The following is a 72,089-nucleotide window of genomic DNA, read 5'->3' on the forward strand; positions in this document are numbered from 1 at the left end:
CATCACTCAGGCTAGAGCACCCTCTACGAGGCATGCTTACGCCCTGAAGTGGAGTCTATTCTCTGAGTGGTGCGCTTCTCGCCGAGAAGACCCCCGAACTTGCCAGATTAGCATTGTGTTATCCTTCCTTCAGGATAAGCTGGAGCGTAGGCTGTCACCCTCCACACTGAAGGTTTATGGCTGCGATCTCCGCTCATCATGACGCGGTGGATGGCAACACGCTCGGGAAGCATGATCTAATCATCCGATTCCTCAGAGGCGCGCGACGATTAAATCCATCCCGCCCCCCTCTCATGCCCTCTTGGGACCTCTCTATAGTCCTGGCGGGTCTGCAGAGAGATCCGTTCGAGCCACTCGATTCGGTATCCCTTAGATTTCTGTCATTTAAGACAGCTCTGCTGATCGCATTGGCATCATTCAAGAGAGTTGGGGATCTGGAGGCAATTTCGGTCAGCGAATCGTGCCTTGAATTCGGGCCGGGTTACTCTCACGTTGTCCTGAGACCCCGACCTGGCTATGTGCCCAAGGTTCCTACCACCCCATTTAGAGATCAGGTGGTGAACCTGCAAGCGCTGCCTGCGGAGGAGGCAGGCTCAGCCCATTCACTGCTTTGTCCCGTTCGCGCTTTGCGCCTTTACGTGGAACGAACGCAAAATGTAAGATCATGTGAACAGCTCTTTATCTGTTATGGTGGCCGGCAGAAGGGAAGTGCCGTGTCAAAACAGAGGTTGGCCCACTGGTTAGTTGATGCCATCGCCCTCGCTTATCAATGCCAGGGCGAGCCGCGCCCTCCTAACGTGAGAGCGCACTCCACTAGAGGTGTCGCTTCCTCATGGGCGTTAGCACGCGGCGCCTCTCTCACAGATATCTGCAGAGCTGCGGGTTGGGCGACACCTAACACATTTGCGAGGTTCTATAACCTCCGAGTGGAGCCAGTTTTTTCCCGGTTATTGGGTAATCCCAATCAATCGGGGGGGAATTAAGCTCGGTGTCACAAACGCTTGCTGCGCCAGGCTCCCTAAACCGGAGATGCGTGCGCTTTTTCCTATTCTACTAGTAAGTTCCCTTCCCAGGCGAACCCTAGAGAATTCCTCCGAGGCCCCCAGCATCGACTCAGCGGAGGAGTCGAGTGCATGGCTCAGTATGCGGTTGGTATGCCCATTAGGTCTACACGCATATTGAGGATCGGTGCCAGCTATGTGCATCCCCATTTGGTGATGTCATATGCATTATTACCACGGTGTGTTCCCCCTTATTAGGTGGTCCCGTGTCTTCCCTAAACCGCTAACCAGCTTATCATATGTAGCACTCCCCCTTATTAGGGCTAGTCCATATGTCTCCTTACCATCAGGTCTCCCCTTTTAGGGTAGCAGGTGGTCTCCGCTGCGTCCTCCCCCTTCGGGGACTGGCACGCTTTCCCAACGTACTGTCGTATTTCCAAAATCCCTAGTCTATATTAGCTAGGTAAAAGCACACTTACGACCCCCGATTTAAAACTTTTATTCCCATGTAATGGTAATATGTTGGGCCTAGGGGACGTTGGAAGGTTGCGCTCTTGGTGATGTCAGTGCGCTCACGCTTTGGCTTGGCAAACTACACATCAGGGGCGCGACAGGCTTAGCTGCTGTGGCGCTTTCCATACAGTCTCCCAAAAGTCTGTTTAATACAGACACACGTAGAAGTTCCCATATGAAGGGGAACGTCCTGGTTACGTACGTAACCCACGTTCCCCGAATAGGGAACGGAGACGTGTGTCTCCACTGCCACAGCACCTGAGTCTCCAGCTGGGAGCTGAGCAATCGGCTCTTCAGCAGGCAAATTCTGATGAGCTGGCTCCAGCAGCCGACTGATATAGCCCTAATTGGCTCATCAGTTTCAGCTGTGGAGCTAAGCTCCGCCAATTCAATTGGCATTTCATTGGCCCGTTTTCTTATCTTCAGAAGTGATTGGTCGTCTAAAGCACTCCCAAAAGTCTGTTTAATACAGACACACGTCTCCGTTCCCTATTCGGGGAACGTGGGTTACGTACGTAACCAGGACGTTATCCAATAACTAGCCAAATTAACTTAATGTGCCTATTTAACATAATGACCTCGTTAAGATGAAACTACACTGTAAAACCCAACAGTCAAAAAAAAAAAAAGATAATTCTACTCATTTGAAAAGAGTTTTGAACTCGGTGTTGAAGGCAATAACTTAATTAAATACCTTAATTAATTCAACTTAAATGGAGTAAGTTTCCAGTACTCATATAGATTAGTTTTTTTACTCAAACGGTTTGTAGCAAGCAATCAGTTTCCTCAAACAGTTTGAGTTGCCTTAACTTATTGGGTTTTACAGTACTTAGTTGGTTTGAATTCTCTTAATTTATCGGGTTTTACTGTGCTTAAAATTATTCATTTACTCAAATGGATTAAGTTCACAGTACCTATTAGGATTAGTTTTTGAACCTTAATGGTTTGTTGCAATCGGTTTCCTCAAATGGTTTGAGTGATTTTAACTTTTTGAGTTTTACTATGTAGATTCTTGAAAAATAGTATGAACTGTCATCATGGCAAAGACAAAAGGAATTAGTTATTTAAATAATTATGTTTACAAATGTGTTAAAAAAAGCACCTTTAGGAGTCAGAAGTATTTTGTAAAAATGCAGGGTTCCACACAGTTTATTCATGTTGTCCCAACACAAAGTGATCAAGTTAATTTAAGTGATTTGAACATATATAAATTAAGTTGTCCCAATGAAAAAAGCAGGTATTGTGTTGTTTCAATTCACTTTAAATAAGTTTGAACAAGCAGAAATCTAAATATATATTTAGAACTTTTTATTAATTATATTTGAAGCATATATTAGTATAATAATAAGTAATAATATATAAGTATATTAAGTAAATATAGATTTGCTTTTTCCTCACATCTCACGCATCAATTGTTGTCAATCAACATGACTATGTATAATATCTAAAAATAAACAAGTGCAGCTTGTAATATAAATTTATGTTAGCTTGAAAAAAATACTCTTTTTTTCAGGGAAACTTTCTTTAAGTTAAATTATTAATTTTATTTAATGCTGTTTGGGAAATAAAAGTAAAAAAGCTAACTGTTTTTCCTGCACCAAAAAACTAAACAAAACCTAGAATACTTGATTTGCACATATTTTAACACAATTAATTATTATAAATTATTTTACTGGCACACGAGATTTGTTTGGAATAAATACTAACAAGAAATACAAAGTTACAATTATACATGATTAAAGTAGACATTACTGGTTCCAATTTATAAAAGAAAAAAAAAACAACAACAAAAAAATTTAAATAAAAACAATGATCTTTTCCAAAAGACTGCAACTATTTTAGATTTTCAGAATGTTTCTTTTCTTTCTTTCTTTTTTTTTTTTTTTTTGATAAGAGAGGGGTATTAAACTCTAATGTCTTACATTTTACCTCTTCTTGTCAGCTGTGTGTATTTGGCCAATAATTAATGCAATTAGAAAAAGTTTACTGTGATCAAAATCTATATGAGTGATACGTAATCTGAACCAAAATAGAAAATGTATAGCTGCGGTCTATGACAGATGAAACAGACCTTTTGTCAGCACTGTAGGAATGTATGACACTCAGTTCACATAAAAGCTAAACCAAACTGAACATCTTTCTCTTGCTTAAATTGGTGATATCAATTGGAACCTGCTTCAAAATCCTTGGTAAATCTTTCATCCTGAAACAAAATTCCATATTGTGCGGATTCCTACAGAAATTACAGAAATTCCTATTGTTTTATCTGTAAAAATTTGCAGAGTAAAAATGTGACTGTGCCTTAATTCTCTATATCAGATATATAGCATATATACAGAGCAGATATGTAAGCTATATGTAAGTTTCTCATTGAAACTCATGCCAATATTACAAATTATTTACAAATTTAATGTGCTAGTTCATTAATTAGAATCACACTATCACTCTATAGTTTAAACACTTGAAAGAAGGCACATCTTAATGTGCATAAGTCAGCAAGGTTAACATGTTGCTAAGCTAAACGCCTGAAAAAAGACTCTCTTTTACAACAATATGTGTCAGTGCTGACTGAAAAGCTACTTTGTATATATAAACAACACTCAATATTTGACATTTCCCATTTTAAATGGTCATCTTTGGTCCCAGTGTGTTTGTGGGATTTTCTGTGAAGGACGCAGTGCTGCCTGCTATTTTCGACAGCATTTGAATTGGCATGGTCATGTGGAGCTTATAAATGTTGCGGATCGTTTAGGTTTGGAACACAGTAAACGTCTTTGTTTGTCTTTTAATTTGAGAAGACCAGCACTTGATGAGAGATCTGGAAGAGATGGCCCACAGCCCTCTGAAAAATAAAAGAAAAAACAGAGCCAGTTAGTTCCCATCTTACACCTATATACACCCATCTGTATTCACCTATAGAATTCAACTGTACTGTATATGCAGCTTACTTTACTACTGACGAGTAAGATATTTGGCATAAAATATGTTGATGGTTCACATGACCCATTTACATTGATTCTTTATACTGAATTAAGTGTAACGCTTGATTCTTAAAAAATGGAATTATCCACAGCTGGGCTATTTTTGTTTAGTGAAGGGTTTTTATGAGTCCCTTGTTCGTCCCGCTGTTCTTCAGAGAAATCCTCCAGCTCAAACAAATGCTTTGGTTTTTCAGCAATTCCGAGTATTTTTTCAAGCCTTTTCAAATTTGACTGTTTGATTTTGAGATCCATATTTTCACACTGAGGATGACTGAGGGACTCTTGTGCGACTATTACAGAAGGTTAAAAACACTCACTGAAGCTCCAGAAGGAAAAATAAAGGGGGAGCCTGAGGTGTACATTTAAATATAATAATATATATATTTTTCATTTAGTACTGTCCTTCAGAAGCTACAGAAGAAACGTGTTTTTAAAACGGCACAATCTTAATGATCTTCAAAATTAACAAATTTTGTATGCTTTCATAATACTCCAGTTAGAGTGCTGCGGTCACACTAGAGTTTTAGCATGAACTGATGCCACTTTTTGTAAACTGATACGAGTATGAATATTTTAATTTGTGTACTTTCCGATAAAGAGTACCGATTTTGATACTACTTAGATTTGGTTTCATTGAAAGTGCAATTAATTTAAAAGGAGGTTTTATTTTTTGCCTGTAGCAAGGATGAACACAAAAATATTTAACAGAAGGCTATTCTAAGCCAAAAATATACACACATTGTTGATAACCCTGCAAATCGATAGACTGATTAAGCATGGACATTTAACGGATAATCCTTACGCTGACACGTGTCCACGACTTTACACATTACATAATCAAATGTGTGCAGTTTAAGTTAGCTTATGGAGTCACTCTGTTGACATTGCATTTTGGGGACTTATAAAACCCTGTTATGCATGGTTCTTTGTTATATTCATGAGTCCTGTCATTAATCCATGGGTCAGGTAATCAAAAAGTAGGCTAAAAACTGAAACTGATAGGCGCAATGGTTGAATTTGTCATTAACAGTAAAAACAGTTTAATATAGGCTTTTCTGAAACGACAAATATTTTACTTAAATTATATTTATATTATTATTTTATTTAACAAACCAGTTTGTGTTTTGCCATTGAAGCATATATAGCAGACTTGTTTTCAAGCATTTCATGCCTGTTATTCGTTCTTCTTGTTTATTTTGTAGATAATTGACAAACAATACATACGTTAAAATTAAGAAACAAATTTCAAAAAGTTCAAAAAAAGTTTCAAAAAGATAATGTTTCCTAGAAAAAAAAATATGAAGTGTATATTTTTGTTTGAGTCTGGATGACTCTATGAAAAAATAAGGATTTAATTAAAACACCACTGTAAATTGTTGTATCACAAACCTCTGTCATATAGGCCTATTTGCTATATTAATATAACTCATTATTTAAAAAATTAGGTCTTAAGCATCTGATTTTTCCTCAGTGCTGATGAGCCTTCATATTCTCTATCTCTCTCGCCGTGAGTTCGGGTGAGGGTGTGTTTAATAAGTAAAACGCCACAATTTGGCTTGCGTGCCTCAAACTGGCGGGGAAATAAACATTTGAAAAATATTAAATACAAAGGCTGGTTATTTTACTGGTGATGAGGGATAATAGTGATATTACAGATTTCAAAGAAAATATAAACTAAATATTTAAAAGGAAGCAAGCTTGACAACAACAGACCCTATCAATGTCGTAACGAATGCCCTTAAATAAAGTAGCCTTGTTGACAGCAAGCATCAAGTGTTTATTGAGATTGTGTCTTCTGTCATGTACAGGCTACCTGTTAATAAACATGTGAGACATGCGGTGACAGCAGTGATGTTAAGCTCTGATGAGGCGCTTTTATTTAGCCTGTAGTCTATATAAAAGTTTAGATTTGTTACATAATGTTCCATTACTTACAATTTCTTTAATTGTTTATATTCATAGTTTATATATAAAATGAGTGCTAGCTTGTTTCGCTGTAATCATTTTGCAGGGTTCATATTACATGGATTTATGGATTTATTAATAATGTATTTTATTAACATATTGTTTATAAAGGACTAAGCGATGAAAAAAAAAATATATATATATATATACACAGTTGAAGTCAGAATTATTAATTGGGTGATGAGCAAATCGTACTAAACAGTACAAATTAGATTGTACGAATTCATACGAATTAGCCACTAAATCAAAAAGTTAAGAATTGCCGTGAGATTGCGTTGGGAGTTCAGATCAACACGGTTTGATTACTATTTATTATTATTATTTTATATTTTAAAGGGTTCAGAAGAACCCTTGGTTTGAACATTCTTTGGCATCTGAATAAATTACCAATTTCAACAGCAGCATTAGCATCTTGAAGAAGGCGGAATGTATATATACTAGAGTGCTTTTGAAGCCTAAAGCCTAAAGCTTTGAATGCTTATATCATCTAAATGTGAATTTTATCACAGTTTTGGAACACACTAGCTTATAGATTACCTTAAAGTTGCATGAAAATAAAATTAGGTTGCTAGTATCAGTTTGTTAGTCTTAAGGATATCTGTAATCAGTGTGTTTCAAAACAGTGACAACAACTTAGAAGATTTTAACATCGAAAACAAAGTTCAAAACAAACTTCAGGCAAAAGTTCAGTTTTTTCATTGTATCTTCTGACCAATAAAATGCTCTGTAGCATTTGACGAGAGGGGGGGGGGGGGGGGGGGTAATATCATGAATGAAAATGAAGAGTTGCGGGAGTGGGGGAGTCAGTGATGCTGTGTCGCAGAAGAAAGTGAAGAGGCAGGTGGGGGGCTTCGCAGATGAAAGTGAAGAGCGGGGGTGGGCTGGAGATCGGGGGGCCCCTAATAGTAATTTAGGATCCCCAAAACGTTGTGGGCCCTTAAGCGTGATTTATACTTCTGTGTCAAGTGTATGTGCATGCTTTAGCGCAGCCTTCGAGCGGTCGCATAGCCCTCGCCGTGGCCATCAATGATACGCACCTCTCAAAAACTGTAACTACACGTCACAACGTTGCGTAGCGCAAGCTCTTTGATTGGTTGGCTTGGTATCGCTGACATTTGTGGGCAGGACCAAGTGCCGCACGAACCCGTTGCTTTGTGTTTACCTTATGATTAAAGTTGTTGCCCGTCCGCTGGTTTCTGCCTCAAAATTTCAGTTACTTGTACATTAAGGTAGCGTTTAGAAAATAACAAAACACCCATGAAGAAACTCGACACAGAGGAGCATAAAACCTCACTGCCAGCTAACGTTTCGGAAGTGTAATTACAGACCAACACAAACAGTGCACAGAAGTATAAATGCACGGCGATGCGCAAGAATTGCGCCGTGGGTCATTGTGATAAAAACAAAACATTATTGGCTGTTTTATATAAAGGGGATGGGCTACTCTATGTCCCACCCCGTTTTCATGTTTCAGTTAAAATTGCTTTTCACTTCGAACAAAAATGAGCATTTCAAAGCACTTCACATGATTTTTAAGACGAACATACTAATACTAACACCTAAAGAACTTCGACTTGATTTTATTGCAACATTAAGTTGAATTATCTTCTTTATTTTTGTTTGAGGCCGTGTCCACATGTACACGGATATTTTTATAAATGTGGTTTTCCCCGCTTTCAATTAAAAAAAAAAATCTTTGTAAACATGAAAACACAAAAACGCACTGTGATGTATGTTAAGGGCACGCCGAACCAACATGGCATGATAATGACACTTTTAAGCTGCGTTCACACCAAACGAGAATTAAGTATTTGCACAAGTAAATTGCTAACATATCAATGCAAATGTAAGAACAGAGGCGGATTACAGTCCTGCAGGCAAGCAATATGATAGATGAGATGGTTTTGCCACAAATGTGCGGAATTGTACCTCATTTCTGTCTTTGGTGTGAAACTAGCCATGTTGGCCAATCAGAAAGGAGAAAACAGCACGCACACTGACGTTATGAGCAGAAAACTCCGGTTGTATCGTCCACATGAGCACAGAAAAGAAATTCTTCACCCTGGCTGGAGTTTTCAAAAAAGTTTCTGTTTCGGTCACCTGATACTGCATTTTCGTATGAACAAACACAAAACTAAGTTGAAAAAAGTGCAGTTTTAAAAATACCCAAGGGCAGGGCTTTAAATGGAGTCAAAGCTGAGTGTAGATCCTCACCTCATGCCTGCCTGACCACCACAACCACTCACACAAATAAATCCATCAAGCTGAAATACTTACAGACAAACATACGAATGCACATGCCGCACATGGCGACAACGCTGGCAATGTTGAGAGCTCGTCCGCACTCAGGACTCATCAGACAGTTCCTGGTGCTCATACAGCACCTGCAGCATGCATTCTGGCTCCTATCAGCTGACTGGTTCTGCTTGGTGTTGCTTGTGTGCTGCTGGGTTATAACCTCTTCATAGGACGGCGGGGGGCTCTTGTACTCCTCCTCCATGGCTGGTATCCTGGTTCAGGCCTGAGGGAGGATGAAATGGTTACGGCTGTGACTCACAAATGTGGGGGGGGGGGGGGGGGGGAAATCAATCGATGGTAATTACATTCCAGTATCTGAGAGCATCCTTTCATTGTCATTAACTGATATGGAAATAAATCAATTGCTCTATGGATCATGCATGCTTTATCTGTTGACACATTGCTCCACAGAGAACACCTAAGATGGAATATTGTTTTGAAGCTTCAATGATAATTAGCTATGCTGCTGTGAAAAAAAAACAGTTGCACACACCTTGATTTCCTGTGCTTTGTGTTTATCTTATATTAAGATTGTATGTTTAATAATGATGTTTGAAATTTTTTTTATATTTTTCATGTGTAAATGTTTTAAAGGGGACATATTATGCCCTTTTTATAAGATGTAAAATAAATTAATGATGATGTCTCTAGAGCAGTGGTTGCCAACATGGGGATCAGGAGACAATGAGGGGGGTCACTGACAGACAGACAGACAGTAAGACAGACAGACAGACAGACAGACAGACAGATATATAGATAGATTAGATAGATACTAGGTAGCATTTATTTGTTATAACATATAGGGCTATATGCATACCTAATTTTTTTTCAGCCAATAAAACATTTCCGATAAAAGCTTAATGTGACTGTTTTCATTTTCAAAAGTTCCTTTCACAGCATCGAAATTGTAATGTAATTGCAATAAATTCAGTTGAATAGACATTCATTTAGTATTTCAAGAGTAAAACGAGATGAAAGACTTTGTAAACGCTATAGTGCCATCAGGATCAGCAGCCAAGTGCAGAAACTCCATTAAAAATATTAATATTTAATGGTAATATTTTAAAGACATGGTGAGTGAAAATGTAATTTAATGCAGTACTTTTTGTTCGGTCTGAACTCCTTATGCATGTCCATCTAGTGCATTTACACTGAATAACAATAGAAAATTGGGTAACACTTTATAATGACTACACATTATGAGTCATCTGTTAAGCATCAACTCTACATTAATAAACGTTAGTAAGCAGTTTGTAAATGCAGTTACAAATGCTGTATTATTGACTTATAAGCACATTTATAATGTGCTTTATAATTGTATTTTCATACTATGTTAATTATTTATTTTTTATTACTAAATTAAGTATTGCATTATTTACAAACCAGTTATTTAAGAATAGTTGGTTGTTTTTTAAGATCATTCAGAATGAGTAAGTAAACGATTAATAAACTATTCAAATTAACATTTATATATCTTATTATTCAGGCATATACTAATAGTTAATTTGTATGTTAATAAATGCTTTATTAACTTAACTTAATCCAGTTCTGTGACCTAATCTAAAGTGAGGACTATTTATGCTTTATAAATCCCTTATAAATGACAATTAAAGGCTCAGTTATATTCTAAACAGGAAAAAAGAACATAAATGACTTTCATTCATTTCTATTCATTTGAAGATGCACAAATGAAACTGTATCAAGTAAAAAATAAATCTTTGCAACCTTATCTAAAATAAAATTACTGTACAGTTTAAACATTGCATCTTATTATATTGTTAAATTATTATATTGTTGTTGTTTTATACAATTTTATGTCGTATTTTGACACTCCTGTTATTCAGCAATGTTTAAACTTTACATTAATTTTACTTTTTAAATAAGATTGCAAAGATTATTGTTTATTTGATACTGAGCTTTTAATTGTCATTTATAAGGGATTTATAAAGCATAAATAGTCCTCACTTTAGATTAGGTCACAGAACTGCATGAAGTTGAGTTAATAAAGCATTTATTAATAAATAAATTTACTATTAGTATATGCCTAAATAATAAGATATATAAATGTTGATTTCAATAGTTTATTAATCATTTACTAATTCATTCTGAATGATCTTAAAAACCTCCAACTACTCTTAAATACAAATAATTTGTAAATAATGCAATACTTAATTTAGTAATGAAAAATCAACCAGTTACAAAGTACGAAAGTACAATTATTAAGCCTATTATAAATGTGGTTATAAGTCAATAATAGCTGCAGTTACAAACTGCTTACTAACGTTTATTAATGTAGAGTTAATGCTTAACAGATAATGAATTCCCTAGATGCTAATGCTTAGTAAATGATTTATAGTGTGTAGTTATTATAAAGTGTTACCGAAAATTGTTCTGTCAACATCAGCATGAACAGGAGTTCATAAGTAGTTAAGGGTGAGTTAATGATGATGTACCCCTCCAAATAAAGTCATGATATAATTATACATGTTGGTTACATTTAGCTTAAACTTAAATGTTAAATAATACTTATTAATACTAATTAATAATTAATAATTAATGTTATTCCACAATAAGCGCACACAGTAACACATAATTAATTTATAGTAAGTAATAAATTTATAGTAAACTAATGTTTAATTCACATATTAAAACATCATTATTCATGCACTGTTATTGTAAAGTGTTACCTATATCGACCAATATGTTCTTTTGAAAAAATAAAAAATAAAAACATTTCTCAAATCAAGTTTAGTTAAACAAATCATCCTCATTATTTTCATTATGTATTCAGTCTATAGGCATGTGTGAATACAAGATTGGAGAACACAATGTGGCATAGACAACTACTGGGTTGCTACAGTATGCGTAATTCGGCTTAATGAGTCATTTACAACTCTTCTTTTGAAGAGGGATTATTTTTAATAACATTGTTGTCTTCACCCAACTTTAAATTACCCAACTTTACCCGAATAACCCAAATAAAAAAAGCAAAATAAAACTGTTTACGTGGATACTGGTTAATCTTTCAGCTGCACTTTTTAAATGCCATGAAATGTGCATTAACCAAAGTAATAAAATTGCCTCAGTTTATATGTTTCTGAGAAAACCGAACACTAGTGCCATTCATTCAACTTGCCATGAAACTGCCAAGAAACAGTGTGATAGATTTTTTTGAAATGTTGCCACAGGCATGCATTTTCATATGCCTGGGTCGTAATCTACACAAAACCCAAAGAAATCAGGAAGGAGGGGCGAGACCATTACATTACATTTTCTATTCACTGATGTCTTAAGCATGATGAGTGACATAGTTGTGAGAGGAATGTGTCAGTATTAAGCTCAGCCCTTCTATTGCGCCGCTCAAGGGCAAAATGCCAGCAAAATCATTCAAAACAACCTTTGAGTTCCTGCAAGTCATCCGTTTCTCTTTCAGAGACTTAAAGCTCCAAAAGAAGCGGAAACGAGGACATTTTTATTACACCAAACTTTTCACAGAAAAAAAATCAGTTCCAATCAAATAATTTACCCAAGGACAGCCCCGCAGGCAATGGATTTGTTTCAGATTACTGAAATTACCAGAGAACTGCCATTTCAATTCAATGTACCTTTTTCAAGTGTCTTCAGACGTTTAGAGTCTTCTTTTTTCCTTTAAATTTTCCTTTTTGTCTCGAGTCCCACTTGTAACCGGGAAGAAATTAAAATCCTCAATCACGACACTGCTACAAAAAGAGAAAAGAGCACAGACATGACATTCTCAGTATCTCAGATGATCATGTTTACCTTTTTTTGTATCAGCTGTCCTTTTTCACCCTAAAATGATAGCCTCAGTAAGATCTTTCAGATGTACCTGAGCTGTCGTGAGGTTGACGGGGCTGGTCTGATGTACGCCTTGGGTGGACTCATATAAATACTGTACCTCTGTGACAGCTGGTTCCACAGGGTGTGCAAATCAAGTTTTTCCTGCTCGTCCTCTGAGAGTCAGTCATTCTGGAGCAAACTACATCAAGCAAACCCTTTTTTTCTTCCTGTTTTTGCATGAGTGCGCAAGTGTGTTTTCACTTTTCTATGGATGCTCCAGACACATAATAATTCACACAATCAGTTTAATATGAATAACACAATCCTGCATATATATACAATGGCGCATGGGTGGACTTACAGAGGTAGCAAATCATCTACAAATGCACTGCAGAAAAAAAGAACAGTTCCTTCTTATTTTTTCAGTCTCTTTCTGTACAGAAAATGGCACCATGATGTAGAAAAGGGTTCTTTATCCAAAACATCAGCTTCCATTATGTTTCACTGGGTGATTTAAACCAACTGGCCTCCTTCCAAAGCAGAACCTACCAGCCAACAAATAATAAAAAAGATATTAAACTAACTCATGCTTGCACTTTCAGATACACAAATAATGATACACATCCACACAAAGATTCATACATACCTCACATAAACACACACTCCTGTGGATAAAACACACACAGTTCACACACAATTAACACACACGCACGCACGCACGCACACACACACTCATGTGCATGGACCACAAATACCACACACAGAATCACACACACTTGTTCGCAAACAACACACACAACATCACACACTTCTCACATACAACTCAGACTCACATACACTCCCATACATCCAACACAGACACACACACACACACACAGACGCATGCACACAAACCACAGACCACACACACACACAGATGCACTCAGCATTACAAACACACACCTCGCATACAACACTAACTCACATACACATACAACACACACACACACACACACACACACACAGACACATATAGACGCACTCAGACTTTCTCACATAAACACACACTCAAACACACTCCAGTACGTACAACACACACTCACAATTCACACAGACACACTTGTGCACAAGCTACAAATAACACACAGACACACTCAGCATCACACACACACACCTCTCATAAAACACACCCACTTCAAACATGCAACAGACATACACACACACACACACACACACACACGAGCATGCATGCGCACTTGTGCACAAACCACACACACACACACACACACACACACACACACACACACACACCTAACATACAACACAAACCCACATACACTTCCATACATACAACACAGAAGCTTAACACACACACGCACACACACACACACACACACACACACACACACACATTCAGACTTACTGCACAAACACACACTTACATACACTCCCATCCATACAACACAAATGCACAAATCACACACATAGAGACACACAAAAACACAAACACTCTTACACACACATACATGCATGTGCACAAACAACACTCAGGCGCACACAGAATTACAAACACCTCACATACACTCCACTCCTACAGATAAAACACACACTCATAGTTCACACACACACAATTGTTTTTTTAATCAATTGTGGGGACATTCCATAAGCAAAATGGCTTTTAATACACCACTACTTTACCAACCATGAACTTAACCCAACCACTTACAGGAATTAGCATATTTTCTCTCCCAAAATATGTTACAGATTAATTTATAAGCTTTTTGACAAATCAGACATGGTGCAATGTCCTCATAAAGCATCTTCTCCTTGTATTAGCCATGTTTTACCCATGTCATTGAATAAATTTGTGTCTTTATGTCACACACACACACACACACAAACACCACACACACAGAGAGAGAGAGAGAGAGAGCAAACAAATTATTTAAAAGATGTTTGGCAATTTTGACATTGTTGGAGTAAGCGATAACAATCTGAAGCTGTAATCATCCTCTCTCGTCATTGTTATCACACGTTAAAAAATAAAAACAACAACCCGAGGGCTCGTCCGGGATATTCCTAAGGAACAAGGTAACAAAATCATCTCCCATCACTGGTAAGTAAGAAATAATTGACGATGGGCTGTATTCACCACCTAAGGTGTGCATTATTTTCTAATAATTCAAAGGGCTGTAGAAAATTCTTCTTGATGGTTAACACACCTCAAGACATTGTTCAGTTGTCATTTTTTTCAGTCTTTTTTTTCTGTGTGTAGCATTAAATTCTTTTAAATCAAATCAATTAAAATCAAATTTGACTTTTAGTTCATGTTAACGTACTTTCAGCTAAAATGGAATATTAAGAGGTGGGACTTTCTTTTTGTGCATCATTCCCTCATAGCAAACTAACGGTAAGAGGAGCGTGGTTAAAAAAAAAATTGAGTTTGAAGCTGCAGAATCAAACCAGAAGCAAAACCAGCAGACACTTTGTCACAATTACCAGCGATCTAATCCTTGCAGATCGCTGGTATACATCCAGTCATACACCACTCACACACACCTGTTACGGGTTCCATTGATTACACACACAGCCAGAAGATCGTTATGGACTGATTACATGGACTTTAAATACAGTGTGCGCGCACACACACACACACACACACACCTTTCCTTAGTCTTGTTTATCTGTGAACATTACAATGTGTTTTTCCTTGTTTAGCCTAGCTGTGTTTTGACCCTTTGCTTTGTCTGTTTGTTTTGATTCATAGCTGTCTGTACCGACTGTTCGCCTGTTCTTTGACCATGACTTTGGATTGTCTGCATGTACCTGTTGACTATTGCCTGCCTGACCATTCTTGTAATAAACACCTGGATCCTCAACCCCATTGTCCAGCATCCTTCACATAACACACACAATGTCATAAGACATTAATATTAGGTTAGGTTTAGGCCACCAGCATCTAAGAACAATGTTATTTTGACGTCCCATAATGACATGAAGCGAGGCTGATTTTTGGTTGATTTTAGGGTGTGTTGGAAAGTGGGCAAAATCCAACATCAAGCTAACATCTTAAACTGTCATATTGACATCAAATACTGACTTTTATTCATCAGGTATGGCAAGCAAAGTCCAACATTTGATAGGCGTCATAGTGGTAACATCCACACAATGTCAAGCTGTAACATCATTAGACGTCGATATTTGGTTGTTTTTAGGTTGCATTATAAATTAACAAATATTCAACTTCTGATCGATGTTGGACATTGATGTCGGCCTGACATTGGGTTCTGACGTCAACCCAATTTTCCAAACAAAATGCAACATCATTGTATGTAATTGTTCACCTAAAGGATAACAAGGTGTGCTAGCAAAATAAACATTATACATTTTGATTTCACACAGACTTTAAATGCTGAAAACAAACAATATGGCCTTCACGTCATTTTCACTTTAAATAGGGCTGATTGTGTAGCAAACACTTTTTAAATGGTGTATTGCTGTAGGTTCACTTAACCTTTGTACTAAAGCTTGAGAGTTAAATGGATATTTCACCCAAAACTGAAAAGTTACTCATCATTCACCTAGTTATTTTGTATAATCATTGACTTCCAAAACATTTTTTTTCTACTGTATGGAGTTAATAATTGTAGGTTTCCAACGTTTTTTTAAAAAAGATCTTCTTAGCAGAAAAAAAGAAAGTCATAAGGGTTTGAAACCACTTCTGCAACTAGAGAGTACATTTTCTGGGTGAACTGTCTCTTTAACAGCTTAAGGCCAAGCCATTGTTTTCAGAGGTCAACCTTGAGCTGTTTTGTCCAGATTTTCCTGAGCACCATTAGTCACACCTGCTATTGTGCTGCCAGAGTAGTTGGTATGGTAAGCATCATTCTTCATTCAGCATAGATGGCCGAAACACAGCTGACTGCGCTATTGGATTTCTTCTTTGACTGTTGCTTGATTTGATGTAATTTCAAAGACATGCCTATTGTCAACTGCTGGCACAGCATTTGAAACCCATGAATTTGTTTAGGTCTGTTTTTTTAGAAGTGCTCACATGTCAAATACACATAGAAGTACTACTAGAAAATTATTATTTTTGTCTGACTGCGATGTTGTGCTTTTTCTGTAGGCACCACTCCAGTGGCTAAAAGGTTTTGAGAAAACTATAAGTGCACATTGTTTGAAATTAAAGTATGGTTTAATAATTAATAAGTAGAGTTTTAAAACCCAAATATGCATGCGGGCACAAAGGGCACTGCTATGTGGTAGAGGGACACAAAATGAGGAAAAAATGTTTTGGCATACTAAAATAAATGATGAGAAAATACACTCACCGGCAACTTGTCGCCTCACAGACAAGAGGGTCACTGGTTTGAGCCTCGGCTGGGTCAGTTGGCGTTTCTGTGTGGAGTTTGCATGTTCTCCCTGTGTTCGTGTGGGTTCCCTCCGGGTGCTCTGGTTTCCCCCACAGTCCAAAGACATGTGGTATAGGTGAATTGGGTAGGCTAAATTAAATTGTCTGTAGTGTATGAGTGTGAATGTATGTTTCCCAGAGATGGGTTGCAGCTGGAAGGGCATCCGCTGCGTAAAACATGTGCTGGATAAGTTGGCGGTTCATTCTGCTGTTGTGACCCCGGATTAATAAAGGGACTAAGCTGAAAAGAAAATGAATGAATTAATGATTTTGGTCCATACTGACATGATAGCATCTCGCAGTTGCTGCAATTTTGTCAGCTGTGCATGATGCAAATCTTCCATTCCACCACATCCCAAATGTGCTCTATTGGATTGAATTCTGGTGACTGTGGAGGCCTTACAGTGTACAGTACAGTGAACTCATTGTCATGTTCAAGAAACCAGTCTCAGATGATTCGCACCTTATTAAATGGGGTGTTATCCTGCTGAAAGTAGCCATCAAAAGCAACACTACTCAGGTAGGCTGTGGAGTTGACAAGATGCTTAATTGGTACTTATGGGCCCAAAGTGTGCCAAGAAAATTACTCACAACATTACACCCACCAACATCAGCCTGAACCATTGATACAAGACAGAATGGATCCATGCTTTCATGTGGTTGACACCAAATTCTGACCCCACCATCTGAATGTCACAGCAGAAATCAAGACTCATCATCCAGGCAACGGTTTTCCAATCTTCTATCGTCCAATTTTGGTGTGCCTGTGTAAATTGTAGCCTCAGTTTCCTGTTTTTAGTTGACAGGAGTGGCATTCGGTGTCGTTTTCTGCTGCTGTAGCCCATCCGCCTCAAGGTTGGATGTGTTGTGTATTCAGAGATGCTCTTCTGCATACCTCAGCTGTCACGAGTGGTTATTTGAGTTACTGTTGCCTTTCTATCAGCTCAAAGCAGTCTGGCTATTCTCCTCTGACTTCTGGCATCAACAAGGCATTTACGCCAACAGAACTGCTGCTCACTGTATATTTTTTCTTTTTCGGACCATTTTCTGTAAACCCTAGAGATGGTTATTCGTAAAAATCTCAGTAGATCAGCTGTTTCTGAAATACTCAAACCAGCCCATCTGGCGCCAACAGCCATGCCACGTTCAAAGTCACTTAAATCGCCTTTCTTCCTCATTCTGATGCTTGGTTTAAACTGCAATAGATCATCTTGACCATGTCTACATGCTTAAATGCATTGAGTTGCTGCCTTGTGAATGGCTGATTAGAATATTGCGTTAATGAGCAGTTGGACAGGTGTACCCATTAAAGTGGCTGGTGAGCATATGCCTTTCATTATTGTTTTATAGAGGCCAATCGTCAAAACGTGAGAACCATTCTATCATTCAAAGTAAAAAATGTTTACCATTAATGTTTTGTGTGGGAATGAAATGTAAATAACATTTTCACTGTTAAACTCGTATTTCAAAGACCCATACACACTCTTATACACACACACACTCATACACTACAGCCAATTTAGTTTATTCAATTCACCTATAACGCATGTCTTTGGACTGTGGGGGAAACCGGAGCACCTAGAGGAAACCCACGCAAACATTGGCAAAACATGCAAACTCCACACAGGAATGCCAACTGGCCCAGCCAGGACTCGAACCAATGATCTTCCTACTGTGAGGTGACAGTACTAACCACTGAGCAGAGATGTATAAAGTACTAGAGACCCAGACTTAAGTAAAAGTACAAGTGCTCTTTCAAAAAGTGACTTGAGTAGAAGTTGAAGTGCTCTTTAAGCGCCATACTTAAGTGGAAGTACATTTTTTGTACTTAAGTATTGCAAGTAGTTTATTTCAAAATGTACTACTCAAGTACCGAAAGTAAAAGTACAAGTATTGTGTAATGTATTTATTAAAGAAAGCTGTCAAAAGACATCATATTGTTTTGTTTATTTTAAATATCTTTTTGTGGGGCTTGTGATTAAGCAGAACGAAAAGAAACATGGCTTACTATACTGTTTTTCTCTCGCGCTTGAATTACAGTCTGACAGATTATAACAGCTTTAACGCACACCTTTCAAAGTTGTGTGTCACAAAAACATTCCGTAATTCACTCAAAACGCTATAGAGTGGAGGAACTTTGATGTCACCTTGTAGGCTAATCGGCTGCTAGCATAAAACTGGCTCCCTTAATAAAATCCCTATAGGATTTTCCCATAGGCTTTTCGAAGATTGCGAATAATAAGCTCTGTGTTTAAAAACTGTTCATTACACTTACACGTTTTGTCCAGCCAGATAATCCTCACATGAAAATACTACTTTGAGCACTTTTGGATCTTGAATGCAAACGCAAAAATTGAAAAGCTAACATTAGGCTATAAACGAACTACAGTGCTTTCGGGGCGCTTTTCAGCACCACCCTGCTACAGACAACTTATTAAGCTTATTTTTAGAAATATACTCCTTGACAAAGAATTAATCTCTCTGTTTATTATATTATAATCCACGCACTTTGTTATAAACTAGGAAACCCACGCAAACATTGGCAAAACATGCAAACTCCACACAGGAATGCCAACTGGCCCAGCCAGTAAGTAAGTAAACTGACTAGTAAGTAAAAATTCACAAAATTCACAATTTAGCCACACAGACTCCTATTCGTCCCACATAAATAACAGTAATGCATACCTAGCTAACCCCATAGAGACTGTGTCTGTTCCTCGTATTATTAGATCAAGAAACAAACGTACTGTATGCTCCAGAAATAATCTATTAAGAATTAAACCAGAAAAAACACTAAAAAGTGAAAATACAAATTTCATGAAGCTTGGTCTCCTAAACATCAGGTCACTAGCACCTAAAGCACTTATCATAAATGAAATAATAACAGATAACAATCTTAATGCACTCTGTCTCACTGAAACCTGGCTGAAACAAAATGACTATATTAGTTTAAATGAGGCAACTCCTCCAGGATTCTTATATAAACATGAGGCTCGTCAAACTGGTCGTGGTGGTGGAGTCGCGTCAATCTTTAGTGATATTCTTAATGTTAATCAGAGAAACGGACTTATGTTTAGCTCCTTTGAAGTACTAGCGCTTAATGTTGTCCTTCCAAACACTATGCAAAAACCTATGTTATCTCTCGCTCTAATCACCATATATAGACCTCCAGGACCCTATGTCAATTTTCTAAAAGAGTTTTCTGATTTTATCTCTGACTTACTAGTTAAAACTGATAAAATACTAATTGTAGGAGACTTTAACATCCACATAGATGACGCTAACGACACATTAGGGCTCGCGTTTACGGACTTGCTGGTCTCACTAGGAATAAAGCAAAATGTTATTGGTCCAACTCATCGCCTAAAGCATACACTAGATCTAATTCTGTCTTATGGAATTGAGGTCACTGATGTAGACATTATACCACAAAGTGATGATATTACAGACCACTACCTCTTACTATATAAGCTGTGTTTACCTGAAATTAGCAGATCCGCTCCGATATATCGTCCTAGTAGAACTATTGTTCCATCCACTAAAGATGAATTTATAAATAACTTACCTGATCTTTCTCTACTTCGAAATGCACCCGCAAACGCAAATGACCTTGATGTAGTAACCAGCAGTATGGATGCCATCTTTACTAGCACTTTAAATACTGTGGCACCCATCAAACTAAAAAAGGCTAGAGAGAATAAAACTACACCGTGGTATAATAGTCATACCCGCGCTCTCAAAACAGCAACCCGTGCCCTGGAACGTAAATGGAAAAAAACTAATTTAGAAGTCTTTAGAATTGCATACAAAGACAGTATGTCCAGCTATAGGAGGGCTTTAAAATCTGCCAGGGCTGAGCACCTGCGCCAACTGATAGAAAATAATCAAAACAATCCTAGATTCTTATTTAACACCAGCGCTAAATTAACAAATAATCGGTCATCTTTGAAACAAAACGTTCCACCGCAAATTAGTAGTGATGACTTCATGAATTTTTTCAGTGATAAAATAGAAGGCTTTAGACAGAAAATAGGAGATATTAAACTTTCTGCACCGCCTTATACTTCAGATCCAGTAAACACGCCTCTGAATCTAAATAACCTACAGTGCTTTAAAATCATAGAACAGGAAGAGCTAGACAAAATTATAAATAGCTCTAAATCAGCTACGTGTATATTGGACCCAATTCCAACAAAGTTACTGAAAGAATTGCTACCTGTTATAGGAGAACCTCTTCTTAACATTATCAACTCTTCTTTATCTTTAGGCCATGTTCCAAATCCCTACAAGTTAGCTGTTATTAAACCTATTATTAAGAAACCACAACTGGAACCCAGCAACTTAGCTAATTATAGGCCTATTTCAAACCTTCCATTTATATCTAAAATACTAGAAAAAGTTGTTTCTGCTCAATTATGCTCCTTTCTGCAGACCAACAATGTTTTTGAAGTGTTTCAGTCAGGTTTCAGAGCTCATCATAGTACAGAAACTGCATTAGTGAAAATAACCAACGATTTACTCTTAGCTGCTGACCAAGGGTGCATCTCGCTATTAGTTCTACTCGATCTTAGTGCGGCATTTGACACCATTGACCATGGTATCCTTATTAATCGCTTAAAGTCTACAGGTGTCCAGGGACAGGCCCTACAATGGTTTAAGTCATACTTATCTGACCGTTACCAGTTTGTAAATATAAATGGACAGCCTTCACAAATCAGCCCAGTAAAATACGGGGTGCCTCAAGGATCAGTTTTAGGCCCTTTACTGTTTACAATATACATGCTACCCCTGGGAGACATTATTAGAAGACATGGGATCAGCTTTCACTGCTATGCAGATGATACTCAATTATATATTTCAACTAAACCTGACGAGACGTCTAATCTGTCCAAGCTAACTGAGTGTATTAAAGATGTTAAAGACTGGATGACCAACAATTATCTTCTCTTAAACTCAGACAAAACAGAATTATTACTTATTGGGCCTAAATCCTGTACACAGCAGATCTCACAACTCGATCTACAATTAGAGGGATACAAAGTTAGCGTTAGTTCTACTATAAAAGATCTGGGTGTCATATTAGACAGCAATTTAACTTTTAAAAATCATATTTCCCATGTCACAAAAACTGCTTTCTTTCATCTGAGAAATATAGCTAAGTTACGAAGTATGCTATCCATCTCAGATGCAGAAAAGCTAGTCCATGCTTTTATGACTTCTAGGCTGGACTACTGTAATGCTCTGTTTGCTGGCTGCCCAGCATCCTCTATTAACAAACTTCAATTAGTACAAAATGCAGCTGCCAGAGTTCTAACCAGGTCTAGAAAATTTGATCACATCACCCCAATTTTATCCTCCTTACACTGGCTGCCTGTTAAGTTTCGTATTGAATTTAAAATATTGCTTCTTACATATAAAGCTTTAAATAATCTAGCTCCTGCTTATCTAACCAATCTTCTGTCTCGCTACAATCCAACTCGCTCTTTAAGATCTCAAAACTCAGGACTTCTGGTAGTACCTAGAATAGCAAAGTCGAGTAAAGGAGGTCGAGCCTTCTCATTTATAGCTCCTAAACTCTGGAATAGCCTTCCTGATAACGTCCGAGGCTCAGACACACTCTCCCAATTCAAAACTAGATTAAAGACCTATCTGTTCAGTAAAGCATACACTTAGTGCACCACTTAGGGGGCTTCCACACAGGTTATGCATCTTGCTGATATACACTGTGAACATCAGCTACGCTAATTATTTTCTTTATTCTCCATTTCCACCTGGGGATACTCTTCCCGAGGCCCTCAGACTATGCAGAGTCACTGATTCGATCCAAGACCAACGACGAGATGATCCCAAGGTTTCCATATCCTGGACCTGGCCGAATCCTGAACAACTACTGCGATGGTCATGGAAGAGTGGAGAACATGAGACTGTTTCCTATGACGCTCCAGAGACAGACGAGTCTTCGCTGAGGCCAGCTTCCAGCCTCCGCCACTGAGATTGCAGCTCTGCACAAGACGTTTGGCCAGCGGAGAAATTAAAATGGTCGTGCCCAACTGAGCCTGGTTTCTCTCAAGGTTTTTTTTCTTCACTTCCGCCTTTAGTGAAGTTTTTTTTCCCTCTCCGCTGTCGCCACTGGCTTGCATGGTTCAGGATCTGTAGAGCTGCGCATCGTTGGATTTGCTCTTCAATATTTGGACTCTCGGTAGTGATTATTAAACCACACTGAACTGAGCTAAACTGAACTGAACTTAAACACTACAAACTTAACTACACTGTTCCTATTTACTGTGACCTTTTATGTGAAGCTGCTTTGACACAATCTACATTGTAAAAGCGCTATACAAATAAAGGTGAATTGAATTGAATTGAATAAACAAATAAATAAGCAAAAACACATAGACCTAAATGCCTTTTGGATCGTTTTTAAGTAGGAAATACATCTGTTTTTCTTTTCATTGTTGTAAAAGTTTTAAAACTGTATAAATGTCAAAACTGTATCTACATGTCATAAGACATATTTTAAAAAGTGTATCGCTCGCGTGCACACAGCCTGCTTACCATAACAGATGACAGAAATGAGGGATGAGGAGCAAGTCTATAAATTCCTGCAAGTTCCATCATGGATCGAGAACAACATTCAATATTATTTTTATGTCACAAAATACAGCGAAAGGCAACCCATACCGTCACACATGCTATACATTTTATGGTGGAGTGTAAATATTGCAGTTATGATAAAGTCAAATGTGTTCAGATGAAGAAAAACCCAACAAAAAATCACTTGATCACGTTAAAATTACAGTTAACATGTATGTATTTTTACACATTTATTCACACGTTTGCATTACTGAGAACAGAAAAGAGACAGGCTGCACTGGTAAGCAGTATCTTCATAATGTTGTTTAATTAAAATAAAGGATCAACAAATAAATCTGTCTTGACAGTCTTTACCTGTGAAGGCATTATCTACACACATTATGATTTCCCAATTAGAAAAATACAATAAACTATAAAATACTAGTCATGAAAATACTTAAATCAAAGACAAATCCAAATGCCCAACTTAAGCGAGCTGCGCTCCAGCCCAGTTCAGCTCGATGACGTATAATGTCCCCGACAGCGCCTGTAGTCACATTTAGCAACTTGATAGCAACCATCTTTTTAAAGAAGCATTGTGTGACGTAACTGATGTGTTTTATGTCGTAGAATAAAACGTGAAAGTATCTTGAGTTTGTGTTAGCCACGAACCTTATTTAAGCGATTTAACTGAAATCCCATTGAAAACACCCATTGACTTTGGGACGAGGGAACCGGAACTGTTAAAATGTAACTCGCTTCCAGGTTTTTGCATACAAATTGATGTCATAGTTCCTCCACGCTATTGAAACCCATTTTCGGATTGCAAATTATCAGTTGTAAACACTGTAAACAGAAGTTCTAAACATTCTACCAGAAGATGCTAGTCACTATGGTACCCTCCATGCAGTAGCCAAGAAAAAGGTCAATAATTGTAAGGAGTAGGGGTGTGAATCTACACTGGTCTGATGGTTTGGTTCGATTACGATTATCATGCCATCGATTCGGTTCAATTCGGTGGATTGACGATGCGTTCCATACATAATTAGATTTTTTCTTCACAACACAAGAATTTTTTTCATTAAAATCTATAAATATATTTATATTTATATATTATTTGCAATACAATTTTGTTCTTTAATACAGCAGTAAGATTTATGAACTGTACCCTTAATTTGACCTGCTCAAAGAAAACACTCTTTCTGAATGTATCAAACAAAACACCAATACATGCACAGAAGACAACATGAGCATTTATAGCAAATAAACTAATGTAAATATTATCCAGCTTGAATTTTGAGTGCTGACAGGTGAGGTCTTACACCCCTATGATTGGTCATTGTCTTCACCTGCTCAACACCTGCTCTTACTCTCTATGCGCATAATACGTGGTTATCTCAGGTAATCCATATTAGACACAGTGGAGAAAACTCGCATCACAGGCACACTCGAGTCTGGATCCACAAGTATCGCTTTAACAGCCAAGAGGAGAGGAAAAGTTACCTCACAAACAGGCCAGCGGGTCAAATGTCCAAAGTGAGATGGAGTTTTACAGCATTTCACCGTCAAAGTGAAATAGCGGCTCGTGTGCTGTGCCGCCTTCATTGTAGTAAGAATGTTATTTACTCACCCTCATCTCCTTCGCTATAGTATTCTACTGCAACATTTCGCATAGGAGACAAATAGCGTCAGTACGTAATAACCAGTTATGATCTATTACTGAACCGATATCAATAATTTTGACACCCCTAGTAACGAGTAACGATGCAGCACATAAAAAAATGTATCGGAGTAAAAGTAATAAACTCATCGAATATATGTACTAAAGTAAAAGTGTAAGTAGGAGATAAAAACAATACTCCAGTAGAGTACAGATACAGCCTTTTAGTACTTAAGTACATTAGTGAAGTAGTTCTACTTCGTTACTATACATCTGCAACTGGGCCACCATGCTGCCCCAAATTGTAATCATATAAATACTAATTATATGAAAATCTTGATTATTACATGAATACATGAACTGTTTAGCTAACAGCCTGAAGTTAACTAATAACAGTGTATGTTAATGTAAGTTCAGTTAACATCAGCAAGTGTAGATTGATATCTGACAGAAAATATGATTATCCTGACCTGAGCAAATTTTCTGAATCAACCATCTCCTTTCTTTCTTTTCATCCAAGAAAAACATGGTCTACAATTTCTGCTTGTGTTTCTTTGCTGACCCACAATAACGTTACCTCCTTAAGTTGAATTTTCACCTTACACCTAGTTCATGCTACTGGATTTAAAGCCCGATTTGAGTCTGACTTGAGCCAAATTCCAAGTTAACAAGCTTGTGACAGATCGGGCAGTGATGGTGGGAAAATCAGGAGATGATCAGCATTCGGTAGTCTTTATGTGTGATCTACTGAACAATGAATAAAAGAGACTTGCAGGTGCATGCCAAATTTTCTCAGATGAACACTGCAAAAAAATATCTGTTAATTAACAGGTTCCGTATTTTGTGATTCACAAATGTTTATTTATGGTTGTGAATTGCATTATGGGGATTTTATTTCTGCTATTATCTCTGTCAACTGTTGACGTTGAAAATTCTACTGTGCAGTTTCAATATAGTGACTTTTATTGACTTTTTTTTGTAGATAATATGTTTAATAAATAATATATAAAGAACTAAATCTTAAAAAACATAAACCTAGACCCACTTCAAACTATTAAAATTGTCAATAAAAGTACATTAAACTTTTTAACATCAAAAGCTTTTGGAGGAAAGATAATGCATGGATAATGCATATGAATGGCCCCATTATGCCATTCAAAAGTGAAAAACACATGAATCACAAAATGTGGGAAACACTTTAATTTAATGATCCATTTGAGTATCAGAAGACTGTCTGTTTAATATCTGTTGATACTGCTTCTTTAACAGACATTTAACTGACTATAAGAAACTTTGCAAGTACATGTCAACTTACATTAACCCTAAACCTAACCCTAACCACAACCTAACCGTCTACTTATAATCTATTGAAAATTAGTTGGTATGTAGATGCAATGTAACTTAAATTCAACAAACGGACCATCAAAATAAAGTGGGACCAAAAAAATACATATTTTTTATACAAAAGCCTTCCAAAGATACTTTGCGCAATCCACAGATTTTAATATAAATTTCGGCAATTAAACACCTTTCCATGTGGTTTATGACTTGCCTGTTTACTTTCACCATCTCATTTAGAGAATCTCCTGAGGTAAACAAGTTATATCTTTGAACAAAAATAATAAATAATAGTGGATGTAAAATGCAGCACTTCCTTCCTTCTTTATTTAGCAGCAACGACCTCTGAGGCTTTAAATGACCGCTGCACCCTCAAGTCTACATTCGACGCATCCTTAAAACAAAAAACAAATCCAGGTTCTTTCACATGTCCTTTTTTTCACACAGTCTTGAATATAAACGTTGCATTCCAAACGTGATACTTTGGAGTGAAATAATTATGGCCGCCATATTGAATATTGACAATTTGAAGTGCTCAAAACTGGCCACTTCGAATGGAATGAAGGGTTTCAAAAATACAACTCATAGACACTTTAGGAAATTTAAGCAGGGAAGTTGTTTGATGTACACACTACATTCATTTCAGAAGGGCTCATCCCTATGTTCTAATCCCTTTAGGGCAGGGGTGGTCAACCCTGTTCTTGGAGAGCTACCTTCATTGCAGAGTTCAGCTCCAATCCTTATCAAACACACCTGAACCAATTAATAAGGACCTGAACAGCACATGATAATTACATGCAGGTGTGTTTGATATGAGTTGCAACTTAAATCTTCAGAAAGGTAGAGAAATGGAGATCTACCTTCCTCCATAGTTCAGCTACAACCCGGATCAAAACCAACCAAATCAACTAAGTAGGATCTGAAGTAGCACTTGCACATAAAGACATGTGCATTTGATGAAGGTTGCAGCCTAACTCTGCAGGAAGATAGCTCTCCAGGAACATTGTTGGGCACCTATGGATTAGTGAATAGGGATGAATACCGAGTATGTAGTTGAACTTTGGCTGATGATGACGTCACACGAGATCACAAGGACGCCAAGTACAGACAGGAAATAAAACAACCATTGTGTTCATGTGCTCAACAGAAATGTCTGTGATTTGCTAGAATGGTCAACAGTTCACTTGTTTCATCCTCTATTTACACAGATATGAAAGCTATGTCTATCAGCTGAACAACAGTGATAGATCAGCTGATTAATCAGCAGCTTTCAAATGTTTCCTTGAATGCTTTCTGAGCTAAAATCATGTAAATCATGATCATGTAAATAAGTGGTGTCAAACTCAGTTCATGGAGGACCTGCAGCATTTATTTCCAACCCTGCTTCAACACACTTAATCTGCGGTCACAGTGGGCTTTGTGTGTGTGAAATTTTGTCGTATGGCGCTGCGAAAAGGGGCTGAATTAAACAAAATGATTAGACATTTAAAAAAGCTAGCTACTCTATGTTTTCAATTTCTGTCCAGACAGGTCCTGTTTTGATCCTTGATTGGTCTCACGCAGTCAAGTGATGTGATTTCGCAGGTCAGAGTTTACCAAGCTTGAACTTTGCACCGCAGCGAACTGCGAAACTTAATGCATGACGCTGCGTTTCCGGTCTGACTCATTCGCGTGCATATGAATGGAAGTCTATGGGAGGAAAAGCCCAGTGTGACCTCAGCTTTACATGTAGGTTTCAAACAAGCCTGAAGGACTTAATTAGTTTGATCATGTGTGTTTAATTAGGATTGGAACTAAACTGTGCAGAGCTGCGCCCCTCCAGGAACTGAGTTTGACACCTGTGATGTAGATCATAGTGTTTTGTTCTTTATGACTGCTGCAACCAGAACATTTTATTTGCTGTGGATTGAGGGCTGGTTTTTTTGAGTTGTTGTCTAATGTGTACTGTGTGACCCTCTCTTGTGGAACATTTACATATTGTTGCGTAGTGTGAACATAACGATGACAAAAAGGCACAAAATTAAGTCAGGTAGTCTGAACAGCACATTGATCTGCTGATGTCCAAAGTCATTTAGTGTTAGCTAGGCATAAAGTGAGTCACATTAAGGCCATGTCCACACAAACATGGGTATTTTTATAAACAGGGCTTTCCCCACTTTTGTTTTTAAAACAAATCTCCGTCCACATGAATATGCAAAAAACACACTGTGATGCACGGTAAGGGCATGCCCAAACCAACAGGCGGTGATTCACACATACACTACAGCCAATTTAGCTTATTCAATTAACCTATAGCGCATGTCTTTGGACTGTGGGGGAAAGCGAAGCACCCGGAGGAAACCCACATGAACACGGGGAGAATATGCAAATTCCACACAGAAATGCCAACTGACCAAGCTGGGGCTTGAACTAGCGACCTTCTTGCAGTAAGGTGACAGCGCTAGAAAAAAGTGCAGTTTTGAAAATACCCACGTTCGTGTGGACAGGGCCTTAAAGTGTGCACAGCATTAAAAATCTAAACCAATAAATTTGAAAGTGGGATGGACATAAGCAGGATTTTGAAAAGTGTGTTGCGGGCTGGGTGAAGATTACGGCCATGCATAGATTGGATATGACCCATTTCCACTAAGTGGTACGAAACAGTACAGTTTTGTTCTGTACGCTTTTATAGCCGTTTCCATTGCCAAAAGGTATCTAAAAGCGAACAGTACCGTACCACTTTTTGGGTACCCTTTCAGAAGGGTACCTAGCACAACAAAAGTGTACCAAAAGGCGGAGGAGGATGTGCAGCTGAACGCTACTGATTTACATAGATACGTCACCAGTGTGTACACAAGCAGGAGAATGAAAAGTGCTTCTATATTTGAAATAATGAACTTCTTGAGCTAATGATAATAACGTGTATGTGATCCTTTCAGATCCTTCCAATCCTTTCAGAAACGGAAAAGTGCAAGAGTGAAGCGCGAAAAAACAAAGGAGAAGCCGGAAAAAAACAAAGGAGCAAATGAATTATTTTAGCAACCTAAAACATGAACAAACTGCCATGTTTAACTATTATCATCACCCTTTGGACTATTATGATGTCAGAATGACGGAAATACTTTCTAACAGAGATTACATGTGCTAGTGAAGAATAAAGATGAGACGTTTGCACTGAGTGGGCTATATGTTGCGTGTTGATTTTGAACCCATATAAGGACTAAATGTATGCTGTATATCTGTAATTGGTAACATATCGGACAGCATAAGGAGCTGTATGTGTTCATATATGTTGCATTTATTTATTTTATATAATTGCAGAGGATACAGTAGGCTATTTTTGCATCATTGATCTGTAGTTATAATCAAATCATGTTCATAGAAAGGTTAGTCATGAACATTTATACACAAGCATTTGTGTGTTTTAAGCATCTGTTTTGTGAGAAGTGCTTCTAATATCATATGTGAATGGCACATACATCTTTACTTTGACATTTCCTTGAGCGAGGATGATGTCGATCAAAACTTTCTGTCATACACCACGCCCACCAAAAGAGTACCATTGGTACGCTTCTAGCAGTGGAAACGCAGGCCTGATAAAGGGGGGCTGTACTGACCCGTACTCTACCACTCAGTGAAAATGGGTCATTAATGAATTGTTAAACAATGAATATCTTTTGACATTTAACAAAAATATTCTGCTTATTGCTACATTGAAGAAAATAAGAAACTATTTAGAAATGGCTATTCACTCACTCCTGTTCCTTCAGCTTATTCCATGCTTTATCAGGGGTTGCACTGCGGAATAATCTCTTATTTCCTTTGTTATGTTTTACACAGTGGATGACCTACCGGTGACAATCTTGCATTAATATTACATCCCCTAGTGCTGGAAAACACCCACACACTTTGCCATTCATGCACTATGGCCAATTTAGATTTACCAACCCATCTATACTGCATGTCTTTGGACTGTGAGGGAAACTGGAGCACCCAGAAGAAACCCACCCAGACAAACTTTACACAGAAAGGCCTCATGGTCCAGCTGGGACTCAGGCCAGTGATCTTCTTGCTGTGAGCAACCACTTAGCCACTGTGAAATGGCTTTAAGTTTCACAAGTAATTAATACAAGTTTTATTACAAGGTGTAACCAGTAACATTATACACTTAATTGGAGGTTTCACATCATCATATCAAGCTCACAGTCAAGCTTTGGAATTTCAGCGATGTACAAGTTACTACACAGGATAGATGTAAGAGTGTAAATGTTACTCCACCTACCTTCTGTTTGTGTCATTGTAGATCTAGGCTGTTCAACAGTCAGAACTGCAGCGCAGGAGTCTGCCACCCTCGTACACATAAAACACAGAGTATATCGACAGTCATCCGAGCAGATGAGACAGCAGCCGTCCAGACAGACCTGACAGCACAGGTTACAGCAGCGGTCCACACATGGCTCATCCCGGTGACACAAACAAACACACGCGTCCCCACAGCTTTCCCTGCACTGAGGGCAAGGGCCAGGCATTGTACTGCAGCTCAGTCCCATGTCTGCTTCAGTTAAACTGACTGATCCCGACACCCCAAAGACCAAAGAGAATCCCAAATATGACCTAATGAGTGCGTCATTAGAGGACTGCATGAAAACGCCAATTTTATCTGCTCATTTTAAGATTCCACGAACTGACAAGCTGTGTTTGTTAGCAGTGCACTTATAAGCCTCGGGGCATCCCAGATGAGCCCCTCCTTCTGTGCTGAGTCAATTATTAGACAGTGTCCCGTGATTAGCAGTTCAACGGAGAACAGTGTGAGGTCTGTCTCCCCTCAGGATGACTTGCAAAAGAGTCGTCTGGGAACTCTTTTCCGTGTGCTCACATAATAAAGCGCGTGTGAATATATTCGCTAAATGTCTGACTTTTAGCAAATGTAGTGTAATAACCCACAAGGGAAGTCACATTTAAACCAATCTATATGGGACACTTTATCTTATCACAAGTAAGGCTGCGATAATGACGACTTAGGGGACATTTATTCACCGTAAGCATGGAACAATGTCAGCAGAATGGAGAATGGGATGCAGAACTCATTTTCTAGTCCCGACTGCATGTTTTTTTATTGTTGGTGTATGCAAACGATGTTGACTCTGTGCTGTTGTTTTGAGTTTGGGGTGATTGCAATTTTGGCGATAGATTTACTGACTGCTTACGGCAGCATAAACCGTGATGATGTTGCAAAGGGTGAAGATGGTTATTTTTATGCCTGACCTTACTGTATATGCATTTGCACAGGCTTCCCTTTAAGATGAAACATTAATGGAAGGAGAGTATACAGTACAGTGGAGGTGAAAATCAAAGAACAAGCTACAGATTCCTAAATTTGAGGTTACAGCTTAGACCTATTTGAAGTTATCTTTACAGAGGTAAAGCAGTTTTTTAAAGACATTTCTTAAGGAAAAGAGCACTGATTAAATTTTAGAAAACAGCGAAGTTAAAGGTGCTGTTTTGAGTCTTCTAAAGTATACAAAGAACACATTAGCTTTGGAGATATTTTAAAAAGACATGCTAGATTATCTTAAAAAACAATTATAAAGTCAATTATTCTCCGTAAGTAAATTCCGTAAGTGTCTTCTATGTTAGAATGCCTGGATTTGTTTTGGTCTGTGTAACACATCCCTTGTTTGCCTTTATTGAAAAGTGTATTTAGCCCCAATCCTACCCCTTAGCCCTTCCCCTTACCCCTACCTCTCGTTTTGCGCGTTCACATGAAGAGCTAGGGGTGTCCCAATTCTCTTTATCTTGAAGGCATGGGGCTAAGGGGAAGGGCTAGATAACACGCAAAAGAGAGATTTTTCAGGACCACACTCGAAACCAAGGAGTAAGAAAATTTCCCAGAATACACCAGCCACAACGGCTGCATAGCTGAACCCGGAAGTCAGGAAATGCACAAATTAGTATTTTTTGTCAATGTTATTAATTTTTACAACAAACAAACATATGTTTTAATACATTAATAACCGCGTTCGTGTTTTACCATCATGCTTTTAAAAAAATAAAGCTAAATTAGCTAATTAGCTAAATTTTGCCACACTGTTAGACCTTACCAGGCTATTTTACAGTAGAATACTGGCAACACTGTTGCCAGCTACTCACTGTAATGGTTTGGTTGCAGTGAGTAACTGGCAACAGTTACGAGCTTATCGTCACATTATATCATTATGATAACATGATATCATTTCCTTCAGTGATTTCCTGAAAATAAATACCATGCAAATAACACAACTGGAATAACTACAGCGGTCGCGATCATCTGATCTCATATGTAGCAAGAGATCGCAATGGCATATGATGACGTGTGCAGGTGTTGTAGTGGTGTCAAATTTCTTAGGGGTAAATTTTGAAGCCCTGTTTACACTGTTTGAAGGGCCAAGGGGAAGGGGAAAGGGTAGGGGTACAAAATAAAATTGGGATTGGGCCTTAATATTAGTCATGAAGGCCTCAATATATGGAAGTTAAGCCAAAAATTTGACCTCAAGTGGACAGTAGCTGCCACTGACATGAGACACAGATTCAGAGTTCCACAAGTTGGTTTTTAATTAGCAAATAATTCAAGTACTATAAATGTAAACATTAGTTTAACAGATTACATTTAGAGGCTCAATCGTCAGACACACTCCTATTGGTGCCGTCAATCTGACAACTTACATTTGAGTCGTGTCATCCTCCCAACTATTTTGAATTTGGACAGCAATACCAAGTTCAACCAATAGGTGTATGCTACATAATACATTTTTAAATGGCAGACAAACTTTCCAGTTGGACTTCATTCTTTTAGACCAGTTTTTCCAGACTTGAATGGTGAGCAAATTGGCAAAATGGTGAGCTGATCAACATGACATCCACAGAAAGAAGTTTGTCCAGATAAAGACCAACTATTTGACACTTTGAACCATAGCAAGAGAAGATGGTAGTTGCAAATCTGTGATGTCTAAAATATAGCATCTTTACAATACTATTCAATCACGAGTTTTTAATTTATTTATTAGTATTAATACAATATTAGAATTAGTATTTAATACTATTTAGTTCTTTTCTGAGTAATGTGTGTTATGTTCATGACTGCGACCAGGTAACGTTTTTACTTGCATTTCTTTTCAACTTGTTTGATTATTTTCCATTATTTTATATAGAAGGCAGAACCACCAAACTATTAGAATCAGTATCAGCAGTTTGCTCTGAACCAAACAATTCAAAAGAACCACATTTGCAAGTGTGAACACACCCTAATTTATGCACTTAGCAGAAACACCCAAACAGCTTTCCAGTCCCATCATGTCGGATTTAATTCTAATTTGACCTGTTTTGTAAAACTGACCCAGTGTGTGTGTGAAAACATAGCAGAGACAACATTTACATTACATTTCTAAATAAATTCTTGATTCAGTTTTTTGATTAATAAATTTTTCATGTCTTAGATAGATAGATAGATAGATAGATAGATAGATAGATAGATAGATAGATAGATAGATAGATAGATAGATAGATAGATAGATAGATAGATAGATAGATAATTTATTGGCACATTTTAAACCGAGTAATAGCAAATTACTGCCATGTCTAAGAGATGATAAACAAATAAGTTCTCAGGGGAAGAAGCAGAAGCTGATGCAGTGTTGCATTTAAACATTTTGGCAGACACTTTCATCCAAATCGACATATGTTCCAATCAATTTATACATTTATTAGTTTATGCTTTCCCCCTAGAATTGAACCCTTGGTGTTGATTTTGCTAGAATATAAGCGAGAACATTGTCAGTTCTTTTTAGCCTCACTCCAGTAGATTCTAGTTTTATAAAGTCAAAAAAGAATTTTCACACAAAATTAATCTGTAGAAATATATATATATATATATATTTTTTTTAAGACTTTTTATTACTGATACAATAAAGGATATTTAACAATGTACTCAAATGTACTTAGTTTCATGCTAATTGCAATTAAAAATAAAACGTGTTATACATTAATATTTCAATTACACTACCTGACAAAAGTCTAAGCGTGTAAGAGCAACAAATAATTACTTGACTTCTAGTTGATCATTTGGAAAAGTGGCAGAAGGTAGATTCTTCAGACGAGTCTGTTGAACTGCATCCCAAACATCACAAAAACTGCAGAAGACCTTCTGGAACCCACATGGACCCAAGATTCTCACAGAAATCAGTCAAGTTTGGTGAAGGAAAAATCATGGTTAGATCTGCAGAGTGGATGGCAACATCTACAGCCTGAGGTATCAAGACATTTGTGCTACCCTTTACATTACAATTCACAGGAGAGAGCAAATTCTTCAACAGGACAGAGCTCCTTCTCATACTTCAGCATCCACATCAAAGTTCCTGAAAGCAAAGAAGGTCAAAGTGCTACAGGATTGGCCAGCCTAGTCTCCAGGTATGAACATTATTAAGCATGTCTGGGGTAAGATGGAGGAGGAGGCATTGGAAATGAATCCAAAGAATCTTGATGAACTCTAGAAGTCCTGCAAAAATGCTTTCTGTGCCATTCTAGATAACTTGATTAATATAATATAAGTTATTTGAGTCATTGCAGAGATGTATGGATGCAGTTGTCCAAGCTCATGGGGGTCATACACAATAAATCTTTTTTTCCACTGCTCCATGACTTTATATTCTATACTGTATATTATTTCTGTTTGGTGACAAGACTTTTGTCTAAGCAAAGTCAGACCTTACTGTCTTAATTAAATAATTAAAAATCAAGGCATGATCATATTTTATTTTAGTAAAATAAGCGTAATCTAGAGGCCTTTTATATAAGCCACTTCTGATACCAAATGATCAACTAGAAGTCAAGTTATTATTTGTTTTTCCTAAAACTAGGATAAGCGACTAAGTCTTTTGTCATGTAGTGAATACTAAATGCAGTTAGATGCATATGAGTGCTTTTTTGACCTATTAAATAGGGTATTAATAAGTTGCTTCACAATTGCAGATTTCATTAGTTTAAACAATCTATTTGAGTCCTTTCAATCTGGGTTTCAATATCAGAAATAGCTTTGGTAAGTCACCAATGACTTATAAATGCCTTCTGACTCGGAGGCTATTTGTGTTCTTATCCTTCTGTGCTCAGCCTTTGATACCGCAGAGCATGCATTATTACTTGAAACAGTTTTTGATATTTCTAGGAACAACCTGGACTGATTCAGGTCTTATTTTAGAAATTGCTTCCATTTTAGACATTTTGTTCCTACTGAGATTAGGCCTGTTCAAATTTGTGGTTCACAGGATTCTGCCCTTGCCCCTTTACTATTTAGTGGTAGTAAAGTGTTTTAGTACTGCCAATATATACATATTTACATTTCTATGACCTCTGTAACTTACTTGGGTGCCTGACAGTTTCTGTATTGAATTGTGAAATGGAAATTATGCTTCTGGGTGGCACGGTGGCTTAGTGGTTTGCACTCTCACCTCACAACAAGAAGGTCGCTGGTTTGAGTCCCAGCAGTTGGCATTTTTGTGTGAAGTTTGCATGTTCTCCCCATGTGTTTCCTCTGGGTCCTCCAAGTTCCAGACAGTCCAAAGACATGCACTATATGTTGAAAACTAAATTGATCGTAGTGTGTGTGTGCAAGAGTGTGTATGGTGTTTCCAAGTACTGGGTTGTGGCTCGAAGGACATCCATTGCGTAAAACATATGCCAAAATTGACAGTTTATTTCGATTTGTTGACCTCTGAAATATAACTAAATTAACCTCATCCAATGCATAGTGCTAATGCCAATGTGTTATCTTTTGATAGTTCTGTTTTAAAGCCACAAGATGTATTTTAAACTCATAGTTGGGGTTCAAACAGCATGTAGAGAACATTATTCAGACATCCTAAATTTATCTTAAAACATATGAAGAGTTCCGATGCAAAAATCTCTAAGTGCCATCTGGAATTTTCTTCAACAATGAGCATTTTTCTCATCCTCTTATGTTTATGTTAAGCTATTTCATGTTAAAAGCGATAAAAATAACCTGTTTTTGACATAAACGTGAAATAACTGAATCAAGACATAGGCGTAAAATGCTAATTTTAGAAAAAAATTACAGAGGGCAGTTAGGTGTATTCATAGGTGTATTCATATATATATGAATGAAGTGGCGTAGTAGGTAGTGCTGTCACCTCACAGCAAGAAGGTCGCTGGTTCGAGCCTCGGCTGAGTCAGTTGGCGTTTCTGTGTGGAGTTTGCATGTTCTCCCTGCATTCGCGTAGGTTTCCTCCGGGTGCTCTGGTTTCCCCCACAGTCCAAAGACATGCGAACAGGTAGGTGAATTGGGTAAGCTAAATTGTCCATAGTGTATGAATGTGAATGAGTGTGTGTGGATGTTTCCCAGAGATGAGTTGCGGCCGGAAGGGCATCTGCTGTGTAAAAACGTGCTGGATAAGTTGGTGGTTCATTCTGCTGTGGCGACCCCAGATTAATAAAGGAACTAAGCTAAAAAACTAAAAAAACTAAAAAATTTGTAAATGAATATATATATATATATATATATATATATATATATATATATATATATATATATATATATATTATATATATATATATATATATATAAACAAATATTCCAGTCATGGCAAGTTTTGTCCTTTACTACCTGGGTATCCTTCTTCAGTATCCTTTATTACTGTTATGCACTAAGTCAGAATTTTAAACTTGATTCCCAATAAACTACAATATTACAATACAACTTGGGAAGTCGTATCTTGACTGAGGCTTTCTCAACCCACATTTAATGGACATTTGTTACTCTAAATAAGCAGAAAACATGCTTATACTGTAGATATGTTTCACTGCAGTTTTCAGGTGAAATGAACGCACATTTAGATAATGTATGATACAAATTATGATAACAGCAGATTATTGAAAGATAAATGATTATTTTTTGTATAGTTCTTTGCACAGTACTATAGTGTACCTTAATATTTTAAAACAGTTACCTTGGCTAAACAAATTTGTTCATTCCTAACATAGAAGTATAGTATATGGCAAATTGCATATATGACAAATATAATATATATGTAAAATATTGCCAAAAAATGGCCATCAGAATTACAATTATGACCATTGGAATTACAAATATGTCATTTTTTGTGTTCATATGGCCATATATACTTAAATATATAGGCTGAAACAGACTTCTCCCAAAAGGTAAGAAGACTATGTACAAGAGCCATCATAGAAAATTTGCCAGAGTGTGAATAATTTCGGCCATAACTATATGTAAACTGTATGTAAAGCATTTAGTCAAATATGAACATTTCTCTCATATATATGTAATTTTCATATATGTATTAGATTTCCATATGGGTCACATATTAATCTCTACATGAACGGTGTGTTCATTTCCTTGGTAGTTTGTTTAGTATGGTGTTGTAGTGATGCAGAGAGCTTGGGCACAGGCCTGATAAAACATGGTTTGCCAATAGAGCTCAAATTTGTGTAGAAACATGAAAGTATGTTGTGGTTTGCTTCAGCAAATGCCATATTTGATTAATACTGTTGGTTAGGTTTGGGGTCGGGTTATTGTACAATAAACAACACCCTCTTGTGGATGTGTCATCTAAAAAGTGCAGCAAAACATGCTCAGAGCAAAATTGTTCTGGTTTTGAAGAAACATAGACAAAGTAATGCATTTTCAATGATCCTAGGTTGCATGTTTTGCAATCTTTAAACCATCTCCCGATTAATAACTGATTTGATTTTAAAATTCTCAAGTTAACCTATAATGCACAATATAATTTAATTTAAGTCATAAATCATAAAATATTTTCATTTCTACTTAGTCTTAGGTCTTGATCATAGCAAATGCATATTTTGCAATGAGAAGTGCTTTTTTAATGGTTTTCTAATGAGCGTGAGTGTTTTGCGTTCTGCTTCACGTTTTAACCACATGCTGTGCCTCACATTTTTGCCATTGCGCTCTGTGTGCATATAGTTGAAACAAGTTAGCTCTGAGTGGAAAAAGAGCACGATGTCTGCCGCGTCTTTTTGAACTTTCCAATCAAATGAAAGCAGAAGTATGGATTTTGTAAGGTGGGGGGTGAGAGTGTATGGGTTGCTTCACAGTTATGGTTTGTGGCTGGAATGGCATCCCCTGCTTAGAACATATGCTGGAATGGTTGCCGTTTTATTCCACTGGACTGACCTCTAATAAATAAGGGACTAAGCCAAAGGAAAATGAATGAATGAATGAATATCAATTGCAGCAACAAGCACACAAAAATACACTAATTTAGGACCATAGGTTCATAAGTTCTTTGCAGGTGTTTTGTTTTTTTCTAAACGCTACCTTAATGTACAAGTAGCACAAACTTGATGATACAGAGACGGGAACCGTCAAACATAAGGTGAACACAAAAAACAAAAGTTTCCATCTGGAGCTCCTTTACGGGAATCGACACTTGTAAACATTCGCGCCATTGGGCTTACAGCTTTCAGCACCATCCACACTCAGCTACCCAAACCGACCAATCACAGAGCTTGCGCTACACATTGTTGTGACGTGTAGTAAATTTTTTGAGAAGTGTGTGTCGGCGTTGGCATCGCAGAAGTATAAATCAGCCTTAACACTCCTATCATATACTCCTAGTCATACACTCTTCATTGTTGATTAAATTACTTATAAACTTACTAATTGATAACTTACCTTATGCTACTAAAATGCTTGAACCCTAATAAGTGCTGCTTGCAGCTATGTTTAGTATTTTTATTTTTCTCATATACCCTAATTTGTATCACCAAGCCCATGCATAAGGCCTAGAGACTTCAAACTTGGACAGATGGTCGAAGTTGCTCACCGCTACTCAGAAACAAAAACTCAAACTAATCAGCATATAGATGGCACCACAGTGCTAAAAATAAAAAAATAAAGATCACACTCTTGGCCATAACTCTTAGACTATTTTGCCATAACTCTTGCACACAATATGCAGCTGATTCAGCGATTGCATAGTGACATAAAAGCACATTGCACTTGTCAACTACGCTTTGCGTTCTCAGAATCTAAAAGCACATTCTACGTTATTGGCCCCTTATGACACTCCATCAAAATATGAACTTAGACCTTCTAGGCCTTATTCAAACTGCCAAACCTCTAACCCCAATGATCAAGACTCCAGCTGAAAAGTCATTTATAGCATAAAAGAATTAGAGTGGTTTGCTGACAAAGCCTTGCTCATAAATATCATTGTTTAGCTTCTTGATATTTCTTACCGCATTGAAACAATAAATCAATAATGGCGAGACAAACATAAAATGAAAATCTGAAAATGCAACAATACTCCATTTAAAAACCTTTTAATCTTTAAAAGCATTAGGCATTCTAGCTGGAAATGACTATGTGACCATTCTCACACACCTCAGTCTGAGACATGGCATAAACAAACACAGTTTTTCCTCACAGTTCACAAATCAGCACACAAGAACATGACAGGTGAATCACTATAAAGCCAGCGTGACCTTGACTCCTCCGGTAGCATATAGTGCGAGCAGTAAAAAGCCTGTAGTGTGCTATTGTGGGCCCTCGGGCATCCATTAGAGAATGACATGACACATCTGTGAGATATGAGGGCATGCGGGGAGATGATGGAGGCCAGCTGACAGGTCTCAGCACAGATGCCTCCCATTTACGCTGGACTCACCTGTACAAATGCCTGTACCTCACATTCATGTGGGAATAAATCAAGAATATGTCCTCGTTACCGAATCTACGCTGTAGGGAACTACACCCATAGCGACTGTCGTTTATCCAGCTCTCATTGCATTAGGCCGATGGGGTCAGATTTCAGAATTCATGATTAAAATGTTGAAGAAAGAAACACAACATGTCAACAAACTGTTGCTGCCAAATGTATCTTGCGGACATATAGCAATAGCTTCATTATCATTTCAGTCATGCTCATAAGCTCTTCTTTAGAGAAAACATCCACATGAAATTATATATATTTTGTACAAACCATATTGTTTGACATGCAAACAATTTGCAAAGACACATTTTGTATATACAATATCAGTGTTGCGTTGCATGGGTGTATTTGTGGGAATAGCCAAAAATCAATTAGCCGATGTGTCAAAATTATTGATTTTTATTTTATGGTAAAAATCATTCGAGTATTCACCCATAGACCAGACATGCCCAAAGTAGGGCCGTGGGCCAAAGTTGGTCCATGGTAACCTTTGGTTTGTCCTGCCATACCATCTGAACAAGAGAGGGAGAATGATGGGGAGTTGGTTGGGGTCAATGCCTTTGACAGTCACTTGTCATTTCGAATTTAATGTTTACCCTTTTGTTCTTTGTTTAAACTAAGGAGCTACAAAACAACAACCTAAATTAAATGTTTTCATATGAATCAGACTTTTTAAAATGTAAAAAGTGTTAAAAAACTGGTCACTTGTTACATAGAGGACATTGCACACGAAATCGGTTGAGCAAATCAAGGCAAAAGTAGCTTGACTAGTGATTCAGTATTGAGCTCCATTTAGGGTTTGGACGATGTTGACCAATTTGGCCTCGCGATGGACAATGACATCGTCGTCATATGCGGCCAGTGAATTAATTATTTAGAATAATTAATTAATTTATAACAAATTAATTATTCGTAGCCTACCATTTCAACTACCTGACCCGCATGGTCTTTGTTTTACCCATAACCAAATCATAAATAAATAAAGATAAGTTACACACAAATTACCACCTGTCAATCACTTTTTCCGCGGGACTCTGGCATTAATAGGCAGAGTGATCTGTGTCATTGTGTGGGTGTGTGTGGTCATGTGATGTGCTTTCAGCGGCAGTGTGGAAGGAGGGCTGTTCAGAAATGCTTTTTGAAACGCCAGAGTAGATGTGGATCGTTTTCGTTCTAAAATGGCATTTAAAAACGAAAACCTATTAGTGTAAATGGGGCCTAAGTGTATAATTTCGCAACGGGGCGGCACGGAGGATCGCGATGCCAGCTCAGCATCATGGTGTCTATTGGCCATTGGCGATGGCATCATCTATTGGCCCAACCCTAGCTCCATTGTGTTATAAATGGGATTGTTTATGTTCTTACTATAATAAGTTGATTATAAAATGTAAAAAATTATCATTTACTATGTTTTAAAGCAATTTTTTTTCTAGTTATTTTTAAATAAGCAAAAAAAATTATGTAATACGATTTGGTATATTTAACTTCGGCCCACAGCCCTCAATCAAGTTTGGGTTTTGGGTCTTTATAAGATAAAGTTTTGGCACCCCTGCCATATTAAAATGTCATTTTTGATTAGTACACTGTTAAGAATTTCCTGTGGAATCTACAGTAACTTATTGGCAGCAGTAGCAATTGTAAACCAATTACAGCAAAAACACTCCATTTATCGCTCCATTTTACGCACCATTTATCTTGCTGTATATGTATTTACAGTATTATTTTATCTTTACTGTAAATATACAGTAATAGAACTTTAAAATACAGTAACATACAGCATGACTATGAAATTATGGGAATTTTTTGAGAGAAATAACAAAACGGGAGGGTGCGAGAGATGGGTCTGACAAACTGGAGACTCCTAGGTAAAACAGGAGTGTTGGCAGGTTTGTACAGTTAGGTCCATAAATATTTATATATCGACACAATTCTAATATTTTTGGCTATATACGCCAACACAATCGATGTGAAATGAAACAAACAAGATGTGGTTTAACTGCAGACTGTCAGCTTTAATTTGAGGGTATTTACATAAAATTAGGTGAACACTGTAGGAATTACAACAGTTTGCAAATGTACCTCCCACTTGTTATGGGTCCAAAAGTAATTAGACAGAATAATAATAATCATAAATCAAACTTTCACTTATTAATACTTGGCTGCAAATCCTATGCAGTCAATTACAGCCTGAAGTCTGGAACAGAGACAGAGTTGCTGGGTTTTATCCCTGGTGTTTCTCTCCAGTTTTGTCTTCAGCAAGTTAAATGTATGCTCAATCAGATTTAGGTTAGGTTATTGACTTCGCCATTGCATAACATTCCACTTCTTTTACTTCAAAAACTCTTTGGTGCTTTTGCAGTATGTTTTAGGTCATTCTAAATCTGCACTGTGAAGTACCTTCCAATAAGTTCTGAAGTATTTGCCTTAATAAGAGCAGAAAATATTGCCTGAAAGAAACATTTCAGAATTCACCCTGCTGCTTTTGTCGGCAGTCACATCATCAATAAAAACAAGAGAAGACTTTTTGATCTTTTAAAACAGATTCCAAAATTTCAAATAGTTGAATCTCTGCCAAATACTGTATCAACCTCTTTCCTAACAAAGTCAAATAATGTTGTTTGTGAATGTTTTTGAGGGTGTTTTTACACCTGTAGACTGATTGTTTTGTTCTTCGTGTGATTTGCTTTCACATGGAAAAGTTTCTAAATGGACCAAAATAGATAAAACAAGTAACGAGCAAGTAAACTCTCCTCACATTGCTCAGAGTTTCACTTTCCAGAGTACCACAAATTACCCTCAGCTGTCATACGTCATTATTTTAATTTATGGTTATGAGAAATGAGACATTATTAGCGAAAAGGTGCGCTTTAATTTGAATGGTGAGACCCACAGACATCGTTACCAAATATAAATCAGAGAGGTAAGATTTTCTAATACACAGCCTCATTAGTTGTCAAGGGCTATACAAATCAATCTGTCAATTAATCTATTGTCCGTCATATTTAATATTTGATTAGTTATTTTAAAAATAGCAATACATCATTTATTAATATAATTCTCTCTTCATAATCGTATATTGGCTATTACCAGTGTTGGGCAGTAGCGTCACTATAAGTAGTGACGCTACTAGCTTAACTACATTTGTCAGTAGCGTAGCGGTAGAGTCGCTACTTTCTACATCAAATAGCTTTTCATTAGCGAACATATTTTATAAGTCAAGTAGCGCAGTAGCATCCACACAAGCTACATTTACCGATCGCGGATCAATAAGTGACGGCACCGACATTCACGGAGCTGTGAGGCCGGTGTCTAGCCGATAAAAGTAAATCGATGTGATAGCGAGAATGAAACTTGCTTGATGGAAATATTACTGAGGGAGAGGAGTTATTTCTCGACAAGTACATGTTACGATGCAATAACTTAATTTCTGATGCTGTGCTCAAAAAATAAAAATATATATATTATAATGCATATTTTTAAATATTTCCCTTTACTAAAAATTACGATAGTATTTTAAATGTGTAACACCTGTTTTTTTTGGATTTTTTGTTTTAGCTGTTATATACTATAATGTGTTTCTGTTTAGTATAAGCATATTGTTTATGCCTCAATTATGCCTCATATGTTTCATTGACAGTTTTATTGATCACTAAGATGTGATTGACTTGGAAGTTGGTTCGATTTAAAAATTAAAATTGTAAAAATAGCTTAGATGTAGCTAAGTTATTTTTGCCATGTAGCTTTTAGCTTAGGTTGCTACATTTCCCAGGGGGTAGCTTTTAGTGTGGTTAAGCTACATTAAGTCCAACACTGGCTATTACATACCTGTGATTGTATCCTGGTTTGTTAGTTCGTTGAATTGTATTGCTTTCTCACTATAATCAATCCGCTCCAGGCTTCGTTTCCAGGGTTCCACCTCATTCAGGCAATCTTGGACCAATTGTTTTGGTGCGGATCAGTGCGCGATTGCCGGATTTACGTATGCCAAATGAACCGCACTAGCGGGGGAAATGCATCAGGTTCAGAAACAAACGTCTAGGTGTGAAAGCACCCTGTAACACCAAATCACCAAACTATATGTAACGACAAAACTTGCAACTTTAGCTGGCCAAAGAGGATTTTAATTAAAATGCATCCTTAATTTCTTTCTTCTATTGCGCATTAAGCACAAAATAAGATTTTGAAGAATATTTTGAAGACCATAATTAGTTGTTGTTTAATTTTTGGCTAAACTAAGTCTTTAAGTCAGGCAGATTATACGGAATTCATTTTTCCTTTCTTTTCAGCAAGATGACTAGAGACATTAGAAGCCACACAAGCTTTGTTTTCTTCCTTACATTAATTGGTTCTGCCTTGGCTTAGATAAAGGTGTCCGCTTAATGAACACATCTAAATGGTTCAGTGATCAGATCACGAAATGTTACAGACCCTGTTAACACCTGTGTTTAGTGCTGTCAGCTTGTGATCTCACCATGATGGATGTTAGTAGCAGAGGCTCTATTTTTAGAAAACACTATTGAGAATGAGGTCTCTTCCTTCATTGGTGGCTATATGAAGAACTTTTAACAGCTGTCGAGACTTTCTGTTTCACAAAAAGTACATGAAAGTGGGAAATGGTTATTACTGTAACATTTTAAATATGTTCTTCATGCTAAGGGTGTGTTCACACTTAGCAGGTTTAGTTAAATGATGTAAAATGCTTTGTAAGTGGCCATTATCACATAATACATGTTTGCAAAAATGATCCGTTTCGATCCACTTTCCAAAAAAAACTGTCATGTTTTGACTGAAATAAGAAAGCAATATTGGCCAAAATGTCTACACAAACCAAAATCAGGACATAATTTCACAATATGCAATCAAACTACTAAATTATTTAAATTATAAATGCAATTAGCTGAAGTTGAAGGCTCTTTTAGATTAAGCACTTTTAAATCACTCAAACAGTATGATGCAATGATGCTCCAGAATCAAACATCCCTTATGGAGCTTTTGACCGCATCAACTGTGCCATGATTTTATTTACCACCCAACAAAAACTGAACCATTATATTAATTTCAGCTTTCTATCTCATGCCCGGGCTAGTTCCGCTACAGTTCAGAAAACTGTATTGAGAACTATTGTAAATGCCAAACAAAAGTGTTCCATAATATATATATGATATGAATGATGTTTATTATAACAGCGGAGCACAAAAGGATTATGATGGGGAAGTGAATGAAGTTCGGTTAAGCTGATAATCCTTCTTTGGGACAGGATGGATGCAGACACTGAGGAAGACCGAATGCACACTTGCGAGGAAGACAGACTGACGACACACACAACTCTGACAGGACACCGGGAACGCTGGACAGACTGGAAGGAAACAGAGATCAGGTAAGTTCAAGAGACAAGTTAATCTGATAGTGAATACCAGGAGGTACTCTCTATGAGTCCGCTTCGTAAGAACGAGCCCAGACACTGAGTGACATGAGGCGTGTGCTTGTTGTAGTGTGTGGAAGTAATTGGGTGCAGCTGTGTGGGTGATTAGAACTCAGGTGATGATGCTCGTTGGATGATACTGGTGGAAGAGCCTGGCCAATCCGTGACATTACCCCCCTCCCCAGGGCCCGCTCCTGAGGGCCTAAACCTTCGGCGCCGTGTGGTCTACCTCGGCCACAAGGTGCTGGGAACTCGGGGTGATTGGAGTGGAACTCCTCCATAAGTGCGGGATCTAATATATCGGATCTGGGGACCCAAGACCTCTCCTTTGGTCCATATCCCTCCCAGTCGACGAGGTATTCTAGATGACCACCATGATGCCGGGACCGTAGAATGTCCTTGACTTTGTAGATGGACCCTTCTTCCAACATCAGTGGGGGAGGGTTTCCTCTTCGTGGCCAGGCTCTGTGGAGGGAATCAGAGGGTCGTGAAAGGGTTTGAGGAGTGATACGTGGAATGTTGGGTGGATTCTGTATTGCAGTGGTAACTGTAACTTGTATGGGACTGGGTTGACCTGTTCCAGGATGGTGAAGGGACCAACAAATCTGGGACTAAGTTTTCAGGAGGGCAGTCGCAAGCGGATGTCTCTGGTGGAGAGCCAGACTTTCTGCCTGGAGTATAGATGGGACCTGAAATCCTCCTTTTGTCGGACACCTCCTTTGCTCTGCGAACTGCCCTCTGGAGATGGTGATGAGCATCGTCCCAGACCCTCTCGTTCTCCCGGAACCAGTAATCCACTGCGGGGACATCAGAAGGTTCGCCATCCCAGGGAAAGAGTGAAGGTTGGAATCCCAGAATGCACTGGAATGGCGTAAGTCCGGTGGTAGGTTGCCGCAGGGAATTCTGGGCGTATTCTGCCCAGCAGGAGTTTTGATGAACGTGACAGAAGGTCCTGAGGAACCGCCCCACTTCTTGGATTTTCCTCTCTGTCTGGCCGGTGGTCTGTGGATGATAGCCAGACGAGAGGCTGACGGTCACACCTAGGAGCCTGAAGAAGGCTTTCCATAGTCTGGAGATGAATTGGGCCTCGGTCCGAGACTATATCTTCAGATAACCCAAAACATCGAAAGACATGGTTGAATAGATTTTCAGCTGTCTCTAGGGCTGTGGGCAGTCCCTTCAAGGGAATCAAACGACAGAATTTTGAGAATCGATCTACAATGACAAAAATGCAGGTATTACCTCCAGATGATGGGAGATCCATCATGAAGTCGACTCCTAGGTGTGACCAGGGGCGGTTCGGGATGGGCAAGGGATGGAGTTTACTTGCAGGTAGATGGCGAGGACTCTTCAGCCTTGGATATATCTCCTCACATCCCTTGCTATATTCGGCCACTAAAAGCGTTGGCGAGTGGCGACGACTGTAGGAGCGGACCATGTGATGGGACAGACAGTAATCTGATCTGGAAGGATCTTGGCCGGGGTCGCAATGATTTCTTGCTGATCATGTATTCTGGAAAGTGTGTCTGCTCGGATGTTTTTTGATCCTGGTCGATATGATATGGAAAACTGAAATCTGGAGAAGAACAAGGACCACCGGGCCTGACGAGGTAAGAGTCTTTTAGCATCTTTGAGGTATTGCAAGTTTTTGTGATCTGTGATCACCTGGAACGGATGTTTGGCCCCCTCCAACCAGTGTCACCACTCCTCTAGGGCGAGCTTGATAGCAAGAAGTTCTCGGTTCCCGATGTCATAGTTCTTTTCCGCCGGGCTGAGCTTCCGGGAGAAATAGGCACATGGATGGAGTAGTGCTGGAGTACCATGGGACTGAGACAGGATGGCTCCCACTCCAGTGTCGATGCATCTACCTCGACCACGAAAGGCAAGTCGGGATCAGGGTAAGTCAGGAGTGGTGCTTGAGTGAAGGATTTTTTTGAGGCTTTGGAAGGCTGCGGCGCCTTCGGGAGGCCAGGATAGTGTTTTGGGTTTATTCTTGAGTTGGTTGGTAAGCGGAGCGGTGATGAGACTAATTGTGGATGAACGTCGATAGAAATTGGCGAATCCTAGGAATCACTGGGGTTCTTTTATGGTTTTGGGTTCTGGCCAGGAGATGACGGAAGTGACCTTCCCCTCATCCATACGAACCCCTCTTTGATCGATAATGTACCCCAGGAACTGAGCAGATGGTAAGTGGAATGAGCATTTTTCAGCTTTGAGGTACAACTGGTGTTTCCTGAGGGTTTGCAGGACCTCTGCAACGTGGTGGCGATGTTTGGCCTCACTCCGGGAGTAAATCAGGATATTATCTATGTAGACAATGACGAAGAGATGGAGGAACTCCGGAGGACTTTGTGGATGAAGTTTTGGAATACGAAAGGGGCGTTGACCAGACCATAGGGCATGACCAGGTACTCGTAGTGCCCAGTAGGGGTCACAAAAGCCGTCTTCCATTCGTCCCCCTCACGTATTCTTACCAGGTTGTATGCACTGCGGAGGTCCAACTTGGTGAAGATTTTGGCTGATCGGAGTTGTTCCAGGGCCGCAGGGATGAGAGAAGGGGGATATTGGAATTTGACTGTTCCTTGATTAAGTACTCTAAAATCGATACATGGCCGCAACCCCCATCCTTCTTAGCCACGAAGAAGCTTGAGGCAGCGGGTGACGTGGATGCGTGGATATACCCCTGACTCAGAGCCTCCTGAATGTACTTCTCCATGGCCTTAGTTTGCGGAAGGGACAACGGGTAGATCCTACCTCTGGGCATTGGAGCATCTGGAAGCAGGTCTATGGCGCAGTCCCATGGCCGATGTGGAGGTAGCTGGGAAGCTCTCTTGGGGCAAATACGTCCTCGTATGAGGAGTAGATCTTTGGAATCTGGATGGATCGTTTCTCGACGGGGCTTTCGACTGACGTGACGTAGACTGTTAGGGGTCTCTGAATCGGCAAGGGTAGGTCAGGAAAACAGCTGGATATGCATTCTTCACCCCATCTCTTGATCTCTCCTGTGCCCCAAGAGAGGATGGGATCGTGCTTCACCAGCCACTGGCGTCTAGGATGATGTCCATTGATGCACCCTCCAGAAACAGAAATTGAATCTTCTCTTTGTGAAGCAATCCCACTTGGAGATTGACGGGTTTACATTTACGATGGATAAGTGCCTGGGAATAGATATCGTTGGTTATAGGTTGAATCTGGTAGACGTGCGTCGAGGCTTCGGTGTGGAGCTGGAGGTGGCGACAGAGGGCATGTGAGATGAAATTTCCAGCTGACCCAGTCGATAACGGCCGTGACTGAAACAGAGACAGAATGGGTAGTTAACTGAACATTGGTGGTGAGGGGGTGCATTTTTTCAATGGTAAAACTGAACAAACTCACCAAGGAGTGTACTGGACGAATGGGACAGTCCAGCCTGACATGTCCTTCGGCACCACAGTACATACACAGACCCCGGGTCAGCCTCCTCTGTCATTGGTTCTGGTTCTGGAGGGACGACTGGCTCTGGCGGACGGAAGAGTGCTTGAGGTACTGGTGTAAGGTCATGCTGGTAGACCTTCAAACGATCAGAACATCGAAGAGATTGTTGGATGAATTTTTCCAACCCCATGGTATTGTCGAGGGCTGCCAGCTGTAGTCGAAGATTGGGCTCCAATCCGAGCCGGTACGTCGTGAGGAGAGATCGCTCATTCCATCCGCTAGCAGCAGCCAGAGTTCGAAATCGGAGCGCATAATCCTGTGTGGACATGGCTCCCTGTTTGAGGTGGTACAATTGTTCTCCGTCTGCTACTTCTCCATCCGCACGACCAAAGACCTCCTTGAAATACGTATGAAAGGAATTCATTACCGGCCCAGCTTGCTGCCAGATGGTCTCAGCCCACCGGAGAGCCGACCCAGAGACAAGAGAGATGATGAACGCAATTTTCGACCGATCTGTGGGATATAAATCAGGTTGCATTGTGAATACAAGAGAACATTGTAATAGAAATCCATTGCACTCCTCCGCCCCGCCAGAGTAGGGTGCTGGTCGAGCCATGGGACTGGATGAGTGGGTGGACGGTGAAGAAGTGCTCGGTGCTGGTGGTGCTTCGGGAAGTGGAGCAGATGGTAGTAGGACTCTCTTCAGCGAGTCCACCAACTCCTGAATGGGATCGGGAGTGCTCATGCTGTTAGCTGTGTATTGGTCCGGGCTTCTGTTAGGGAAGCAGACGGACAAACAAGGTGAGTAAATGATGAATGATGTTTATTATAACAGCGGAGCACAAAAGGATTACGATGGGGAAGTGAATGAAGTTCGGTTGAGCTGATAATCCTTCTTTGGGACAGGATGGATGACAGACACTGAGGAACCGAATGCACACACCAGAGGGCTTGCGGGGAAGACAGACTGACGACACACACAACTCTGACAGGACACCGGGAACGCTGGACAGACTGGAAGGAAACAGAGATCAGGTAAGTTCAAGAGACGAGTTAATCTGATAGTGAATACCAGGAGGTACTCTCTACGAGGCAAAACTCACACACGAGCTGCCTAAATTCAAACAGCACATTACATGCCCCACCAGAGGCAATAACATTTTAGACCATTGCTACACCACAATAAAGGATGCATATCACTCCGTCGCCAGAGCAGCTCTAGGACTCTTCGATCTTATACCAACTTACAGGCAAAAACTTAAAACTACTAAGCCAGTATTAAGGACTGTCAAGAGATGGACCAACGACACAGAGCAGGTCTTACAAGCCTGTTTTGAATGCACTGACTGGAATGTTTTTGAAGCTGCAGCCACAGATCTGGACGAGCTCACAGAGACTGTAACATCATACATCAGTTTCTGTGAGGAGTTATGCATCCCTACCAGGACCTACTTGTCATTTAACAATGATAAACCATGGTTCACACCAAAACTCAGACAGCTTCGTCAGGCCAAAGAGGATGCTTACAGGAGTGGTGACAGGATCTTCTACAATCAGGCCAGGAACACATTGACAAAGGAGATTGGTGTGGCTAAGAAAAGCTATGCCAAAAAGCTGCAAAACCAGTTTTCAGCTAACGACCCTGCATCAGTGTGGAGAGGCTTAAAAGATTTCACTAATTACAAGCCACCGTCCCCCAGTATCGACAGCAATAAACATATTGCAAACGAGCTGATATTTTCTACTGTAGGTTTGACACCTATGACCAGACACCTCACACCCGCCTGGACCATCTCCCTACACAGCCATCAACACCACATCAACACAGCCTGGACCATCTCCCTACACGGCCATCAGTACCACATCAACACAGCCCGGACCATCGCCCTACACAGCCATCAACACCTCCAGCCATCTTCCTCTACCCCCCTGCTCTTCAGATCAGTGAGAATAATGTGCGTCAGATCTTCAGTAAACAGAAGAGAAGGAAAGCACCAGGGCCAGATGGTGTCTCACCAGCCTGTCTGAGAACCTGCGCTGACCAGCTGGCTCCCATTTTCTCACATATCTTCAATAGATCACTGGAACAGCGCAAAGTTCCATCCTGCTTTAAGCGCTTTACTATCATCCCAATCCTGAAGAAGCCAAAGATCACAGGACTCAATGACTACAGACCCTGGCCTTAACATCTGTGGCCATGAAGTCATTCGAAAGACTGGTGCTAGCATATCTGAAGGACATCACTGGACCCCTGCTGGACCCCCTGCAGTTCGCCTATAGAGCAAACCGGTCTGTGGATGATGCAGTCAACATGGGACTGCATTATACCCTACAACATCTGGACAAACCAGGAAACTACGCAAGGATTCTGTTTGTGGACTTCAGTTCTGCCTTTAACACCATCGTCCCATCACTGCTCGAGTACAAACTGGCCCAGCTCTCTGTTCCTAGCTCTGTCTGTCAATGGATCACCAGCTTTCTGACATAGACAGCAGCTAGTCAGAATGGGCAAAATCACATCCGACAGCTGCACCATCAGCACTGGTGCCCCCCAGGGATGTGTTCTTTCTCCACTGCTCTTCTCCCTGTACACCAACGACTGCACTGCAAAAGACCCCTCCATCAAACTCATTAAGTTTGCGGACGACACTACTGTTATCGGCCTCATCCAGAACGGTGACGAGTCTGCAAACAGACAGGAGGTGGAGCGGCTGGCGTTATGGTGCAGATACAACAACCTGGAGCTGAACATGCTAAAAACAGTGGAGATGATAGTGGACTTCAGGAGAAACCCCCCTGCACTCCCCCCACTCACCATCATGAACAGCACTGTGGCTGCAGTAGAGTAATTCAGGTTCCTGGGCACCACCATCTCTCAGGATCTGAAGTGGGACATTCATATAGACTCTATTGTGAAGAAAGCCCAGCAGAGACTGTACTTCCTTCAACAGCTGAGGAAGTTCAACCTGCCACAGGAGCTACTCGTACAGTTCTACTCAGCTGTCATCCAATCCATCCTCTGCACTTCAATCACCGTCTGGTTCGGCTCAGCTGCCAAAACCGACCTCCATAGACTACAGGGAATAGTCCGGACTGCTGAACGAATCACTGGCACAACCCTTCCTACACTTCAAGAACTGTACTCTTCCAGAGTGAGTAAAAGGGCTCGCAAAATCACTCTGGACGCCTCACACCCAGCACACTACCTGTTCGAACCTTATATCAATATACAATGCAATACTTTCTACATTCGCACTTGTACACAGCACCTTATAACCTGTATATTTATAACAATCTGTACATACAACTCAACATCCAGATTTCTTCACTAACCGTATCGGTTTAATGTTTATCTTTTTTTTTTCATATTTATTTTGTGTTGTCACTTGTCACTTTATGTACACTGGAAGCTTCTGTAGCCAAAACAAATTCCTTGTGTGTGTGAAGCACACCAATAAAACTGATTCTGATTCTGATTCTGATGAGTCCACTTCGTAAGAACGAGCCCAGACACTGAGTGACGTGAGGTGTGTGCTTTTGTAGTGTGTGGGAGTGATTGGGTGCAGCTGTGTGTGATTAGAACTCAGGTGATGATGCTCGTTGCGTGATACTGGTGGAAGAGCCTGGCCAATCAGTGACATATACATACAGTTGAAGTCAGAATTATTAGCCCCTGTTTATTTTTTTCCCCAATTCTGTTTAACGGAGACAAGAGGTTTCACATTTCTAAACAGAAATAGTTTTAATAACTAATTTCTAATAACTGAATTATTTTATCTGTGCCATGATGACTAAATAATATTTGTCTAGATATTTTTCAAGACACTTCTATACAGCTTAAAATGACATTTAAAGTCTTAACTAGATTAATTAGTTTAACTAGGCAGGTTAGGGTATTTCGGCAAGTTATTGTATAACGATGGTTTGTTCTGTAGACAGTAGAAAAAAATTAGCTTAAAGTAGCTAATAATATTGACCATAAAATGGTTCATAAATATTTTAAACTGCTTTTATTCTAGCCGAAATAAAACAAATAAGACTTTATCCGAAGCAAAAATATTATCAGACATACTGTGAAAATGTCCTTGCTCTGTTAAACATTATTTGGGAATATTTTAAAAAGAAGGAAAAAATCAAAGGGGGGCTAATAATTCTGACTTCAACTGTATATATATATATATATATATATATATATATATATATATATATATATATATATATATTAGTGCTGTCAATCGATTAAAAAATAACTAATTAATCGCTCTTAAAAGACTGAAACTTGTAATTTTGCCTATTCAAATGTAAAATTTACGTAAACGCAAGACGAAAAACTATTTAAATTCAAAATATGATTGTTTATTTGAATTTTTGTTTAACTTGTAACACAGATTTCTTCATGTAAACTACATACCTGCAATAAACCATCAGGATCCTCAAACTGTTGGCTTGACAGCCATATTTATTACAGAAATAAAAACACAGGCATGTAAGTTCCATTCGAATTTTAAAACGATCAATGCCAATAAAAAACAAAAATGATATCAATGATTCTAAGTGGACTGAAAAAAATGCCAAAATACACCCATTGCAAATATGGAAATTATAATAATAAAGTAATGAATACAAACAATTGTACTCATTGAAAAGTTGTATTGCTGAGAGTTGAGAACATTAATTACAAAGTAGAAACAATTTTGTTTAGTCCTCCTTTACATTCAGTCAGTTGCTAAGACAGTCCAGTCTGTTGACATTATAAGAGAATGTGGCCCTTTTCTTTGAATGATGTGACCTGAAAGTGAGAACAGTCTCTCACAAGCAGAATCACAGAATCAGCATATGAATTTTGGTGCCTAATTTTGGTTCCACTGATGCTACGACAAGGAAGTAAGAAGCATCAAGGGGTACATCAAGGGTTACACAAACACACACACACACACACAACGCGCGCAGTACATCGCACCCGGTGAGTGAATCCCTTCAGATTCATCAACACGCATGATCAAATCATCAAATTTGCTTAAACTAAGCTTTCTAAAGTATGGCTATATTGTACAAGCAAGGATTCTGTCACAGCAATGTGAAGCAGATGCTTTACAAAAGTTGCGTTATAATTAACTTAATGAAACATTTGAAGGCTCATGGAATCATCTTAAAGGCAGAGGAATGCGCTGTCTTTGACAACTTGCGAAATCATCTGGCACTTTCAGAGTACATTTACATGGACACCCATACTGAGATTTAATATGATTAAGATAATACTCTGATTAAGAGTATACCATGTAAACAGCGATTCTTTGATTACCTTAAAGAACCACGAAATGCGGAGGTTTTTCTTTCCATTCGGCATGTGATATGAAATTCCATCAAAACAAATTTGAAAGATTAAAAATGAAACACCCAAAATTACATGAAACTCTGAAGGAATGTGACAATAATTGTTTTATACGGAAACTTTCTTTCTAAAAGTCCTTCCTTGGTATTATCCATATTTCTTTGCATGTTGAACACACATCAGCCACAACAGGAAATAATAAAAAAAAAACTGCAACTGCGTTAATTTTGACAGCACTAATATATATATATATATATATAATATATATATATAATATATTATATATATATATATATATATATATATATATATATATATATATGTAATGCGTGGATGGTGGTTATATCTGTGAGTGCTGCGGATAATCCACGGGTCGGGCTGGTTGGGTGATAAAAAATACATTTTGATTAATTGGCGGTGGGTCACGGGCAGTGTTGGGAGTAATGCGTTACAAAAGTAATGTATTACAGTAATGTATTACATTTTCCAGTAACGCAGTAGTGTAAGGCATTACTTATACATTTTCAGTAATATTTTACTCGGTACATGTTCAGTAACGCGTGCGTTACAACAAACTTTTCGCCCGCAAGACATTACCAAATAAAAAATACCGCAAGTAAGTTCTATTTTATGTTCGTGGTTAGTGAATATATGCGCGTGTTTTCATTAATATCCCTCTGGCTATTGGAACTTTTTTACTTTGAACGCGGAATGATTTCAGCCTCTGAGCTCGAGGTCCGAGGCTATTGGCTCAGCCCGGTTCACATTAAGGTCAAGCCCTGACGTGCAGCGGAAGAGCGGCAAAATAGAAGACAGTACATTCGCGAGATGGACGTATGTGCATATGGCGTTATTTCACTGACAACAGTCGTAAGCGCAGTTTTACAAGAGCGCATTCATGTAATTCTCTGTTCGTGGACAACTCGACCGCAATTTTTTTTTCGCAGTCGCATGCATTCAAAACACGGCTGCTCACGTGCGAATGATCTGCTCTGGCTCCGTCAGATGATGCAGACTCACATTTTGTGCCTCATGTTTCCTCTTCTTTTCGTGCTTTTGCTCTCCAGAGATCCTCCTGTTCAATTGGTTATCCCAAGAATGTTGATATGGTTTATATTGCTACAGTATTTATTAGCAATACACGAAACACTAAAAGGTTATGATAAATTCTATAATAAATACTTGTGTTTTTGAGTGTTAGATATACTGCCTATGTTTTAGGCTAGTATTATTTACAATTTGTTAATGAATGCTTCAGCATACTGTAGTATTAAGAATAGTGAACTGATAAAATGACATACAAAGTGTAGTTTTACTACAGTAAAGTGTGGTGAATTGTAGTATAGTATACCCTATATTGTAAAAAAAAACTACAGCACTGGGTAATTTGTTTATATTACGCTTGTGTTACCATAGAAACTAGTATTAGCACAACTGATTAATTGAAGTACTTTACTGTAGAACTGTTCAAAACACTGTACATGACAGGGAAAATGTCCTCCACAATCTCATCAGCAATGTGGAAGACAACAGAGACGTGTTCAATTTATTTTAGTTGCCATGATAAATGGGATTGATAGTGAGATTTATTTGAGGAGTGAATAGTTCAGTAGGCTGTAATACCTCATCAAGTTTTCCCCTATTTTTATCGGTTACATTTCTGCTTGCATTCGTTATATTTTTGTTTAAATGTTGTTTTATTTGATTAGTATGTTGCACCTTTTGGATGTTTAATCAATGTTTTTTAAAAATGTATTTTTGCATTCAACTTCTTTTCTCTGTGTCTTAAGTGTTTGAAATTGGAAATATTTCATCATATAACAAACAACAAAAAAGGTTATAGTGGATTAGATTAAAAATGTTATATGTAAGTCTATTTTAGTATTTTGGTTATTGTTAATAAATAGTGTACAAATATAAATTATATCAAAAAGCATGAAAGGAAGAGGGAACACAAGACACAAATTGTGAGTCTGCATATAATCTCACTGAGCGAGTAGTGTACTGTGAGCGCACAAGAAATTTTGTGCATGAGCAGTGCATATTTGAGAGAGCATGAGAAAATTTGCACGCGAGCAGCGTATATTTGAGAGCTCACAAGCAGTTTTGTCCACAGAGGAAATCGGTGCACGAGCATTATATTGAGAAAGCTATGTTCATCATGCTCACTTTGTGCATGACAGTTTTGTGTTGTGAACCTGAATTTAAAGTGAATAGAATAATGGCAAGATTAAGAAAAAAATGCATCTCGTCATGGCATTGGAGTTTACATATAGGCCTGTTGTGTCTAATATGAAAATAGCCAAGCTATTCACAGATATTGCCAGATAATCACTTTACCTTTACCATACTTTCAACAGACTTTGATCATTTGTGATTCTGGCTCTTATCCTTTCTTGCATTGTCTTGAGCCTTCACGTTGCCAAATATATACTATATTGTTAGTAGCCTGGATAGGTCACCGTCATTCTGCTACATCATATCGCTTTCTACTGGATGTAAAATGCTCTGCAGTACATTTAGTCATTTTAGAATGTTAAGTTCTAATTCTGTAGTTATTTTGGTGAAAGTAACTAAAAAGTAATATAAGAGTAATGTATCATATTACAATTTTGAGACAGTAATATTGTAAGGTAAGGGATTACTTTTAAATCACAGTAATAAGTAATCTGTAATGTATTACAGTTTGGAAGTAACTTGCACAACACTGGTCACGGGTAGATGGGATTGATAATTTTAATTATTAATGATTTTTGCTTTGTATTTTTTAAACACATTCTGTAAAATATGAATGTGTTTTAAAGGGCACATAGGTTACCCCTTTTTTCATATTTAATATAAGTCTTTTGTGTCCCCAGAATGTGTCTGTAAAGTTTCAGCTCAAAACACGCATCAGATTATTATTATAGCTGTTTGAAGTGTCTATATTATAGCTGGAAAAAAGGTTTTGCTGTTTTTATGTACTGGCCCTTTAAGGCTAATCCTCCCCGCCCACCGTTCCCACGTGCCTGTCAGCAATCGCTGCCCTCAGCTGCCTCAAGAAGCAGATCTCACATAACGTGTGAGAAATACTACAGTAAGAACTTTACCAACCAGTATTTGATGCATTTTTTTGTGGGTTTGCAACAATGAGTCACACACAATGTCATTACAAAGTTCACGCACACACACAGCAAGGACACAAACACATAGCGCAGACACATACACACACACACATACACACAGACACACACAACGTAGCGTTATAAATAACTTACCTGATCTTTCTCTACTTCGAAATGCACCCGCAAACGCAAATGACCTTGATGTAGTAACCAGCAGTATGGATGCCATCTTTACTAGCACTTTAAATACTGTGGCACCCATCAAACTAAAAAAGGCTAGAGAGAATAAAACTACACCGTGGTATAATAGTCATACCCGCGCTCTCAAAACAGCAACCCGTGCCCTGGAACGTAAATGGAAAAAAACTAATTTAGAAGTCTTTAGAATTGCATACAAAGACAGTATGTCCAGCTATAGGAGGGCTTTAAAATCTGCCAGGGCTGAGCACCTGCGCCAACTGATAGAAAATAATCAAAACAATCCTAGATTCTTATTTAACACCAGCGCTAAATTAACAAACGGTCATCTTTGAAACAAAACGTTCCACCGCAAATTAGTAGTGATGACTTCATGAATTTTTTCAGTGATAAAATAGAAGGCTTTAGACAGAAAATAGGAGATATTAAACTTTCTGCACCGCCTTATACTTCAGATCCAGTAAACACGCCTCTGAATCTAAATAACCTACAGTGCTTTAAAATCATAGAACAGGAAGAGCTAGACAAAATTATAAATAGCTCTAAATCAGCTACGTGTATATTGGACCCAATTCCAACAAAGTTACTGAAAGAATTGCTACCTGTTATAGGAGAACCTCTTCTTAACATTATCAACTCTTCTTTATCTTTAGGCCATGTTCCAAATCCCTACAAGTTAGCTGTTATTAAACCTATTATTAAGAAACCACAACTGGAACCCAGCAACTTAGCTAATTATAGGCCTATTTCAAACCTTCCATTTATATCTAAAATACTAGAAAAAGTTGTTTCTGCTCAATTATGCTCCTTTCTGCAGACCAACAATGTTTTGAAGTGTTTCAGTCAGGTTTCAGAGCTCATCATAGTACAGAAACTGCATTAGTGAAAATAACCAACGATTTACTCTTAGCTGCTGACCAAGGGTGCATCTCGCTATTAGTTCTACTCGATCTTAGTGCGGCATTTGACACCATTGACCATGGTATCCTTATTAATCGCTTAAAGTCTACAGGTGTCCAGGGACAGGCCCTACAATGGTTTAAGTCATACTTATCTGACCGTTACCAGTTTGTAAATATAAATGGACAGCCTTCACAAATCAGCCCAGTAAAATACGGGGTGCCTCAAGGATCAGTTTTAGGCCCTTTACTGTTTACAATATACATGCTACCCCTGGGAGACATTATTAGAAGACATGGGATCAGCTTTCACTGCTATGCAGATGATACTCAATTATATATTTCAACTAAACCTGACGAGACGTCTAATCTGTCCAAGCTAACTGAGTGTATTAAAGATGTTAAAGACTGGATGACCAACAATTATCTTCTCTTAAACTCAGACAAAACAGAATTATTACTTATTGGGCCTAAATCCTGTACACAGCAGATCTCACAACTCGATCTACAATTAGAGGGATACAAAGTTAGCGTTAGTTCTACTATAAAAGATCTGGGTGTCATATTAGACAGCAATTTAACTTTTAAAAATCATATTTCCCATGTCACAAAAACTGCTTTTCTTTCATCTGAGAAATATAGCTAAGTTACGAAGTATGCTATCCATCTCAGATGCAGAAAAGCTAGTCCATGCTTTTATGACTTCTAGGCTGGACTACTGTAATGCTCTGTTTGCTGGCTGCCCAGCATCCTCTATTAACAAACTTCAATTAGTACAAAATGCAGCTGCCAGAGTTCTAACCAGGTCTAGAAAATTTGATCACATCACCCCAATTTTATCCTCCTTACACTGGCTGCCTGTTAAGTTTCGTATTGAATTTAAAATATGCTTCTTACATATAAAGCTTTAAATAATCTAGCTCCTGCTTATCTAACCAATCTTCTGTCTCGCTACAATCCAACTCGCTCTTTAAGATCTCAAAACTCAGGACTTCTGGTAGTACCTAGAATAGCAAAGTCGAGTAAAGGAGGTCGAGCCTTCTCATTTATAGCTCCTAAACTCTGGAATAGCCTTCCTGATAACGTCCGAGGCTCAGACACACTCTCCCAATTCAAAACTAGATTAAAGACCTATCTGTTCAGTAAAGCATACACTTAGTGCACCACTTAGGGGGCTTCCACACAGGTTATGCATCTTGCTGATATACACTGTGAACATCAGCTACGCTAATTATTTTCTTTATTCTCCATTTCCACCTGGGGATACTCTTCCCGAGGCCCTCAGACTATGCAGAGTCACTGATTCGATCCAAGACCAACGACGAGATGATCCCAAGGTTTCCATATCCTGGACCTGGCCGAATCCTGAACAACTACTGCGATGGTCATGGAAGAGTGGAGAACATGAGACTGTTTCCTATGACGCTCCAGAGACAGACGAGTCTTCGCTGAGGCCAGCTTCCAGCCTCCGCCACTGAGATTGCAGCTCTGCACAAGACGTTTGGCCAGCGGAGAAATTAAAATGGTCGTGCCCAACTGAGCCTGGTTTCTCTCAAGGTTTTTTTTCTTCACTTCCGCCTTTAGTGAAGTTTTTTTTCCCTCTCCGCTGTCGCCACTGGCTTGCATGGTTCAGGATCTGTAGAGCTGCGCATCGTTGGATTTGCTCTTCAATATTTGGACTCTCGGTAGTGATTATTAAACCACACTGAACTGAGCTAAACTGAACTGAACTTAAACACTACAAACTTAACTACACTGTTCCTATTTACTGTGACCTTTTATGTGAAGCTGCTTTGACACAATCTACATTGTAAAGCGCTATACAAATAAGGTGAATTGAATGAATTGAATAAACAAATAAATAAGCAAAAACATAGACCTAAATGCCTTTTGGATCGTTTTTAAGTAGGAAATACATCTGTTTTTCTTTTCATTGTTGTAAAAGTTTTAAAACTGTATAAATGTCAAAACTGTATCTACATGTCATAAGACATATTTTAAAAAGTGTATCGCTCGCGTGCACACAGCCTGCTTACCATAACAGATGACAGAAATGAGGGATGAGGAGCAAGTCTATAAATTCCTGCAAGTTCCATCATGGATCGAGAACAACATTCAATATTATTTTTATGTCACAAAATACAGCGAAAGGCAACCCATACCGTCACACATGCTATACATTTTATGGTGGAGTGTAAATATTGCAGTTATGATAAAGTCAAATGTGTTCAGATGAAGAAAAACCCAACAAAAAATCACTTGATCACGTTAAAATTACAGTTAACATGTATGTATTTTTACACATTTATTCACACGTTTGCATTACTGAGAACAGAAAAGAGACAGGCTGCACTGGTAAGCAGTATCTTCATAATGTTGTTTAATTAAAATAAAGGATCAACAAATAAATCTGTCTTGACAGTCTTTACCTGTGAAGGCATTATCTACACACATTATGATTTCCCAATTAGAAAAATACAATAAACTATAAAATACTAGTCATGAAAATACTTAAATCAAAGACAAATCCAAATGCCCAACTTAAGCGAGCTGCGCTCCAGCCCAGTTCAGCTCGATGACGTATAATGTCCCCGACAGCGCCTGTAGTCACATTTAGCAACTTGATAGCAACCATCTTTTTAAAGAAGCATTGTGTGACGTAACTGATGTGTTTTATGTCGTAGAATAAAACGTGAAAGTATCTTGAGTTTGTGTTAGCCACGAACCTTATTTAAGCGATTTAACTGAAATCCCATTGAAAACACCCATTGACTTTGGGACGAGGGAACCGGAACTGTTAAAATGTAACTCGCTTCCAGGTTTTTGCATACAAATTGATGTCATAGTTCCTCCACGCTATTGAAACCCATTTTCGGATTGCAAATTATCAGTTGTAAACACTGTAAACAGAAGTTCTAAACATTCTACCAGAAGATGCTAGTCACTATGGTACCCTCCATGCAGTAGCCAAGAAAAAGGTCAATAATTGTAAGGAGTAGGGGTGTGAATCTACACTGGTCTGATGGTTTGGTTCGATTACGATTATCATGCCATCGATTCGGTTCAATTCGGTGGATTGACGATGCGTTCCATACATAATTAGATTTTTTCTTCACAACACAAGAATTTTTTTCATTAAAATCTATAAATATAAATATATTTATATTTTTTGCAATACAATTTTGTTCTTTAATACAGCAGTAAGATTTATGAACTGTACCCTTAATTTGACCTGCTCAAAGAAAACACTCTTTCTGAATGTATCAAACAAAACACCAATACATGCACAGAAGACAACATGAGCATTTATAGCAAATAAACTAATGTAAATATTATCCAGCTTGAATTTTGAGTGCTGACAGGTGAGGTCTTACACCCCTATGATTGGTCATTGTCTTCACCTGCTCAACACCTGCTCTTACTCTCTATGCGCATAATACGTGGTTATCTCAGGTAATCCATATTAGACACAGTGGAGAAAACTCGCATCACAGGCACACTCGAGTCTGGATCCACAAGTATCGCTTTAACAGCCAAGAGGAGAGGAAAAGTTACCTCACAAACAGGCCAGCGGGTCAAATGTCCAAAGTGAGATGGAGTTTTACAGCATTTCACCGTCAAAGTGAAATAGCGGCTCGTGTGCTGTGCCGCCTTCATTGTAGTAAGAATGTTATTTACTCACCCTCATCTCCTTCGCTATAGTATTCTACTGCAACATTTCGCATAGGAGACAAATAGCGTCAGTACGTAATAACCAGTTATGATCTATTACTGAACCGATATCAATAATTTTGACACCCCTAGTAACGAGTAACGATGCAGCACATAAAAAAATGTATCGGAGTAAAAGTAATAAACTCATCGAATATATGTACTAAAGTAAAAGTGTAAGTAGGAGATAAAAACAATACTCCAGTAGAGTACAGATACAGCCTTTTAGTACTTAAGTACATTAGTGAAGTAGTTCTACTTCGTTACTATACATCTGCAACTGGGCCACCATGCTGCCCCAAATTGTAATCATATAAATACTAATTATATGAAAATCTTGATTATTACATGAATACATGAACTGTTTAGCTAACAGCCTGAAGTTAACTAATAACAGTGTATGTTAATGTAAGTTCAGTTAACATCAGCAAGTGTAGATTGATATCTGACAGAAAATATGATTATCCTGACCTGAGCAAATTTTCTGAATCAACCATCTCCTTTCTTTCTTTTCATCCAAGAAAAACATGGTCTACAATTTCTGCTTGTGTTTCTTTGCTGACCCACAATAACGTTACCTCCTTAAGTTGAATTTTCACCTTACACCTAGTTCATGCTACTGGATTTAAAGCCCGATTTGAGTCTGACTTGAGCCAAATTCCAAGTTAACAAGCTTGTGACAGATCGGGCAGTGATGGTGGGAAAATCAGGAGATGATCAGCATTCGGTAGTCTTTATGTGTGATCTACTGAACAATGAATAAAAGAGACTTGCAGGTGCATGCCAAATTTTCTCAGATGAACACTGCAAAAAAATATCTGTTAATTAACAGGTTCCGTATTTTGTGATTCACAAATGTTTATTTATGGTTGTGAATTGCATTATGGGGATTTTATTTCTGCTATTATCTCTGTCAACTGTTGACGTTGAAAATTCTACTGTGCAGTTTCAATATAGTGACTTTTATTGACTTTTTTTTGTAGATAATATGTTTAATAAATAATATATAAAGAACTAAATCTTAAAAAACATAAACCTAGACCCACTTCAAACTATTAAAATTGTCAATAAAAGTACATTAAACTTTTTAACATCAAAAGCTTTTGGAGGAAAGATAATGCATGGATAATGCATATGAATGGCCCCATTATGCCATTCAAAAGTGAAAAACATGAATCACAAAATGTGGGAAACACTTTAATTTAATGATCCATTTGAGTATCAGAAGACTGTCTGTTTAATATCTGTTGATACTGCTTCTTTAACAGACATTTAACTGACTATAAGAAACTTTGCAAGTACATGTCAACTTACATTAACCCTAAACCTAACCCTAACCACAACCTAACCGTCTACTTATACTATTGAAAATTAGTTGGTATGTAGATGCAATGTAACTTAAATTCAACAAACGGACCATCAAAATAAAGTGGGACCAAAAAAATACATATTTTTTATACAAAAGCCTTCCAAAGATACTTTGCGCAATCCACAGATTTTAATATAAATTTCGGCAATTAAACACCTTTCCATGTGGTTTATGACTTGCCTGTTTACTTTCACCATCTCATTTAGAGAATCTCCTGAGGTAAACAAGTTATATCTTTGAACAAAAATAATAAATAATAGTGGATGTAAAATGCAGCACTTCCTTCCTTCTTTATTTAGCAGCAACGACCTCTGAGGCTTTAAATGACCGCTGCACCCTCAAGTCTACATTCGACGCATCCTTAAAACAAAAAACAAATCCAGGTTCTTTCACATGTCCTTTTTTTCACACAGTCTTGAATATAAACGTTGCATTCCAAACGTGATACTTTGGAGTGAAATAATTATGGCCGCCATATTGAATATTGACAATTTGAAGTGCTCAAAACTGGCCACTTCGAATGGAATGAAGGGTTTCAAAAATACAACTCATAGACACTTTAGGAAATTTAAGCAGGGAAGTTGTTTGATGTACACACTACATTCATTTCAGAAGGGCTCATCCCTATGTTCTAATCCCTTTAGGGCAGGGGTGGTCAACCCTGTTCTTGGAGAGCTACCTTCATTGCAGAGTTCAGCTCCAATCCTTATCAAACACACCTGAACCAATTAATAAGGACCTGAACAGCACATGATAATTACATGCAGGTGTGTTTGATATGAGTTGCAACTTAAATCTTCAGAAAGGTAGAGAAATGGAGATCTACCTTCCTCCATAGTTCAGCTACAACCCGGATCAAAACCAACCAAATCAACTAAGTAGGATCTGAAGTAGCACTTGCACATAAAGACATGTGCATTTGATGAAGGTTGCAGCCTAACTCTGCAGGAAGATAGCTCTCCAGGAACATTGTTGGGCACCTATGGATTAGTGAATAGGGATGAATACCGAGTATGTAGTTGAACTTTGGCTGATGATGACGTCACACGAGATCACAAGGACGCCAAGTACAGACAGGAAATAAAACAACCATTGTGTTCATGTGCTCAACAGAAATGTCTGTGATTTGCTAGAATGGTCAACAGTTCACTTGTTTCATCCTCTATTTACACAGATATGAAAGCTATGTCTATCAGCTGAACAACAGTGATAGATCAGCTGATTAATCAGCAGCTTTCAAATGTTTCCTTGAATGCTTTCTGAGCTAAAATCATGTAAATCATGATCATGTAAATAAGTGGTGTCAAACTCAGTTCATGGAGGACCTGCAGCATTTATTTCCAACCCTGCTTCAACACACTTAATCTGCGGTCACAGTGGGCTTTGTGTGTGTGAAATTTTGTCGTATGGCGCTGCGAAAAGGGGCTGAATTAAACAAAATGATTAGACATTTAAAAAAGCTAGCTACTCTATGTTTTCAATTTCTGTCCAGACAGGTCCTGTTTTGATCCTTGATTGGTCTCACGCAGTCAAGTGATGTGATTTCGCAGGTCAGAGTTTACCAAGCTTGAACTTTGCACCGCAGCGAACTGCGAAACTTAATGCATGACGCTGCGTTTCCGGTCTGACTCATTCGCGTGCATATGAATGGAAGTCTATGGGAGGAAAAGCCCAGTGTGACCTCAGCTTTACATGTAGGTTTCAAACAAGCCTGAAGGACTTAATTAGTTTGATCATGTGTGTTTAATTAGGATTGGAACTAAACTGTGCAGAGCTGCGCCCCTCCAGGAACTGAGTTTGACACCTGTGATGTAGATCATAGTGTTTTGTTCTTTATGACTGCTGCAACCAGAACATTTTATTTGCTGTGGATTGAGGGCTGGTTTTTTTGAGTTGTTGTCTAATGTGTACTGTGTGACCCTCTCTTGTGGAACATTTACATATTGTTGCGTAGTGTGAACATAACGATGACAAAAAGGCACAAAATTAAGTCAGGTAGTCTGAACAGCACATTGATCTGCTGATGTCCAAAGTCATTTAGTGTTAGCTAGGCATAAAGTGAGTCACATTAAGGCCATGTCCACACAAACATGGGTATTTTTATAAACAGGGCTTTCCCCACTTTTGTTTTTAAAACAAATCTCCGTCCACATGAATATGCAAAAAACACACTGTGATGCACGGTAAGGGCATGCCCAAACCAACAGGCGGTGATTCACACATACACTACAGCCAATTTAGCTTATTCAATTAACCTATAGCGCATGTCTTTGGACTGTGGGGGAAAGCGAAGCACCCGGAGGAAACCCACATGAACACGGGGAGAATATGCAAATTCCACACAGAAATGCCAACTGACCAAGCTGGGGCTTGAACTAGCGACCTTCTTGCAGTAAGGTGACAGCGCTAGAAAAAAGTGCAGTTTTGAAAATACCCACGTTCGTGTGGACAGGGCCTTAAAGTGTGCACAGCATTAAAAATCTAAACCAATAAATTTGAAAGTGGGATGGACATAAGCAGGATTTTGAAAAGTGTGTTGCGGGCTGGGTGAAGATTACGGCCATGCATAGATTGGATATGACCCATTTCCACTAAGTGGTACGAAACAGTACAGTTTTGTTCTGTACGCTTTTAGCCGTTTCCATTGCCAAAAGGTATCTAAAAGCGAACAGTACCGTACCACTTTTTGGGTACCCTTTCAGAAGGGTACCTAGCACAACAAAAGTGTACCAAAAGGCGGAGGAGGATGTGCAGCTGAACGCTACTGATTTACATAGATACGTCACCAGTGTGTACACAAGCAGGAGAATGAAAGTGCTTCTATATTTGAAATAATGACTTCTTGAGCTAATGATATAACGTGTAATGTGATCCTTTCAGATCCTTCCAATCCTTTCAGAAACGGAAAAAGTGCAAGAGGGAAGCGCGAAAAAACAAAGGAGAAGCCGGAAAAAAACAAAGGAGCAAATGAATTATTTTAGCAACCTAAAACATGAACAAACTGCCATGGTTTAAAACTATTATCATCACCCTTTGGACTATTATGATGTCAGAATGACGGAAATACGTTCTAACAGAGATTACATGTGCTAGTGAAGAATAAAGAGAGACGTTTGCACTGAGTGGGCTATATGTTGCGTGTTGATTTTGAACCCATATAAGGACTAAATGTAGGCTGTATATCTGTAATTGGTAACATATCGGACAGCATAAAGGAGCTGTAGGTGTTCATATATGTTGCATTTATTTATTTATATAATTGCAGAGGATACAGTAGGCTATTTTTGCATCATTGATCTGTAGTTATAATCAAATCATGTTCATAGAAAGGTTAGTCTGAACATTTATACACAAGCATTGTGTGTTTAAGCATCTGTTTTGTGAGAAGTGCTTCTAATATCATATGTGAATGGCACATACATCTTTACTTTGACATTTCCCTTGAGCGAGGATGATGTCGATCATAAACTTTCTGTCATACAACCACGCCCACCAAAAGAGTACCATTGGTACGCTTCTAGCAGTGGAAACGCAGGCCTGATAAAGGGGGGCTGTACTGACCCGTAACTCTACCACTCAGTGAAAAATGGGTCATTAATGAATTGGTTAAAACATGAATATCTTTTGACATTTAACAAAAATATTCTGCTTATTGCTACATTGAAGAAATAAGAAACTATTTAGAAATGCTATTCACTCACTCCTGTTCCTTCAGCTTATTCATGCTTTATCAGGGGTTGCACTGCGGAATAATCTCTTATTTCCGTTGTTATGTTTTACAACAGTGGATGACCGACCGGTGACAATCTTGCATTAATATTACATCCCCTAGTGCTGGAGAAACACCCACACACGTTGCCATTCATGCACTATGGCCAATTTAGATTTACCAACCCATCTATACTGCATGTCTTTGGACTGTGAGGGAAACTGGAGCACCCAGAAGAAACCCACCCAGACAAACTTACACAGAAAGGCCTCATGTCCAGCTGGGACTCAGGCCAGTGATCTTCTTGCTGTGAGCAACCACTTAGCCACTGTGAAATGGCTTAAGTTTCACAAGTAATTAATACAGTTTTATTACAAGGTGTAACCAGTAACATTATACACTTAATTGGAGGTTTCACATCATCATATCAAGCTCACAGTCAAGCTTTGGAATTATCAGCGATGTACAAGTTACTACACAGGATAGATGTAAGAGTGTAAATGTTACTCCACCTACCTTCTGTTTGTGTCATTGTAGATCTAGGCTGTTCAACAGTCAGAACTGCAGCGCAGGAGTCTGCCACCCTCGTACACATAAAACACGAGAGTATATCGACAGTCATCCGAGCAGATGAGACAGCAGCCGTCCAGACAGACCTGACAGCACAGGTTACAGCAGCGGTCCACACATGGCTCATCCCGGTGACACAAACAAACACACGCGTCCCCACAGCTTTCCCTGCACTGAGGGCAAGGGCCAGGGCAGTGTACTGCAGCTCAGTCCCATGTCTGCTTCAGTTAAACTGACTGATCCCGACACCCCAAAGACCAAAGAGAATCCCAAATATGACCTAATGAGTGCGTCATTAGAGGACTGCATGAAAACGCCAATTTTCTGCTCATTTTAAGATCCACGAACTGACAAGCTGTGTTTGTTAGCAGTGCACTTATAAGCCTCGGGGCATCCCAGATGAGCCCCTCCTTCTGTGCTGAGTCAATTATTAGACAGTGTCCCGTGATTAGCAGTTCAACGGAGAACAGTGTGAGGTCTGTCCTCCCCTCAGGATGACTTGCAAAAGAGTCGTCTGGGAACTCTTTCCGTGTGCTCACATAATAAAGCGCGTGTGAATATATTCGCTAAATGTCCTGACTTTAGCAAATGTAGTGTAATAACCCACAAGGGAAGTCACATTAAAACCAATCTATATGGGACACTTTATCTTATCACAAGTAAGGCTGCGATAATGACGACTTAGGGGACATTTATTCACCGTAAGCATGGAACAATGTCAGCAGAATGGAGAATGGGATGCAGAACTCATTTTCTAGTCCCGACTGCATGTTTTTTATTGTTGGTGTATGCAAACGATGTTGACTCTGTGCTGTTGTTTTGAGTTTGGGGTGATTGCAATTTTGGCGATAGATTTACTGACTGCTTACGGCAGCATAAACCGTGATGATGTTGCAAAGGGTGAAGATGGTTATTTTTATGCCTGACCTTACTGTATATGCATTTGCACAGGCTTCCCTTTAAGATGAACATTAATGGAAGGAGAGTATACAGTACAGTGGAGGTGAAAATCAAAGAACAAGCTACAGATTCCTAAATTTGAGGTTACAGCTTAGACCTATTTGAAGTTATCTTTACAGAGGTAAAGCAGTTTTTTAAAGACATTTCTTAAGGAAAAGAGCACTGATTAAATTTTAGAAAACAGCGAAGTTAAAGGTGCTGTTTTGAGTCTTCTAAAGTATACAAAGAACACATTAGCTTTGGAGATATTTTAAAAGACATGCTAGATTATCTTAAAAAACAATTATAAAGTCAATTATTCTCCGTAAGTAAATTCCGTAAGTGTCTTCTATGTTAGAATGCCTGGATTTGTTTTGGTCTGTGTAACACATCCCTTGTTTGCCTTTATTGAAAAGTGTATTTAGCCCCAATCCTACCCCTTAGCCCTTCCCCTTACCCCTACCTCTCGTTTTGCGCGTTCACATGAAGAGCTAGGGGTGTCCCAATTCTCTTTATCTTGAAGGCATGGGTAAGGGGAAGGGCTAGATAACACGCAAAAGAGAGATTTTTCAGGACCACACTCGAAACCAAGGAGTAAGAAAATTTCCCAGAATACACCAGCCACAACGGCTGCATAGCTGAACCCGGAAGTCAGGAAATGCACAAATTAGTATTTTTTGTCAATGTTATTAATTTTTACAACAAACAAACATATGTTTTAATACATTAATAACCGCGTTCGTGTTTTACCATCATGCTTTTAAAAAAAAAGCTAAATTAGCTAATTAGCTAAATTTTGCCACACTGTTAGACCTTACCAGGCTATTTTACAGTAGAATACTGGCAACACTGTTGCCAGCTACTCACTGTAATGGTTTGGTTGCAGTGAGTAACTGGCAACAGTTACGAGCTTATCGTCACATTATATCATTATGATAACATGATATCATTTCCTTCAGTGATTTCCTGAAAATAAATACCATGCAAATAACACAACTGGAATAACTACAGCGGTCCGCGATCATCTGATCTCATATGTAGCAAGAGATCGCAATGGCATATGATGACGTGTGCAGGTGTTGTAGTGGTGTCAAATTTCTTAGGGGTAATTTTGAAGCCCTGTTTACACTGTTTGAAGGGCCAGGGGAAGGGGAAAGGGTAGGGTACAAAATAAAATTGGGATTGGGCCTTAATATTAGTCATGAAGGCCTCAATATATGGAAGTTAAGCCAAAAATTTGACCTCAAGTGGACAGTAGCTGCCACTGACATGAGACACAGATTCAGAGTTCCACAAGTTGGTTTTTAATTAGCAAATAATTCAAGTACTATAAATGTAAACATTAGTTTAACAGATTACATTTAGAGGCTCAATCGTCAGACACACTCCTATTGGTGCCGTCAATCTGACAACTTACATTTGAGTCGTGTCATCCTCCCAACTCTTTTGAATTTGGACAGCAATACCAAGTTCAACCAATAGGTGTATGCTACATAATACATTTTTAATGGCAGACAAACTTTCCAGTTGGACTTCATTCTTTTAGACCAGGTTTTTCCAGACTTGAATGGTGAGCAATTGGCAAAATGGTGAGCTGATCAACATGACATCCACAGAAAGAAGTTTGTCCAGATAAAGACCAACTATTTGACACTTTGAACCATAGCAAGAGAGATGGTAGTTGCAAATCTGTGATGTCTAAAATATAGCATCTTTACAATACTATTCAATCACGAGTTTTTAATTTATTTATTAGTATTAATACAATATTAGAATTAGTATTTAATACTATTTAGTTCTTTTCTGAGTAATGTGTGTTATGTTCATGACTGCGACCAGGTAACGTTTTTACTTGCATTTCTTTTCAACTTGTTTATTATTTTCCATTATTTTATATAGAAGGCAGAACCACCAACTATTAGAATCAGTATCAGCAGTTTGCTCTGAACCAAACAATTCAAAAGAACCACATTTGCAAGTGTGAACACACCCTAATTTATGCACTTAGCAGAAACACCCAACAGCTTTCCAGTCCCATCATGTCGGATTTAATTCTAATTTGACCTGTTTTGTAAAACTGACCCAGTGTGTGTGTGAAAACATAGCAGAGACAACATTTACATTACATTTCTAAATAAATTCTTGATTCAGTTTTTTGATTAATAAATTTTTCATGTCTTAGATAGATAGATAGATAGATAGATAGATAGATAGATAGATAGATAGATAGATAGATAGATAGATAGATAGATAGATAGATAGATAGATAGATAGATAATTTATTGGCACATTTTAAACCGAGTAATAGCAAATTACTGCCATGTCTAAGAGATGATAAACAATAAGTTCTCAGGGGAAGAAGCAGAAGCTGATGCAGGTGTTGCATTTAAACATTTTGGCAGACACTTTCATCCAAATCGACATATGTTCCAATCAATTTATACATTTATTAGTTTATGCTTTCCCCCTAGAATTGAACCCCTTGGTGTGATTTTGCTAGAATATAAGCGAGAACATTGTCAGTTCTTTTTAGCCTCACTCCAGTAGATTCTAGTTTTATAAAGTCAAAAAAGAATTTTCACACAAAATTAATCTGTAGAAATATATATATATATATATATTTTTTTTAAGACTTTTTATTACTGATACAATAAAGGATATTTAACAATGTACTCAATGTACTTAGTTTCATGCTAATTGCAATTAAAAATAAACGTGGTATACATTAATATTTCAATTACACTACCTGACAAAAGTCTAAGCGTGTAAGAGCACAAATAATTACTTGACTTCTAGTTGATCATTTGGAAAAGTGGCAGAAGGTAGATTCTTCAGACGAGTCTGTTGAACTGCATCCCAAACATCACAAAAAACTGCAGAAGACCTTCTGGAACCCACATGGACCCAAGATTCTCACAGAAATCAGTCAAGTTTGGTGAAGGAAAAAATCATGGTTAGATCTGCAGAGTGGATGGCAACATCTACAGCCTGAGGTATCAAGACATTTGTGCTACCCTTTACATTACAATTCACAGGAGAGAGCAAATTCTTCAACAGGACAGAGCTCCTTCTCATACTTCAGCATCCACATCAAAGTTCCTGAAAGCAAAGAAGGTCAAAGTGCTACAGGATTGGCCAGCCTAGTCTCCAGGTATGAACATTATTAAGCATGTCTGGGGTA

General features: G+C 38.5%; 1 long non-coding RNA gene across 1 annotated transcript; it reads right to left on the bottom strand.

Moving 5' to 3' along the window:
• Positions 1–3,395: 3,395 nt before the first annotated feature.
• On the bottom strand, positions 3,396–31,173 carry LOC130221592 (uncharacterized). The gene is made up of 5 exons (XR_008836292.1): positions 30,782–31,173; positions 12,606–13,101; positions 12,364–12,477; positions 8,738–8,981; positions 3,396–4,356 (listed from the first exon to the last, which is right to left on the bottom strand). It is a non-coding gene; the product is annotated as an uncharacterized LOC130221592 (long non-coding RNA).
• Between the last annotated feature and the right edge of the window lie 40,916 nt (positions 31,174–72,089).

This window comes from Danio aesculapii, chromosome 3 (assembly GCF_903798145.1).
Source record: "Danio aesculapii chromosome 3, fDanAes4.1, whole genome shotgun sequence".
In the NCBI taxonomy this organism is placed as follows: Eukaryota; Metazoa; Chordata; class Actinopteri; order Cypriniformes; family Danionidae; genus Danio; species Danio aesculapii.